This window comes from Gracilinanus agilis, chromosome 2 (assembly GCF_016433145.1).
Source record: "Gracilinanus agilis isolate LMUSP501 chromosome 2, AgileGrace, whole genome shotgun sequence".
Classification (NCBI taxonomy): Eukaryota; Metazoa; Chordata; class Mammalia; order Didelphimorphia; family Didelphidae; genus Gracilinanus; species Gracilinanus agilis.
The window spans coordinates 170,230,933-170,301,570 of NC_058131.1; the positions used below are offsets into that span (position 1 = coordinate 170,230,933).

Consider the following 70,638-nt stretch of genomic DNA (forward strand, 5'->3'; position numbering starts at 1 on the left):
TTTAAAAAAGTTGAGTTGGAGCTATATTAAATGCATACTATATCTTCTCATTATTTTTCTTTATTCTAATCTGGTACTGATTTTTGACCTTTGCTAATGGCAAAACAACTGATTTGGAAATGATTCCCACATTGGTGACCAGTCTTTTTCCATTCGTTAAAATATTTTAATTTTTATTCTGTGCTTGCCTTGCTCATCTCTAAATCCCATTCTTATAGACACAAGACTTCTGGATAGTGTAAGAGGCTTTGGCCTGTTTTCTTTCTTAATTCTGAGACATATTTTCCAAGGTATATGTCTGGATTCTTTCCTGTGATTACCTCTGCAGTGAAGGCACTGAATATTTAAACCAAGAGTTCTTAATATGAGGACTGCAAACTTGTTTTAGAAGCAGCTTGGTGGCACACTGGTTAGAGTGGTGGACTTTAAATCTTGAAGACCTGAGTTAAAATCCTGCTTGACCCTGGGCAAGTCACTTGACCTTTGCCTGCCTCAACTTCCTCACCTGAAAATGTGGATACAATAGCACCCACTTCCTAGAGTTGTTGTGAGCATTAAATGAAATAACATTTGCAAATTACTTTGCAAAACTCAAACTGCTAAATAAATGCCAAGTATTATTATTTTAAGTATATATTGAAAGCCATATTTTAAAGTAATTGGTTTCCTTTGTAATTCTTTTTATTTTATCTTATGCTTTTAAAAGCATCATTCTGAGAAAGAGGTCTATAAACTTAGTCAGATTGCCACTGGGGTCCATGATACACAAAAAGTTAAGAATCCTTGATTTAGAGCAGTGATTCCCAAAGTGGGTGGTACCGCCCCCTGGTGGGTGCTGCAGCGATCCAGGGAAGCGGTGATGGCCACACTTTTTTTGTATTACATTCTATTCTGAGTTCAATAAATAATTACATAATTTCCAGGTGGCGCTAAGTAATTTTTTTTTTTCTGGAAAGGGGGTGGTAGGCCAAAGAAGTTTGGGAACTATTGATTTAGAGGGTCTCAAAGTATCCTTTGTAGAATTTTTCTTTCTCATTTTCTGTGGAAGATATTGGTGTAATTATCTTCATGGTGGTCTTTTTGCTCATGCTTATTATGAGCACTGCCATACAAGCTAATCAAATGTGCCATGAAATGATATTTCTTGTTGTCTTTGGACACATGATAATATCAACTCTGCCAGCTCCTTTGTGTGTCTCTTCCAGGAGAATCTTCAAGCCATCCTTTCATTAGCCACAACTTGCTTATATCTTCTGTTTTCATTTATGGTGAAAATGTCAAATGGTGATATGATTCATTTCTTCCAACAGTATGTAGTCACCGAACAAAGCCTTCACATTTAGAGTGCCCATGACTAAGTTGATGTTTATAGATAGTCTAAAAACTTGATTTCTTAGTATCTTCTACCCTATTTTCTACCCCTTGGCCACTGTTGATGCAAAAAAGCCACAGGGCTAAGGGCCAGTCTCTGTTTTTCTTTGTTTCATGGGTTGCCATAGCCAAAGAATTCATCACTTCATGGTCATCCTATTGAGGGTGAATTTCTCTCTAAGTAGCTAGACTGTTTTTAGGAAAGCAAAGTCATTCTATCACTGGGACCATTGAACACAACAGAGGGGAACACATATATGGTCAACAGACTTCTTAGAACTTCATTGCCCTGCAACAAGGTCTAATATTAGATCTAATATCAAACAGATGCTAATGTTCTTACACACTCATTTCTATAGTAATAATATAAAGGTCAGTTTAGGGAGTGTAAGTCCAAAGCACTTGGTTTTTCTTGTTTTGTTTTGATTTTTAATTAAAAAAAATTTTTCACTTACATGTAGAAACAATTTTTGACAATTGTTATCTGACATTTTGCAATTCAGATTCTCTCCCTTCTTCCCCCTTTCCCTCTCCAAGGCATTAAATATTCTGATGTAGGTTATACTAATGTTATCACGTAATACATAGTTCCATATTCCTCATGCCATGAAAAAAGACTCATATCACATATACAATAAAAAACTCATGAAAGAAACAAAGTGAAAAATGTCATGCTTTGATCTGCAATTAGACTTCAACAGTTCTTCTTTGGCTGTTGATAGCATTTTTCATTATGAATCCCTTGGGGTTATCTTGGAAATCTGCCCTGCTAAAAATAGTTTAGTTCTTTACAGTTGACAATCATTTAATATTTCTGTTACTTTATATATTATTATCCTAGTTCTGTTCACTTCATTTTGTATCAGTTCATATGAATCTTTCCAGGTTTTTCTAAGCTCATCCTGTTGATCATATTCCATTACAATCACATACGACAATTTGTTTAGCATTCCCCAACTGATGGATATCCCCTCAGTTTCTAATTCTTTTCCCCTACAAAAAGAGCTGATAAAAATATTTTTTGTACAAGTAGATCCTTTCCCCCTATCTCTGATTTCTTTGGGATACAGACCCAGTAATGGTATTGCCGGATCAAAGGGTATGCATAGTTTTATAGCCCTTTAGTCCTGGCTCCTTACTGCTCTCCAGAATGGTTGGATCAGTTCACAGTTCCACCAACAGTGTATTATTGTCCTAATTTTCCCATGTCCCCTCTAATATTTATCATTTTCCTTTTTGGTCATATTAGCCAATCTGATAGGTGTGAGGTGGCATCTCAGAGTTGTTTTAATTTTCATTTCTCTAATCAATAGTGGTTTGGGCTTTCTTTTTTAAAAAAATGTCTTTACATAAATAAAATACATGTAAAAGAGGCAGAAGTGGTCCCTTATTAGGCCTGTTGGTAGCAGTTGCTGCCTTCCTGCTCTAAGAGTTTAATTGTGATTTCTTTCTGATAGTGGTAATGTAGATGGTTTCATAGTGAAGGGGAGATAACAGGCAAATGTTCCTCCAGTTTTTATTTGAGTAACATAGATCTGACAGCTAAAGACCAAGCAATAATATCCCTTCCTAGCAAAAGAACAAGCCTATTTTTCCTCCAATGCCCAGGCATGAAACCAAAAATATCAAGAAATCCCTTCCCCTTCCTACTGCTTTCTAAATGAGGTGTGAGTTCCCTGGACAAGGTATATCTTTTTTCCCCCCTTGCTCCAGTGAGGCCTTTTTTTTCTGACACTGGCTCAAACTCATAGCTTCTGGTTTATAACAATAGCATCTCCCAAGTTGACAACTCTGCAACAACAGAATTCATCCATTCAGTCCTATAGAAATGGTTTTAAAAAAGATGGAGACTAAAGAAGAGTGTCAGAGAGGAGAAGTTTTCCCGAGGAAATAAAAACCATCAGGAACTCCTGAAAGAGCAGATACCAGAGAGATTAAAGAAGTCCAGAGAGATTATAGTCCAGATTATAATACCAGAGAGATTAAAGAAAGATTAAAGAAGGGGAAAAAATAGAAAGAACATGACATTTCCTAGGACATGCCTGGAGAAGAACAATCATAAGGAGAAATACCTGGGAGTAAAGACATAGAGACAAAAGAGACACAGATAGAGACACATACATGGAGAGATTCTGGGTTGGGTATAGATGTGGGTTCTAAACTTGATCCCAGGGCCAGCACCATAAAGAGATAAACAAAAATAACTGGAGCCTCAACAGGAGAGAAGAGATTTAGATGCCCCATGAAAGAAGGTGGGAAAGGAGATAGAGACATCCAGCCTCACTCAGATTTGGAGAGAGGTTGGCAAGTTTCATCGTCTTCACAGTTCTAAAAGGAGAACTTTGTAGAGAACCACATGCACTAAGGAACAACTTGACCCTATCCCTTTATTATATTGTGAGTCATTCAGATTGAAAAGGTCCCAAGGGAAGGTGGCTCCTAATTAGGGGAGTGTTGCTTGACCTGAGGCACAGAAGAGTTTTATTGACTGCAGAGCATCCAAGTGTGAGCCCATTCTACATTTTCTGTTGGCTTAAATACATAGTACCCGTATAAATTATATATTTAAGAACTTTTTAGTCGGAGTGCTTTTAGAGGAGCTGAGAGATATTTTGGAAAATGACTTGAGCCAAATTCTGATACTCCCAGGGAAAAGCTGAGGTGGAGGCATGAATAAAAAAAAAAGAGTTTGCCAGAAACTCTTTCCCTTTCACCCACCCTCAAGAACATATATGTATTGGGTCCACAGAGTCAGGGGTCAGGATCCAACTGATACACATATTTGTATATCATGACTAAATAAGTGGTTTCTAGGCACTTAGAATGAGAAGTGTTAATTGCTTCAGGTAAGCCTTAATGGGTTCACTAATGATAAGTCATGCCAGACTAATCTCATTTTAAAAAATAATTATTAGACTAGGTCCTAGTCTCTAGGAGATCTGAGAAATTATGCAGGCATTTTATACTTGGATTTCAATAGACATTTAACAAACTTTTCCACATTGTCTTTATAGACAAGATAGAGGGATGTGGGCTGAGTAATGGTACCTAAATTAGGTGAATTTAGAATTGGTTTGACATGATGGATTGATGGCAATCTATAGGGATATTTATAGTGGTATTCTATAGGTTTTCCACTGGTTCTGTTCCATTGAATATTTTTTATCAATGGCTTGGATGAAGTGATAGATGTTTTTTATGAAATTTGTAGATGACACAAAATTAAAAGGAGTAGCCAGTACATTGGCAGACAAAATTAGGTTCCAAAATAATCTTAACAGGCTGAAACACTGAGCTGAATTTAATGAAATAATATTTCATTGGGATTGGGGGAGGGATAACTAGGAAAAAACCTTACACCTAAATCTAAGGGATTTTGCAAACTACAGTTCAACAATGAAATGGAAAAGCCCTTAAAGTTCATTTTATCATTGGCCAGATTAGGGGAGGTATAGTCTTAAGAAAAAATGAAAATAACCAAAATGTGATGGGAACACCAACCTATAGCAATTAGGAATTATTGAAAAACTTTAACCAGGAGAAGAGAAAACATCAGAGGTAACAGATGAGTGATAACAGGATAAGAATAAACTGAAATGAATAAGAAATTATTTATAATCCCTTGAAAAAACTTTTAAATTCCAGTCAGAGAAATGTAAATGAAAACAAATCTGAGATAGTACCTCATAGTATTGTTTAGCAAAGATCATTAAAAATAATAAAATTCAATTCTGGCAAAACTGTTAAAAAGTAGACACATTATTATGCTGCTGGTGGAGGTCTAAGTTGGCACATTATTTTTGGAAAACAATATGGTATTATAGGAAAAAACTGTACAAAGCTGTTCAGATCCTTTAACCCAGTAAAGTCATTACTAGAACATTGCCCAAAGGATGTTATTGACAGAGAAAGAAGCAACTATCTAAATACAAAAATATTCTTGGAGACATCATCTGTAACAGTAAAAAAAAAAAAAAACCCAGATAAAACCCATCTATCTGAAAAGTGGGGAATGACTAACCTAATTATAGAAGATGAATGTAATGTAATACTATTGCATTATAACCATTGGCAAATATGAAGACTACAAGAAACTCTAGAAAGACGCATGAAGTGATACAGTGAAGACTGCAGAATCTGAGCAATGTATACACTGACTATAATGAAATAAAAACAATAAATAACAATCTGGAAAAATACACAGGAAAAACAGAGTGCAGAATAAAAACAATAAATAACAATCTGGAAAAATACATAGGAAAGACAGAATGCAGAATGGTTCTTAGAGAGAAATAGGATGTTTATTTTGTTTCTCATTAAAAAAATTAATAAAGAGGTGTGTCATAAAGATCCTTTCAGTCCTTTGCAGAGCACATGGGACATATAAAAAGGCCAGGAAAGCAAATAGAAAGATAGCAGGGACAATGAACCAATTCATTTACGTGGGAGAATGGATAATTGCTTAGTGCTCAGAAACTGGGGGGACCCCAACCCCTAGAGGCATTTTTAATAGTTACTGGTCAAATAACCATTATCCGCCTTATAGTCTAGTCTTCAGTCATTAAAATTGGGAAGCAAATAAAATGTCTACCATAAGCTCTGGTAAGATGTCTGATTGGTTGTTGTTCAGTCAAGTCAGGCTTTTTGAGAACCCATTTGGGGTTTTCTTGGCAAAGACACTAGAGTCGTTTTCCATTTCCTTCTCCAGCTCATTTTTATTTTTATTTTTATTTTTTTACATGGAGTCAGGAAGACCTTAAGTTCAAATTCAGCCTCAGCTACTAATGAGCTGTATCATCCTAGGCAAATCACCTCACAGATGCTTGCCTCAGTTTCTTCCTCTCTAAAATGGGAGTAATAATAGCAACTACCCTTGCCCAGGGCCATACGGCTAGTAAGGGAGGCTGAATTTGAACTCACGTTAGTCCAGATGCTCTATATCTACGGCACCCCCTCGCTGCCCTAAGCATAATAATAAGAGCCCCTTTTTATAGAGGGTGTCTTGTCCAGGCTTTGATAGCTAGTAAGTACAAAGCAGGATGTGAATTCAAGGCTTCCTGACTCCGAGTTTAGTTCTCCCGTCCCAGCGGCCGAGGCTCCGGAGCTAAGACTTTGAAGGGATCAAGAAGGGCGTCAGGGCTCTCCGCCTTTTCCAAAAGATCTGAGGGGAAAACCAAACAAACCTATGATTTAAACTTTAGTAATCATGGGAGCAGATACTCCTCCCTTGAGAAAGGGGTAGCGGTGGGTTCCAGCTGGGCTGGGAGAGGGAAGGAGACGCTGGGCAGCAGGCATCCAGCTGGAAGAGCGTCCAGCGGAGTCTCTGAGCAATGCCTGGCAGCCGAGACCCAATCCGCGGGAGCAGCACCTGGAAGAGACTAAAAACCAATACAATGAGGGCCGCAGGTAGAAACAAAGAAACCCGTAGATGTCAGCACCGGGAGAGGCCCCGACAGGCTGGAAGCTCTCCCCCCCACCGCAGACCCTGGCCGCACATGTTCCGTGTGCGTGTGCCATATGTGTTCCACATGGATCGCCAGGCCGAGTGCATTTTTCCAAACGATGGGCGGATTTGTGGGAGAATGTGCCCCAAGTTTGGGGGGGAAATGGTAAAATGTTTGGTGTTATTTTTCCCCCTCTGCCATTTCAATCGATGCCTTTGACTTGAACTAATTATGTCTTCTGGCTAACCACTAAAAGTTAAACAGTGTCAGGGAGTAACGAGGTATGGTTTCGGGGGACCCAAAGAGAGCCTCGAACCTGCGATGGTTATTCCAAGGGGAGTGTCTGCCCTAAATGCTGAGGATGGGAGAGGGAGGCGGTGACTCCGGGCTCTACAGAGAAATAGTGGAAATTTATAGTTTCGTGTATATTTTTTTGTATGTATATGTGTATTTGTATTTTGTATGTGTATTTGAATATCGATTTTTACCAATGGTCACTGTTCAGACTAAGCAAGAAATTAATAGGTGAGTGAATTATTAAATAAATTAATAAAGAAAGGAAGGAAAAGACCATTCTCTTTAGACATTTATTTATCTATCAATTTTTCTATCTATCTATCTATCTATCTATCTATCTATCTATCTATCTATCTATCTATCTATCATCTATCATCTATCCATTCATTCATTTATTTGTTTGTTTTTTAAAACCCTTACCTTCTGTCTTAGAGTCAATACTGTGTATTGGCTCCTAGGTGGAAGAGTGGTAAGGGTAGGCAATGGGTGTCAAGTGACTTGCCCAGGGTCACACAGCTGGGAAGTGTCTGAGGCCAGATTTGAACCTAGGACCTCCCTTCTCTAGGCCTGGCTCTCAAGCCACTGAGCTAGCCAGCTGCTCCCTATTAGATATTTAAAAAGACTTCTGTAGTCGAGGAATTAGACTCGTTCTGCTCAGTCCTAGAGGACAGAACTAGGATCAAAGGATAGAAATTATAGCGATGGGCAGCTAGATGGCTCAGCAGATAAAATGTCAGGGCCAAAGATAGGAAGTCCTGGGTTCAAATCTGGCCTTAGACACTTCTTGGCTGTGTGCTAGTAGGCAAGTTGCTTAACCCCCTTTGCCTAATGTTTACCACTTTTCTACCTTGGAACCAACACTTAGTATTGATTCTAAGACAGAAGGTAAAAGTTTAAAAACATTTTTTTTTAAAGAAAATATAGGGAGGCAGATTTCGGCTCATTAGGAAGCATATATTAAGAATAGACTAGGAAGATGTTATGAAATAGTGAATTCTAAGGAGTGAGATAGAGGAATTCAAGCAGAGACTAGAGGACCACTTGTAAACAGGTTAATGTTTGGGAATAGATTATATTAGAGCAGTGATGGGCAAACTACAGCCTGAAGGCCAGATGTGACCCCCTGAAATGTTCTATCCCCCTGTGTGACATTATTCCTAATCTGACGAATACAACGAGTAGGATACAATACAATGAAACTTGGAAAGAGTTGCCTTAGAAACAGATTGAAAGATGAGCATTTCCTTTCCTTTGGCCCCCTCTTTAAAAAGTTTGCCCTTCACTGTATTAGACTATTAGACTAGATGAGGTCTGAAGAGCTTCCAACTCAGATTCTATAATTCTTATCAAGTTCTTTTTCCCTTCCTTTGAATTTCAGGACGGTTTACATTGTGAATTTAGCACAAGTCCCAGTCAAGTACAAAGACACTGAGCTCCCTCCCACACATTGTGGGAAGAAGACTAGGCGTCTTTGTTGTTTTTTTCCTCTTATATATCCCATAAATCCCATCTCTCTCTCTCTCCTATTTCTCCCGTTAGAGGATATGACAAAGCAAGTCAAATGTTAGCAATAGCAAGGCCAGATGACTCTGAAGGCAGATGAGAGAACAAGCACAATGGTTTTTCTAGAAAGTCTGCTTATGATTCCATATTAGCCAGAATTGCAATTAATATATTTAAGAAGGCCAGCCATTATAGCCAGAGCAAGGAATGAACATTAGATAACCCATGAGTATAACAATAAACTGCTGTTGCCTTAGAGGGCTAAGTATGCTAAAGGCCTCAATTCTGAGTTCTTCCTCAGACCTGAAGAGTTGGGTTATTTTTTTTTTAACCCTTACCTTCTGTCTTAAAATCAACACTGTGTATCGGTTCTAAGGTAGAAGAGCAGTAAGGGCTAGGTAAAGGGGGTTAAGTGACTTGCCCAAGGTTACACAGCTAGGAAGTGTCTGAGGCCAGATTTGAACCCATGTCCTCCGGTCTCTAGGCCTGGCTCTCAATCCACTGAGCCACCCAGCTGCCCCTGGGCTATTTCTTCTTATACCATCTTTCTTTTTATGCCTCCACCCCAGAACCCTGAGGAAAATCACTAACAGTACAAAAGGCTCAAAAGTATTCATTGACGAAGACCTAAAATTTGAAACAACAACCCTTTGCTTCTATTATACTTTCCTAGGAGATTCATACTTAAAATATGAGTCTCTTTGTAAGACTGGTGAATAGCCATTACTTTCACTTCAGCTCTTCCTCATCCAAACCACCCCCTCAGATTCCAAGTATTATGTCAAGCCAGGGCTTGGCAGTCAAGCTTGGGCTCATCCTTGCAATGAGCATCATTTTCTCCAAGAAGGATGTAGTAGGAGAAACTCCTGCTAAAGGTCAACTCTGATTGAAGGATGTTGGAGCTCCTAATCTTCTGAATCCAAGAGATTGCCTCTAAGGCTAGAAACATCCATCATGGGATTGCTTTTCAGTCTCGAATACTTAAGAAACATAAATCAGAAGTAGAGGAGCTTCAAGTCCAGGCTCAGACTTGTTTAAGGAAGCACAGTCACCCTTACCATGTGGGAGTTGCCAGCAAAGCTATGGGGGAAGAGAAGTCTCCTCATTCTTCACCACTGAAAGTCTCAGAGAAAGAGTTCCATGCCACAGAGTGGTCAGTCCTTTCTGATGCAGCTCTCTCCCTTCTGATGCTGCTCACTCACAACATATCACTCCATCATGCCAAAGTCTTTCAGTTCTGATTATCTGGGTTCCTTGAAAAGTCAGGGATGAATACTACGACTGATAACCCCACAAATTGAAAGCAGGGTCCTTCTTGGAAGCTTTTCCAAGATGACATGGACAATAACTTCATAGGATGATCAGCCATGAACAAGTAGCTCTCTGCACCATTAGAGGGAGTTCTCATATGAATGATATTGTAACTCTATCAAGGTAATGAAATATTTAAGGAGAGGAATGAGATGAAAAAAAAATGTCATTCACCTCCAAAGAAAGAACTGATAGAGACTGAATGCAAACTAAGACACACTATGTTTCACTTTCACTTATATTTTGTTTTTGAGTACTCTTTCACAAAATGATTAATAATATATTAATAATAATAAAATAATAAAAAAAGAATAAAAATGGTTTTTTTATGTAATTGAGGAAAACATAAAATAAAAAAAGAAGAGGAATAATAAAATATTGCTGTTGTTTCTCAGGCTTCCCTCATAACACTGCTAAAATAGAAGAAGTGATTATGAGGAAGTGGGGGGAAAAAGAATAGTAGAGCAAAATTTGGAATGGCAGCCAGTGGCCTCAGAACTGCTAAATTTTCATACAATTTCTCCAGGAAGGATTAAAAAAAAAACACCAGCCTAAGTGATGATCAAGCATTCCAAGGTAAAAAAAGACAGGTAAGTACATTTTTCTAGCCTATATTTGTTCAAAGAGAAATCTAAAAGCTTATGGGTATGAGGAAGGAATCCAGTCAGAAAATCCTAGCCTTGGAGTACAATGTAGGGAAGGCTACCATTACATAGACCAGAGGTGAGACAGAGAAACCTGGAGTCTCTTTTTGGATACTTCATGGTAGAGTACATACAAGTATAAGCTAGGAATCCTTGGAGTCTACAATACCTGGGTTTCCTTGACTCCTGATGGGAGTCAGGGGCTTGCAAAGCTCCTAATTGGGAGTGCACAAAACAGAATGTGCTCTAGATCAAGCCATTACTTAGGATTGTGAAAGTTAGCAGCCCCCTGGCTTGAGCCATCTCTGAGATTTATGAAGAACACGGAACTTAACAGCTGGAAGGAATAGTAGCAAGACCTCAGGTAATATAGATCAGAAATAAACACAAGCCCCATTATTCCTTTCAGAGCCTAATTCTAAAACAAAGTCCCAGTTTAGAAAGTAAACTTGGTAAGACAATTCCAAAAGATTCATGATGAAAAAAGCTATCCTCCACCATAGAGAGAAATGACATTCTGAATGCAGATTGAAACATACCATTCTTTACTTTATTTCCTCGGTAAATTTTTCTCTAGCATAAATGACATGTGTCTTTCAAAACATGACGAACATAGAAATATGTACTGATAATACACGTATAATCTATATCATATCACCTGCCATCTTGGGGAAGGGAATGGGTGGGGGGAGAGAGAGAAAGAAAAGGGATCATAAAATGTCAGAAAACAATTATTGAAAATTGTATCAACTTGTAGAAAAATAAAATTAAAAAAGAGAAGTATGATTAGAAAAAATGAGAAAACAAAAGATGTCAACTACAAAGGAATACTAAGGATCCAGGATTACCTAACCAGGATAACAAAAAATACAGAAGAAGGGAATAACATCATGACATCTACAAACAGAGGCTCAACACACACACACACACACACACACACACACACACACAGAGGTTGGCCACCAGGTCCACTAGAATTCCTAGAAGAAATAAAGCAGGTCTTTGTTATAAAAGTTATGATTTTCTTTTTCTTTTTTTTTAATGTTGGGGATAGGAGGAAGAGAAAATAGTTTTTTGCTAATTAAAAAATAAATTTAAAAGTAAAACAAAAAAAGAAATGAAGCAAGACTTTTAAAGTGATATTAAAACAATATAAATTAAATGAAAGTTCTAGAAGAATTAGAAATGAAAATTCCAGAGGAAAACATTCCAAATTGAATAAATAATTTAGCCATGAGATATAAAACCTCATCTAATTTTAAAAATTCCTTTAAAATTAAAATGAACCAAACAGAAATTGATCACACTGTGAAATAACAAAAACCATCAAAACAAAGTCAAAATACTAAAAACAAATAGAAGAAAATATAAATTATCTCCTATATTAAAAAAAATTGCTGGGGGGGGGTGCAGCTGGATGGCTCATGGAATTGAAAGTCAGGCCTAGAGATGAAAGGTTCTAGGTTCAAATCTGGCCTCAGACTCTTCCTAGCTGTGCGACCCTGGGCAAGTCATTTAATCCCTATTGCCTAGCCCTTACTGCTCTTATGCTTTGGAAGCAATAAATTCATGGTATTGCTTTTAAGACAGAATGTAAGGTTTTAAAAAAAATTGCCTGGAAACCAGATCAAGAAGACATAATCTAGAATTCATCAGGCTACCTGAAAACAATGAAAAATAAAAGCCAGACGAACCTGGATATCTTATATCAAGAAATCATGAATGAGAACTTCCCAGAATTAGAAAATACACTTACACACAGACACACAGACACACAGACACACAGCACACACACACACACACACACAGTTTTGTGTGGGAATACATGAAACACAATAGAATAGAGAGAAGAAAAAGAAGTTATAAAGGAGCATAGAATTAGAGGATAGAATGGAGGAAAATCAATAACTAACAATGATAACTATGAATATGAAAGGGATGAATTCACCCATAAAATGGAGGAAAGTAGAAGAATGTAGTAGGAAAGGGAATCCAAAAAAATCATAAGTGTTATATTATTTTTATGTAAAAAATAAAAATAAATGGTAATTTTTTAAAAGAAAGGGTAGAAACCATGATTTCAGATTTATGTTTATTTTCTTTTGTATCTTGTATGCATAATCTGTTCCATTGACCTATCTCTTTATCTTTAGCCAATATCAAATAGTTCTGAAGATTACTGTTTTTTGCTATGTCAGTTAAAAAGTATTTATTAAATATTTAATCTCTGTTGAACCCTATGTTAGTCTTTGGGGGTATAAGTACAAAGAATGAAATAATCTCTACTCTCATTAATTTTATATTCTAAAGAGGAAATAATGAGAGCATGTAATATATAGAGTTAGATATCATAAATATTAAGGTAATAAATACAAATATACACAAAGTAATTAAGTACAAGGTAATTTAGGAGGTAGGGCATGAGCTGTTGAGCGAAAGAGAAAAGGCTTTATACACATGATGTTTGAGCTCCATTTTATTTTATTTTATTTATTTATACATTTGTTTTTAAAACCCTTACCTTCCATCTTAGAGTCAATACTGTGTATTGGCTCCAAGGCAGAAGAGTGGTAAGGGTAGGCAATGGGGGTCAAGTGACTTGCCCAGGGTCATACAGCTGGGAAGTGTCTGAGGTCAGATTTGAACCTAGGACCTCCCATCTCTAGGCTTGACTCTTAATCCACTGAGCTACCCAGCTTCCCCCTGAGCTGCATTTTAAAGGAAGAGAAAAACTGTGGGGTAGAATTAAATAGAGTGTGCATTTCTGGCAAGGGGAATGACTAGTGGAAGATACAAAGATAGGAAAGTGGAAGGTCATTTGTTAGGAATATTACTATAGTTTGGTTGCATCACATAGTGAGGGATAGAGAGTTATTTTTAATTTTTTAAGTTCAAAGATATTTTATTTTCTCAATTACATGTAATAATTTTCAGTATACATTTCCCAAAATTATAAGATTCAAACTGTCTCAGGAGGGAGAGTTATATCCTATGAAGTGGGGAAAGGTAAGTTGGGTTCTAGTTGTTTAGGGCTTTAAAGGCAACACAAAGAACTCCATATTTTATCCCAGAAGCAATAAGAGACCAGAAGAGTTGAATGAGAAGGACAGCGTACTGGTCAGACCTGCACAAAAGGATGGCCATGTGTAGGATGTCAGGGAGATCAATTAAGCAGCTGTTGTCATAATACAGGCAATAGGTGATGAGGACTTGAATGAAGGTAAATTAGCTTAAGGAGACTGTAGACCTGAGCCAAACCTAAGCTATCAGTGGTTTTTCCCAGAGTTCTAGGGTCAAGGTATAATAAGTATGAGTAGAGAGAGGGGCTCATATGCTGGAGAAGATAGAAACAGCAAGATTTGTCAACTAATTGGAACGATATGAAGTAAGGAAGAGTGAGGAATTGAGGTTAATATGAAGATTACGCTCCATAGACACTAGAAGAGCGGATAGGAACATTTTAAACAGGGGAACTAAAAGCAGTGGAGAGGGTGTCAGGGAGACTAATTAAGCTACCCTTTTATGCAGAAAGGAGAGTGTTTCTAGGAGGAGAGGTTGGTCACCAACCAGTGACCAACCAGTGAAGAGAAGTCCAAAAGACCCAAAGTCACCACCATGCAGTGTTGAGGCATTGGAATAGGATATTTATAGAGTTAAAATATCATATTCCTGGAATTTTACAGGAGAGCTCTTGAAGAAGTCATTCTAATACAGTGGTCATCACAGAGCTCTTTTCATTTAGTATGAATACAGATCAATCAGTCATGAAGAAGTTACTTATTAAGCATCTGCTAGATATCAGGCACTGTCTGAGATGTTAGGGATGCAAAGACAATAAATAGTAAACCCCCCGACTATAAATGTGGGTCCAGAGTCACATCCATGTGAGTATGACGAGAAGAGATATCTATCTATCATCCAGAGGCAAGAGATAATTACCCAGAAGTGGTAGAGCCACTGCTGCTCCCTTTCCAACCATCCTGCTCGGAAAGCATAGAATAATAATGACAACAACCATAACTAAGTACATTTTCATAGTGCTTTAAGGTTTACAAGGCTCTTTAAATACAGTATCTTATTTTATTTTCATGTTAATCTTGTGAGGTAGATATTATTCTTATTCCTATTTTGTATATGAATAAATTGAGGCTCAAATAAAGTGTCTTGTGCATGACAAATGCCTGGTTGGTGTTGGAGGCAGGTTTCCAAGTCCAGAATTCTTTTCACTATTCCAGTTACCTCCCAAGTCAGTGGGCAAGAGGTTTATCGTCTTGTGGAGTCTTACAACCCAGTTTTCTTTAATCATCTAAGAAGCTCTGCCATATTTAGAGTATCATGTGGAAGAGAGATTAGTTTTTTTCCTATTTGAATTTGGAGAGCCAAGAGGTAGAAGTTTTAGAGAGGCAGAGTATAGCTTAAAACAAGAACTTCCCAATGACTGTAGCTGTCCAAAAGTAGAAAGCGCTGGCTTGAATACCCATCATCAAAGGTGTTTTTGTGGAGACTGGATAATCATTCATCAGGGAGGTCAGAGGTGGGGTTGCTGCTCAGGAAAGAATTGGACCAGATGTCCTTTAGGCCCCTTTCTGCTCTGAAGTTCCCTGAGTCCACAAAATCTTATATTCTATATGCTTCCAATAGCAGCCAAGAGAAAATAATGTATAAAGCAGATGCTGTGCCAATGGGAAAGTTTCACTGAAATTTTTGTCAACCTCATTATGGCTCCCAATCCAAACCACTGTCAAAGTAAAACAAACAAACAAACAAACAAACAAACAAACAAACAAACAAAAAGCATGCCATTAGTAAGGCCTTAGAATGAGCAATTCAGCCCTTACATGCCCAACATAGCAAAGGCTACAGGCAGTTGTATACTGGTAAATATTTAACAACCAGCCCTCCATGGGGAAAGAAGTATACATAACACACTTTAAAGTTTAATCTACATAATTAGTATTTTCTCCATCACATTCTTATATCTAGACAATTTTAACAAAATAATCAATCTCTGAGTCTTACTGTGACTTCTGATATAAATGCTCACAATGAAAATCTAACCATCAGCTCCCAGAAATTGGCTCCAGCACACCCCTAGTTGAGGGTACAGTCAATTTGATCATAATACTTGTTTCAAAAGCATGAATTTGTTCAAACAAGATAAATTTGTAAAGAAATATTTTTAATATAACCCAAATTCCAAGTTTGCTTATACACAATTTCTTCCTTGAGAAATAGAGAACACAAAAAATGACACCACAATAACTCACAATCTACAACCCTTCTAGAGTCAACTTTCACAGGCAAACTTCAGGTCTTTTTCAACACCAAGTGCTATATTTATTGTGGACCTATGGGTGTAACTATGGGCTAAGGAGGACTCGTCCACTCTTCCCTCTTTCTCCACCTTCCAGGGTGACCAGGGCCCCTAGGCCCAGAACCCACTGAGGCTCCCACCTCCAGCCCATTGTCTTCTTCCTCTCCTGCCCACCTCCCAACTGGGGCAAGAGACAGAGCAACAGCATGAAGCCAAGGACAATTTATGTAATTTTATGTAATATTACTGTATTTATTATTCATTTAGAATGAATGAAACTGTCCAATCTTTTTTTTACTGTGTCATTTTTTTTTTATCCTGGGACTCCATTCTAGGAGCATAGGACCACAACCAGTAGGCAATGGGTCACACAGTCGCTCAGGGTCACCCAGCTGGGAAGTGTCTGAGCCCGGACTTGAACCTAGGACCTTTCGTCTCTATGCCTGTCTCTCAATCCACTGAGCTAGCCCAGCTGCCCCTACTTTAGGTTGCAGTTTCTTTAGCAGATGTAGTTTTTACAGGGTGGGGTTGCTAGCCCCACGTCCAACCCTCCTCCTTTTTCATCCGGGCTAGGGACCGTCCTTGGCCCAGGAGTGGTAAGGGTGGGCAATTGGGGTCAAGTGACTTGCCCAAGGTCACACAGCTGGAAGGGTCCGAGGCCGGACTTGAACCTAGGACCTCCAGTCTCTAGGCCTGGCTCTCAATCCACTGAGCCACCCAGCTGCCTTATTTACCCTATAAGTCCCATGGTTTTTATTGCACAGTTTTGCATAGCTTGACACAAATGCTGCAGAACTGGCTATAGCTGTAGTTTAATAAAATAATAGTAGAGACGGGAGGTCCTAGGTTCAAATTTGGATTCCGACACTTCCCAGCTGTGTGACCCTGGGCAAGTCACTTGACCCCCATTGCCTAGTCCTCACCACTCTTCTGCCTAGGAGCCAATACACAGAATTGACTCCAAGATGGATGGTAAGGGTTAAAAATATAAAATAGTAGCTAAAATTTATATAGCACATATAGACATTATCTCATTTGATTCTCCCAACCCTGGAAGAGAGGTACTATTATTATTCCCATTAAAAAAAAATTCTTACCTTCCATTTTACACAGTATTGGTTCTAAGGCAGAAGAGTGGTAAGGGCTAGGCTACGGGGTTTAAGTGGCTTGCCCCAGGTCACAGATAAAGAAAGTATCAGAATTCAGATTTGAACCCAGGACCTTTTGTCTCTAGGCCTGACTTTCAATCCTCTGAGCCACTTGGCTGCTTCCTATTATCCCCATTTTAAAATAGAATAAACTGAGGCAAACAGGTTAAGTGACAGGTTAAGTCACTTAGTAGATATCTAAGGTCGAATTTGAACTCAAGTTTTCCTGACTCCAGAACTGACCCCTTAACTGCCCACGTTTATAGAATTATCACTCAGCCTTTGGCTTCTGAAAGCCAGAATAAGAAGAACAAAAAAGGGCCTTAATCTAATTAGCAGCCTGAGGGTTCCATAAGAAACATTCTGGTACATAGAATTAATAACACCAATTCTGCCACTTACTGCTGGTGTGATCTATCATTTAACATCCGAGAGCCTCAGTTTCCCTCCTCCATAAAATAAGGAAGCTGGACTAGGTAGTGTCTGAGGATACCTTCAAGAGTCTATGATTCCATTGGAGAGGATTTTATGAATCAACAAGAGATGGAGAGCATTGTGAAATGTAAAATGGATAATTTTGAATATATTAAATTAAACAATTTTATACAAAATAAAATTAAAATTAAATTAAAATAAATGTTGCCAAGATTAGAAGGAAAGCAGAAAATTGGGAAAAAATTTATAGACAGCCCCTCATATAGAAGTGTCACATCTAAAATACATAGTGAACTTTGTCAAATTTATTAGAATAGGATTCTTCCCCCAGTTGAAAAATGGACAAAATATATGAACAGACAATTTTCAGATGAAGTGCTTCAAATCACTACCGATTAGAGAAATGCAAACCAAAACAACAATGAGATATCACCTCACATCCAGCAGACCGACTAAAATAACAAAAGGAAAAAGTGACAGATGTTGAGGGGATGTGGAAAAACAGGGACACTAATGCACTGTTGGTGGAGCGTTCTGAAGAGCAATTCAGAATTATACCCACAGAGTTATAAAATTTGTATACTCTTAGATTAAGAAGTATTGCTGGGGCTATTTCTCAAGGAGATTAGAGAAAGAAGAAAAGGACCCATTTGTGCCAAAATATTTATAGCAGCTCTCCTTGTGGTGCTAAAGAATTGGAAACTGAGGAAATGTCTATCAATTGGGAAATGGCTGAACAAATTGTGGTATATGATTATGATGGAATACTACTGTGCCATGAACCAAATGATTTTTTCTTTCTTTTTTCCTTTTTCTTTTTTTTTTTAAATATAACCCTTACCTTCCATCTTGGAGTCAATACTGTGTATTGGCTCCAAGGCAGAAGGGTGGTAAGGGTAGGCAATGGGGGTCAAGTGACTTGCCCAGGGTCACACAGCTGGGAAGTGTCTGAGGCCACATTTGAACCTAGGATCTCCCATCTCTAGGCCTGGCTCTCTACCCAGGTGCCCCCATGAATAAAATGATTTGTTCTAAAACCTGGAAAGATGCTTATGAGATAATGAACAGTGAAATGAGTAGAATCAGGAGAATGTTATATGCAGTCACAGAACTATACTGGAAGAATAAACTGAGAATGTTACCTCCAGAAAGTGAACAGGAAGATAAAACGGGAAAGATGTCTATGAATTATTAATTTCTATGAATGTGTTGGTTTCCATGGTGATATCTTATGTGATGGAGGGAGGATGGCGAAGGGTTGAGACACTTGTGAATGGGATCTATCACGTAAATACAAAGAAAGGTAAGTTAAACATATAGGAGATTTGTGATTTGATTGTGTAATATTTTCTTTTTCTTTATATTTGGAAATGCTTGTTTTGTTTGGATTTGTAAACATTTGGAATAATAATAAGATAAATAAAAATTTTAAAAATATATAATTTCGTGGTCCTGTGGCCATTTTTACCTACAAAGGATGGTGAAAGAAGGAGAAATTGAAATGGGAAAGGATTTTTTTGTAGCCTTAGAGGAGAAAGGGCTGCTTCAGCTCTAGCCCTGGGGATACTAGAACTACAATTGGATGTTCTGCTTTTTCCTACAATGAGCACCGTGTGCTCTCAATGGGAACATAGTCATTTATCTTGATGTTCAACAGGAACCACAGGTTAGAGTTGGTGGCTGTCTTGATGAGAGTCAGGAGGGAGGTGTTATCGCAGTAGAGCTGTGAGGCTCTTTCTGGGGATGCTCCTTTTGAGGAGCAAGCATTGCACCCTGGAATGAGCCCCAGTCTTGTCAGAAGGCTTCATGTTCAAAGCCTGGCTCCACTACTTACTAGATGTATGATCTTGAGTAGCTTATTTCTCCTCACTTCCCTCATCTGTATAATGAGAGGGCACTAGATGGTATCTGTGGTCCCTTCTAGCTCTAAAAATCTGACCTGGCTAGTGGTCCTGCCTCCGACGGGCAGTGGAGAGAGACCTGGCCCTGGAGTCAGGAAGATTCGTATTCCTGAGTTCAAATCTATCTTCAACCTTTTACTAGCTATATGACCCTAGACAAGTCACTTAACTATGCTTCAGTTTCTTCATTCATAAAATCAGCTGGAGAAGGAAGTGGCAAACCACTCCAATATCTCTGCCAAGAAAATCCCAAATGGGGCCATGAAGAGTCAGACAGGACTGAAAAACAACTGAACCACAACCACATGCCTACCATAGAAATGGATGCACGTACCTTGTAAATGTCTACTTATCATACTTCTTGTGGGGGGATCTACCTAGGGACAATGAATGGAGACCTTGAATTCTTTACTCATCCTAAACAACTGAGGCATCAAATCACAAAATCTCAGAGGTAAAAGTGACCTCTGGCTTCATCTAGAGACCAATCTGTATCTACAAATATTCCCTTTAGGAGTGCCAATCAATTGGGCAAAAGCTAAACAAATTTAGGTCGCAAAAATAATGGATTACTATTGTATGCTATAAGAAATGATGAAAGAGGGGGCAGCTGAGTAGCTCAGGGGATTGAGAGTCAGACTTATAGGAGGGAGTTCCTGGGTTGAAATGTGGCCTCAGATGCTTCCTAGCTGTGTGACCCTGAGCAAGTCACTTAACCCCACACTGCCTAGCCTTTACCACTCTTCTGCCTTGGAAGCAATACATAGTATTGGTTCCAAGATGGAAGGTAAGAGTTTAAAAAGAAAGAAATGATGAAAGAGACAGTTTCAGAGAAAACTGGGAAGACTTGTGTGAATTGATACAGAGTGAGGAGAGCAAAAGCAGGAGAATAAAATTACACTGTAACAGTAACACTAACTTTGAAAGACAAGTTATAAGCAATGCAGTAACCAACCATGATTCCAGGGAGCCAGTGTGGGAGCTTGCTGCTCCCCTGCTGACAGAGACTTGAGAAGAATAATTGAGTTTTAGATTTTCACACATGGCCAATGCAGGAGTTCATTTGGCTTGACTGGACATATATATTACAAGGGATTTGTATTTCTTTTTTTCTTTCCCTTCAACGGTGGGAGAAGAGGTAGGAGAGAGAGAAAACAGATGCTTGTGGATTAAATACAAAAATCAAAAAATGCGCTCTACAACATACATGGCAAATGATCATCTAGTCTGAAGAATTCCAGTAAGAAGGAACCTACTCCCTCCTAAAGCAGTCACATCCACTTCTGGGCACTTTTAATTGTCAGCATGTTTTTCTTTTCATTAATCCTAGATTTCCCCCTTTGCAGCTCTGCCCTATGTTATTAGTTCAATCACAGATTCTTTTGACTTTCTTTGTAACCCCAGTGCTATATGCACAGAGACTGGCATATAGTAGGCACATAATAAATGCTTGTTGATTTACTGAAAGACCGACAACTCTTTGCACAGAAATGCACAGAACCTAAGAAATCACTGGGATAGAGAAGTATCATTTTTATCTATCTTGTCTTGATGAGAGAGGAAAGAAAGGGAGCATCATGTGGGCACATTTGTTTCAGGAGGAAATGATTACTGATAAATGAAACTTTTATTAGCTCTCTCCTTAAGAATTTGTTCTCCCCAGGGGCAGCTGGGTAGCTCAGTGAATTGAGAGCTAGGCCTAGAGACGGGAGGTCCTGGGTTCAAATCAGACCTCAGACACTTCCCTACTGTGTGACTCTGGGCAAGTCACTTGACCCCCATTGCCTAGCCCTTACCACTTCTGCCTTGAAGCCAATACATAGTATTGACTCCAAGATGGAAGGTAAGGGTTTAAAAAAAAGAATCTGCTCTCCCAAAAATTAATAAAGAAAAAGAAATAAAACAGAAAATGAGAAAAATCAGTAAAACTAAAAAACCCAAATAATAAGAACAAAATTAATAAAATTAATAAGAATAATTGAAAAACCAAAAAAGAGGAAAATATAAAGAAAAAAGGATCTATTCTCTCAAGAGGCAATTCAATGGACATTAAACTTGCAAAATGTTCTTAGCACATGGAGGGTAACTGTTAGGATCAGTTTAAATACTGCTCTAGAGCAGGATTATAAAAAGCTAGAATTTATATTTTGATTTATATTTANCAATGCAGTAATCATGCTAATAACTCATGGGATCTTAGGATTTAGAGCTAGAAACTTGGAGATCATCTGGTCAAACCTCCCCATTTAACACAGGAGGAAACTGAGACTCTAAGTCAGACCAGTAGCGCACAATTACAAAATGCTTTCTTTAGGGGCAGCAAGGTGGTTGAGTGAATAGAAAGTCAGGTCTGGACACGGGAGATCCTGGGTTCAAATTTGACCTCAGGCACTTCCTAGCTGTGTGACCCTGGGCAAGTCGCTTAACCTAGTGCTTTGCCTAGTCCTTATCACTCTTCTGCCTTGGAACTAATATCTGGTATTGATTCTAAGACAGAAGGCTAGGGTTTGAAAAAAATGCTTCCCTTACAACCAACCTGTGAGGTAGATAGTATATTATTATCCTTTAAAATATATTATACATAATATATTTATATAAAATGCACATATAATAAAATACATAATATATTTATATAAAATACATATATAATAAAATACATAACATAGATAAAATACATAATATTTATATAAAACACATTTAAAAAATACATATTTAGGTATATATGATTGACATTTAAAAAAATAAAGGCAGACAAATAAGTAGAATAAAAATTTTAAGATATACTACATCGACTGCAATTTGCCCAATCATGCTCATTCTTGCTCTGAGAAGCCTTAGTGTGAGTCATTGCATTGTTTTGTGCCAAATATTAGCCTTGCACCAGTCTTTGTCCAGAGTTCTTGCTTGTGTTCTCAAGTTGTGTCCACATCAGAGCTTTGCCTCTCTTTTTTGATCAATGTTATTTAATTACTAATAATGTCCCCAAAGTGTAAAAGGAATGATGCTGGTAGCTCTGATAAGTCTAAGAAAAACTGTAAAGTGCTTAGCTATGTTTGTATAAGAATACCTATTAAATAAGGATGTTTGCTCTCATGTGTGATTTTGAACTTAAAGGGTTTTGGAATGCATTGGTCAAGTCAAATGTAGTCCTACTGAATCTCACACAGGGAATTGTACTCTGATTGCTTTTCTGAAGGGAGGAAGAAAAGAGGAAAAGTGTCCCAGCAAAGCAGAAACACACAAAGAAGAAGATACCCACAAACTTGTATTGATGCCCTTAGGTTTTTGACCTGGTTCTTCTTTCTAACACTTATTCTCCAGCTGATGATAGACTTATAGGTGAAGTCACTTGAAGGTCAAAACTGCAGTAAAAGCCTTACTTTTCTGTGATTTAATGTCCTGGTGTTGGGTAGTCTCAGGAAAGGAGAAAAGCTAATGCCCTCATCAAGGTGATTACCTATCTACTCTCATTAACTGCCAGCTGAACCATTTTCTCTCTGTATTAGATTCCGGTTGGATTGTATTAAAGATTTAAGATTGCCAATTAAGCTTGTTCTTAAATGTGGTGTCCAGAACTAGATACAAACACTGCAGGTATGGGCTGTTCAGAGTCAAGTACCACAAAACTATGACTCTGCACACCAAGCTTCTGTTGAGGTAGCCTAAGATGGCATTAGTTTTTTGTGTTTTTTTTTTGGCACAGTGGATAGAACACTGGATCTGGAGTCAGGAAAACTTGAGTTCAGATCCATCCTTAATTCCCCTCTGTGTGACCCTGAACCCATCACCTAATCTTTGCCTCAGTTTCCTCAACCATAAATGCCATCAACTACCTTCCGGGGTTGTTGCGAGCATCAAATGAGATCATGTTAGTAAAGCATTTAGCATATTGCTTGGCATATAATGGATGGCTCATAATTGAGCCTTCCTATTACTATAGTGGATTACAATCTTAATACAGCATCAGTGTGACTTGGGAACCAAAAAAGCTAATGACGTTATTTGCTACATTAGTAGAAGCTTGGTGTCCAGAGCAATAATTCTGCCATCTTTTCCCCAAGCATCCAACATCTGAAGTGTTTTTGCCCAATCCTGAGCACCACCCTGAAGGATAAGCTCAATTGGAGAGTTTATAAGACTAACCAGAAAAGGGTAACCAGGATAATAAAGATACTCAAGACCACTACTTTCAAGTATCATTTGAGGAAACTGAAGAAGAGAACACTTAAAGATAGAATTATTATCTTTAAAACTCTGAAAGTTTATCAAGTAGAAAAGGGGTTGGACCTTTTCTACTTGATTCTTCAAATTCATAACTAGGGTGAAAGCTATATAAGAGAGGGAGTTTTTTTCTGCTCAATATGAAGGAACTATTCCTAAAAATGAGAATTGGCCAAATATAGCTTAGTCCATCTTGTCAAAATACCTTGTGCAGGTCCCTCTGTCACAGAATCACAGAATATCAGAGACCATGTAGCCCAACCAATATCTGTCCAGGAAACCCCTTGATAAGATTCCCAACAAGTAACCATCCAACCTTTGACTAAAGATATCCCATCGGGGGCAATAAGCATTTGTGGAACCCTGGCAAAGGCAAACTGGGAAAGCTTCTATGATGCCAAGAGAGAAGGTAAAGTTTTCATGGGATAATGATTGATCCTTGATGTTTTATCCTTGAAAAGAAAAAATAGAGATTACTTCAAAGGCTAAAGTAGAGTGTGCCCTCACATCTTTAACTTCTTATACAACTTCCAAGATAAAAGAGAAATTATCTTTCTCTCTAAACATGTCTTTTTCTAAACTTTTCCTACTTCAGTTCAAGGCATCAAATCCTCTGAATCATCCACATTTATTCCTGCAATATGGTGATACTATAATGGGGAACTTTCTCTCTAACCTTGGGCTTCAAATACTGGCTCTGCTATGTGTGACCTTGGACAAATCCCTTAACCTCTCTAGGACTCAATTTCCTTAATTATAAAATAAGAGAATTGGACTAAATGATCTTTAAGGATATTTCCAACTCTAAATTGATGATCCACTCATTCTATTCTCTGAACCTGAGTTTTCTTATCTATGAAATAATTACAATACTTTGGGATTTTCCTTCTCCCCCCACCAAGAATGGCTATCCTAAGTTCAAGGTACTTTGTAGATAGAGTCCTAAAACTATTTACAGGAAGGGGAAAAGAGAAGAGAAGAAATATTTACCAAGTAACTACCATGTGTTAGGCACTTTGCTAAACATTTCATAAATATTATCTCTGTTGGTCTTTACAACAAGTCTAGGAGATAGGCACTACTATTATCCCCATTGTACGTTTTAGGAAACTGAGGCAGACAAAGGCTAAATGACTTACCCAGATCTACACAACTAGCAAGTGTCTGAGGCCAGGTTTGAACGTAGCTCTTCCTGACTTCATGTTCAGTGTGTTATCTACAGTGCCATCTAGCTCAGGAACTAGGAACCTGGTAGCTATCATTGTAGAAAAGAAGCAACAAAACATCTCCTTCATAAACTTGGTGTGCATCTCACAAATTAGCTGGAATCAGCAAGAAAAATGGACACAAATAAAGGTCCTGATGGGACTGGCAGATGTGATTGCTGAACTGAAAACAGAAGAGGTAATGTTACCCAAGATGAGAGAGGCATCCATGTAGAGAAAATATACTGCCAAGGAATGCTCGAGGGACACCATCTCTCATACCTCTGATGCTTCAGGGCTAGATACTTCCCTGCCAGGTGCTGTTTCATTATAGTTTCTACTGCCTCCATTTTTAGATCAGCTAAAATCCTGGGGTAGGGAATTGCTATGCCCTTTTAGAAAGAGGAAGAGCCCTTATGTGACTTTGCACTTAAAGAAACATTGGTACTAATCCATGAGAATTCCCTCTTCAACTCATCTGTCTCAGGGGTCTCCCTTCACTATCTCTGACTTCACTCCAGTCTTGGTTTCAGGTGAGAAGTTGGCTCTTCTCCTTGCCAAGGGCAAACCCTCTCTATATGCATCTTTGATTGTATCCTTTCCTGATTTCTCCAGCAAATTATCCCCATTATCCTCTTCCCCACTCTCTTATCTTCACTGTCTTCCTATCTACTGGCTCCTTCCTTGATGTCATTGGAGTATAATATAGACCATCTAGGCAGAAAAAGAAAATAGATAAGAAGCTGGGAAACAAATCACAATCCTGGCATAGAGGCATGTTATGATAATGATGGGAAATTTCATTTATTGGGACATCTGTGTGAGTTCTCTCTTTGCCAAAGGAAAGCAGCTAATAACTTTTTGACTGGATTTAGTAATAATTTTACACCTCAAAAAGTTGGGAAACCAATAAGGGGAAATTCTATTCTGGATCTGATGTGCACTAGCAGGCAGGAACTGGTTGCTAGGATAAAAACATTGGGATGCATGAGGGGAGAAGTGACCATTCTCTTATGGAGTTGTGATGGAAGAGAGAAAATCCAGACATAGCCTGATATTCACTTTAGATTTGGGGAAAGCAGATTTCAGAGAGGTGAGAAGAAAGGTAGATCCAATGGAATAAAAGGCTATATAGGGGGAATCAGCCCAGAAGAGATAGAAAATAAAAAAGGTCCATTTTTAATAGCTGTCTTGGGAGAAAAAGGATCAAAGAAGGAATAGGACATCTGCATGGGGTGGATGTGACTATGATAATGGACAACAGAAGAAGTAAAACTGCTCAGTTTTACTTCTCTTTTCTCTGCAAGAAAAGTGAACTCTGCACTTGAAGTAACAGTACAAAAATGACTAAAAGGGAGTTTGTACCCAAGATTAGTAAGTATATAGGAAGGAGGTACACCTAGTTGTCCCTGAAATAAAGTTAACTGGCATAGATGAACTGTATCCTCAGGTCCTGAAAGGATTGTCGGAAGTGATTGTTGAGCTGAAAACAGAAGAAGTAACCTAAGATTAGAGAATGGCATGAGTCCCTGTTTTTTAAAAAGGAAAGAAAACAGAGTTTGCAGACTATAGGTCAGCGAGCTTGACTGTGATTCCTGGGAAAATTCTAGAATGGATCATTAAAGAGATTAATATCTAGAGAGGGAGATGATGATTACAAAGAGTCAGCATGGCTTCCCAAGAATAGATTAAAGAAGACAAACCTTATTTCATTTTTCAATAAGATTAGTGAACTAGTCGTGGGAGGTATAGGGTGTTCAGGGAAGACTAGCACGTATGGTGTGAGGGCTTGCCCAACCCTTTTCAGGGCTGCTCACCCACTTTTTTTTATATTTTTTTAACCCTTAACTTCTGTGTATTGGCTCCTAGGTGGAAGAGTGGTAAGGGTGGGCAATGGGGGTCAAGTGACTTGCCCAGGGTCACACAACTGGGAAGTGTCTGAGACCAGATTTGAACCTAGGACCTCCCGTCTCTAGGCCTGGCTTTCAATCCACTGAGCTACCCAGCTGCCCCTGCTCACCCACTTTTGATCCCACTTTTCACCCAACTCTCACCTATGGATCCAAGAAGTTGTAGCATGTACGGCAGCCATACCCCAGCAAAACCATCTTGGCAGATGGACTAAAGCAATCTGAAGGCAACTGAAGGACTTCAAACCCTTTGATGAGTTAGGGTGAATGTCTACCCCAAGTATGTGAAGACTTCCCCAGTAGAGTGGGCAGATGAGAACAATTTATTTCAATGGCCATGAAGGTATTGAAGCAGGCACAATGGAATACTTCAAGCTTGGCCAGATATCAAAGATGCTAAGATCATTCCCTGCATCCTGGGCCATTGCCATTCATCTTGACTTTTGTTCTGCTACTGGACTTTGATGAGAGGGAGAGAGACTGAGACCGACAACTTTGTGCAATTCTGCCTCACTTAAATCCAAGTCATGTGCAAGTCAAGAGATATCACTCTCATAATGTCACTGGTCCTCTGAAAACAAAGGATCAATAACAACAGTGAACTGGCATATGAAGGGAATAATGTAGAGGCAGTTAGCTTAGTCATTTTTTTATTAAATACCTCATACTGTTCTTGTGGAAAAGACAGAGAAATATAGACTAGATGATGATACAATGACATAGATTCAGAATTAATTGGATTTTGGATTCAAAGAGTAGTTGTTGACTGACAACTAGTCAGTCAATATCATAGTAGGTCTCCAGTGTAATATTTCAGGAACATGTCCTTGGCCTTAGATGGTTTAACATTCTTATAAATGACTAAAGCATAGAAGGCATGTTTTGCAGACAACACGAAGCTAGTCTGGATAGATAACAGACTGGGTGATAGAGTCGGGATCCAAAAAGATCTTGAGAAGGTAGTGCACTGGGTTGAACCAAATTAGATAAAATTCAGTAGGGATAAATGAAAAATTTTACATGTGGGTTAAAAAAAAATCAACCTTACACGGACAAGATGAGGGAAGTCTGGATTATCTTCCAAAGGTCTGGGGGCTTAGGTGGAGTGCAGTAGTGTAATGGGGCAGCCAAAAAAGGCCACGTGCTCTTGGACTGCATTAAGAAAGGTAGAGCTTCCAGGAACCGGGAGGTCATAGTTTCATATTTTCTGCTCTCATCAGACTTCATGTAAGGGACTATCTCATTCAGTTCTTGGTGCAATAATTTAAGAAAGACATCGATAAACTGGAGAGTCTAGAGGAGGGCAACCAGGATGGTGAAGAGCCTTAAGTTCATGTAATATAAAGACTGGAATTGAGCACGTTTAACCAAAAGAAAAGAAAACTCAGAGGGAGGGAGGCAGAATAGCTGTATTCAAGTATTAGAAGAGTTACCACATAGAGGAGGGATTATATTTGTTTTATTTGCAGGGGAGTTACAAAGAGGCAAATTTGGGCTGGATTTCAGTACAAACTTTTGACCAATTTTTTTAAATTAAATTCCTACCTTCCATCTTGAAGTCAATACTGTGTACTGACTCCAAGGCAGAAGAGTGGTAAGGGCTAGGCAATGGGGGGGTCAAGTGACTTGCCCAGGGTCACACAGTTAGGAAGTGGCTGAGGCCAGATTTGAACCTAGGACCTCCCGTCTCTAGGCTTGACTCTCAATCCACTGAGCCACCCAGCTACCCCCCTTTTGACCAATTTTAACCATCCAAAAATAAAATAAGTTGCCTCTAGATGAGGACAAGTTCTCCCTTCTTTAAGCAAAAACTGGATAACCATTTGTTGAGTAAGTTTTAGTGAGAATTCTTTTTGGTTATCAGGTGGACCAGATAGCTGCTAATATCTCTTTCTACTCTTAAATGCCATGTGTGAGTCTGTTGTTTACATCGATGGAAGGAGTTTCCATACTGGAAGTTCTCTCCACATATAAAATCACATTTAGATCTCTCTCATGACAATGGTGACTAATGATACCTGCAGCACTTACCTTACAAGATTGTCGTGAAGATCAAATGAGGCAACATATCTGAAATGCTTTGCAAACCTTACTATTTATAAATGTATATATAAATGTCAGCTATTATTAATGAGACTAAATGACTCTCCACACCCCATCCTCACTTTTTTTCTGACCATGGCCAAGAATTCAAAAAGAACTAAGGAGTGATGCGCAGGACAGAGATTTTTTTCCATCCAGAGGTCCTCATGTCCATCTCACCTTAGGACTTTTTTTTTAATATTTATGAATGGGATCCAATTTCTACAACTCCTTTTTTGAGTGTCATGGCATAAAGGTTAGGGCCTTGGACTTGGAATCAGCCAGACCTGGGTCCAAATCCTGTCTCAGATACTTACTAGCTGTGTAACCCTGGACAGGATACTTAACCTTTTCAAGGGCTCAGTTTCATCACCAGAAAAATCTGGGGGAGGGTTGGACTGGATGATATCAGCATTAAATCGGTGACCCTATAATCCTACAGCCTTCTTTTGATCTCATTTTTCTCCCTTCCTTTTCCATATTAATTCTACCTACTGTATAATAATAAAGAAGCCCGTTTCCAATGTTATGATAGAAGGGGAGATAGAGAAGGTCTATGTTGTGAGTCTCTCTTCCAGCTCTCCCCTGGGGCTGAATATACACTGGGAGACTTTAAGGGGGTGTCACCTGTAAGAAGGAAAATTTAGGTATTTATAGATATATATTAAATATGTGGCCGCCAGGAATCAACAATTCAGGTTGATTCCGTAATTAAATCAGACCCAAGTCAGAGTTTATTTACAGTCTGGTAGGTAAAAAGTAGGAGTAAAGAGAAAAGGAGAGAGGCTAGTCCAGGCCAAAGGCCTGGATGGAGAGAGAAGAAGGTTATAAAGCTTAATCAATGAAGCTGTAAGCCACAAGGCCCAACAGCCAGATAGGCAGAGTTTAGAATTGGCCCAGCTAGGCCAAGGAAGCCAGCCTAACTTACCCACGTGACAATACAGAGTGTAAGCTGTCTGTGGTCTCAGGAGATGCTTCTTCTTCCAGTTCCAGACGGCAACTACTCCCACAGGAAGTTCACTAACTTACTTAAAAAGATCTTGTCTTTCATCACTTCCTGTGGTCCACCTCTAATTCAAATGGACAAATGGCAGTTTCTACATTGATTTGGACTGCCCAAAGGGCAATCCCTTATTCTTGATTTGTTACTTATTGTCACGTGTAGGTAACTCGTCTCCCCTCCCCACTAAGGGAGGTGAGAGTGACATCATTAGCACGCCTGGGTTGAATAGAATTTTGACTATGAATGGGCTCGAGCTGATTCTATTTACACAATCCCCCCTGATGATCATATTGGGTGCCTAGTCACCCCAAGTGATCATGTTACACAACATCTTATACTCACAAAGGTCTTCTAACTACAATAGTTAGAGATAAGAGGGAAGTGGAAAAGAGAGAAAGCAAAACCAATGTTTTGCTAAGCGCGTTTGACAAGAAACCAATTGGGGGCAGTCCCCAATTGGCATATCATGTACAATTAAAGTAGCTGTTCAAAACCCATCAGTCCATTCATTAGTACCCAAAGTTCATTCTGGATCTCTTGATTAAACGTAGGTTCTTCAGGCATCTCGCTGCAAATAGTTCATTCTCTGGATTAAGGAATCAGCAAGTTTTCTTTCCCTGAGAATTTTTCTCAAACAAAACCAAAAATTAAATCTTGGATATAATAAAAATATGATTAATCTTGGATTTTATAAAAATACAATCTCCCCTGATGTGGGTATTTAGAAAGAAATACCCAGATCAGCTCAATATATACAGTTGAGTCATGGGGTTGTGTGAGTAAATTCAAAAGAAAAAAAGAAAGAAAAAATATAAAAATCAAATAGAAGAAAATTGAAGCTTTTGAAAAAGAAAGGCATTAAAATCAAAATCAAAATATCAAAAGTTATGTACATAAAATTTCTTGAAGAAAACAAAATAAAATTATAACAGGCCCTTGTATTAGGGTCTAATCAATTATAATTTCCATCCTACTAGTCTGTAGGATACAATGTAGTAAAACTGCACTTACCCATTTGCAGCTAAGACTACAGGAAGTTGCCATTCTATAAGAGAGAAAAAAAGGACCAGATTTATATGCAAGGGAAGCGTCTGTCATTCCCTTTACTCTCAGGAATATATGGGTGAGCCAGATAATAGCCAACCTGCGGTACCTGACTGGCAGTGTAGTTTAGAGAGTCCTACGTCTTAACATATGTTAAGCGTCGCAGCTTCGATTCTTACACTGAGTTCAAGTCCTCAGTGTTGGCGTGGGAGTACCTCAATCCCACCTGTATATGTATGATCTTTAACCTTGTGCTCCTTGGCACTGTGCAGATGTTCTCAGCAATCCCATTGGATTGGTCGGTCGGTCTCCATGACCTTGTGCTTTTCTTAGCCTCATAAAGTTATTATGAAGAAAGTACTTTGTAGAGAATCTCAAAGTTCTACCAAAATGTGAATTATTATTAAGAACCACCCAGGGCCCTGGTACCCTGAAAGCTGATAAAATAAGGGAATGTCAGAGCTGAAAGGAATTTGAGAAATTATCTAATTCAACTCTAACTTTAAAGATAAAGAAATTGATACCCACAGAAAAAAATAGTCTGGTTATACAAGTAGGAGAATCTCTCACTCCAAGTCCAGGGCTCTTTTCATTCACAACACATTTCCTTTCTCTATTCAGCTAATTCAATTCATTCATTCAGCTAATGTTGCAATGCCATTTTATGTGCAGGGCTCTATACATGGCATTGGGGTAAATACTAGGGCAAATCAAAGACCTTCCCTCATCTCAAGGAGCTCCCAAGCTCATGGAATCACCCAGTGTTCCACCTGAAAGACATCTCAGAGATCATCTTCCTCCACTCTCTCAGAGAAGGAAACAAATACTAAGAGAGAGGAAGAGGCTTACAGAAATCTCTCAGCAACAGCAATGAAATCCCCTCAGCTGCCATGGGCTTGGTCAGTATTTCCAAAGTTTTACATTCAGGCTCTGACCTATTATTCCCATCAGAGAGCAAGAGCCCACAGTGGGAATCCTGGACCCTAGATTGTGGCCCCAGTGGTTGGAAAAGGAGGAGGAAGAAACTGGAAGCCCTGTCTGGGAAAAATTGTGGCAGAGCAAGGGTTTGGGAGAAAAGGAATGACATTGACTCTTAGCCCTGACATAGCACGGTTTTTCCTCCCAAGTATTTTATTTCAAATTGGGGAAGGGGTGGTCTTGGGACTTTTCAACCCACCTTCCAAGGGGTACATATTGCTAAAAATCTCTCCAGTTAATGAAGGCGAAGGAGCATTGCCCTCTTATTCTTTCCTTTTGGCCTTTACTTTTCTGTTTTCCTTTTCTTCCCTCTTCCATAGTCAAGGTTGAGGTTGTATTCTCCAAGGCGGGCAGACCAAATATTTACCCTGGCTGCCACATTGGCTTGTCCTAGGAACAGAGAGGCCTGAAGCAGTGAGGGCAGCAGCCCAGCTGCCTGTCAGGCAGGAACCCTGAGAGAGGAGAAAGATCTGGGTTGGCTGGTTCTCACCCCCACACCCCCCACCACCCCCGTCCTCCTAAACCCTTGAATGGCGCCCTGCAGGCCTCTGAGTTTCCCATGGGAGATAAACCAGCCAGTGACATTTGGGGTACTAGACTCAGAGCAAGCCACAGTGTTCCTGCCCATGCCACGTCATGCCCCAAAGCCCCGGGTCTCTCTCCCCACCCCCAGCCCCCTTTTAACATTTAATGCTGACAAGTTGAATACAGGAGGAATAACAGCCATTTGTTCTGGTTATCGCTGCTGGTATTGAAGCCAGATGTGTGTGTTACTGACATTGACATGGTACATCTGGCTGGGTTTTTGGTTTCCATCGCGGCGTTTACCACATCCACCCCGGTCTGCTGGAAAAGAGGAGGCAAACATCTGGAAGTCATTGCAGCTGTCACGCTTCAAGAAGAGAGGATCTTGTACCACAGAGAAGAGAATTCAATACATAACTGAGCAAAATTATCCAGCTCGTCTTGTCAGTCTGGATTTCAAACACATGCAGGAAAATGCAAAGGGCGCTAGAGCACCCTCCCTTCATGAGGACTGCCAGGCGCTGTGGACTCTCTTTGGCTCACCGGGGGCACGAGGCCCCCCACTGCCTCCCATTGGCTCTCTTTGCACAGTGATCCCATCCTTCCCTGCAGGGCCATGTCTTTTGTTTATTCAGTGTTATAACAGGCTTCTTTCGTGCCATCTCTCTTGACCACAGTTTAATGGAGGTCTTGCAATAACCACTACCTATCCTCCTATAATTCTCTCTTTCCTCTCATACCACTCAGTTTCCTCATCTATAAAATGATGGGGTTGGACTGGTTGATCTCTAAAGTCCTTTCCAATTCTACCTCTGATAGTCTGCTTCTAGCTATAATCTTCCATGTTTTAACTCTGACGTGTTCCAAGGCCCCTTCTAACATCTTGTATTCTAAGGCTGCTTCTAACCCAAACACGCTATATTTTAAAGTCCCTTCTCTCTCTAACATTCTATATTCTAAGATCTATATAGTTCTGACATTCTCTGTTCTAATGTCCCTTCCTACTCCAATGTTCTATAGTCTAAGACCTCTTCCATAGCTAACATTCTTTGTTATGGAGCCCATCTAGTTCTGATATTCTCTATTCTAAAGTCCCCTCCAATTAAAACATTCTTTATTCTAAGGCCCATCAAGCTCTGACTTTCTTTTTCTAATGTCCCTTCCAACCCTAACATTCTGTATTCTAAAGTTTCTTCCATTTCTAATATTCTATGCTCTAGAATTATAGAATCTAGTATTTTATACTGTGATGTTATCTGTTCTGATTTCCCTTCTAATCCTGATATTCTATAGTCTAAGGCTTCTTTCTAACCCAAAACATGCTATATTTTTAAAGCCCTTTCTATCTCTAACATTCTATATTCTAAGATCTATTTAGCTCTGACATTCTCTGTTCTAACGTCCCTTCCAAATTTAACATTCTTTTCTGATTCAAAACCAGAACTGTGCTATATTTTTAAAGCCCTTTCTATCTCTAACATTCTATATTCTAAGATCTATCTAGTTCTGGCATTCTCTGTTCTAATGCCTCTTCTAACTCTAACATTCTTTTCAGATTCAGAATTGTTCTATTTCTGACATTCTCTGTTCTAATGTTCCCTTCCAACCCTAACATTCTATATTCTAAGGCTTCTTCCATCTCTGATATTCTATGCTCTAGAATTATAGAATCTAGTATTCTATACTCTGATGTTATCTGTTCTGATTTCCTTTCTAATCCTAATATTCTATATTCTAAGGCTTCTTCTTTAACCCAAAACATGCTATATTTTAAAGCCCTTTCTATCTCTAACATTCTATATTCTAAGGTCTATCTAGCTCTGACATTCTCTGTTCTAACGTCCCTTCCAAATTTAATATTCTTTTCTGATTCAAAACCAGAACTATTCTAGCTCTGACATTCTCTGTTCTAATGCCCCTTCCAACTCTAACATTCTTTTCTAATTCAGAATTGTTCTAGCTCTGACATTCTCTGTTCTAATGTTCCCTTCCAACCCTAACATTCTGTATTCTAAGGCTTCTTCCATCCCTAATATTCTATGCTCTAGAATTATAGAATCTAGTATTCTATATTCTGATGTTCTCTGTTCTAATGACCATTCCGGCTCTAATATTTTATGTTCTCAGTCCAATTCTGGCTCTTACAATCTTTGACTTACTTTTCCTTAGCCCAGAATTCAAAGTCCTCCATAATCTGATCCTACTGAAATGATACAACTTTCCATCTTACTACCATTCCAATGTGAATAGTTCTTTCCCTGCATCCTTGTCTCCTCAACATCCTCCAAACATCTCAGGTTCATTCCCAACTCCAAGTCTTTGCTCATATTGTTATTTCCACTTGGAAAGTCCTTCCTTTGTGATTCTGGTCATCTGAATCCTACTTGCCTTTCAAATTCCAGCTCAAGGCAGGCCACATACCATGCCTTCCCCAGCAGCTCCAACCTGCAGTAACCTCCTTCTCTCCACTCACAGAGCACCTATTGTCTGTACCTAGAAGTTCATTTCTTTGCTGCCAGGCATAGTTACTTAACTGTTTCATGTTTTTATGAGTCTGGTCTTTCCAAAAGACTATGAGACTCAAGAGGACCAGGACCGTGTTCTATGCTTCTTTTGTGTAATAAAAACTGACATTTATTCATTCTTTTGTGGTTACACAGAACAATATATGGGGGAGGCACTGCATTTGGAATCAAAAAATCTAGTTTAATAATCCCTTACTATTTTGTGACTGAACCTCCCTGGGTCTCGGTTTTCCCTTCAGCATTATAGGAGTACCTTACTCCATGTAAAATATGGGGACTAAATTGTGTGAGCTCTAAGGTCCCTTCTAACGCTAAATCTTCTGATTTATTTATTTATTGATCTTTTGATTTGTGTGGTCACTTTTTTTTCATTTCATACATTTTCTCCTTTAATGCTCACAACAGGTAAGAAAGTAGAATAGTAATAAATTTTCCATCACTGGACTTTAAGCAAGATTAAATGACTCCTTGTTAGGCATGTTAAATAGAAGATTCTTTGAACAAACCTGTAAGATCCCTTCTAATGAGAAGATTCTATATTTCTATTTTATGCATTTTATAGTTAGGAAAACAAGACCCGGGAAGATTAAATAACATACCCACGGTCACAGAATGAAGAAGTTTGGGAACCAAAATTTGAAGTCAAATCTTCTGATTTCTAGGATAGTTTTCTTCAGGGTAGCTAGGTAACAGCAGATGGAGCACTTAGGCCTGGAGTTTAAAGAGCCAAGTTCAAATCTAGCTCCAGGCACTTGCTTGTTGTCTGACCCTGGGCAGACTACTGCCTGCCTTCGTTTTCTAATCTGTAAAATGGGTATAATAATAACACCGCCCTCCTAGGGTTGTTTGTGAAGATCAACTGAGATCATGCTTATGAAGCACTTAACACAATGCCTGGCACAGTACTGGATGCTTAAAAAATATGTATTTACTTTTTTCTTTCTTTCAACAATAGCTTGCCGCTTCTGTATTTAAGACAGTGCCATAACCATAATGAAGGGTTAACAAATTCTTATTGAGTGAATGAGTGAATAGGTGCAATTTCCTTCATGTCTTCTTTTTCCTCCCAGTTGTTATTTCCCTTGTTTTCAGCTTTGTTCTGTTAAACATGACATATTTAAATATTCCTTTGCAGGAAAGGAAGCTGTGCAAACCTAGCACATGAGTAATAAGAAGAAGTCAAAGAATATAGCAAAAATGGGTTTATCTGGTCTTTTATCACCAGGAAATCTCTAGTACCTACCACTTCTTTCATCTATAGTACAATGATAATTGATTTCTGTAAATATGATATAGTGGAAAGGCTATAGGTCAGCTCAGTCAAGCAATCTGAGGCCTGGGTCCACCAGAGACACTAACAATCTGGGAATGCTCAGGTGAGAAATTTGATTGCTTTAGGCTTCAGACTCTTCATCTGTAAAACAGGGATATTAATATTTGCACACCCCAACCGCCCGGGGGTCTGGGTGAGGAGCACCATGCCGGTGAGGTATTGGGAAGACTATTGTCCATTGTGTTTACTGCCATCTTTCCCAGGTTTGTGTCATTTGCAAATATGGTAAATGTGTCATTCAAGCTTTTATTCAAGATACTATATATACCAAATATATTATAACATTTACTAAGCATAAAATACCATAAATGTTATTTAGTCATTTTTCAGTCACATCTGACTCTTTTGTGCCCCCATTTGGGGGTTTTTTTTGGCAAAGATACTGGAGTGGTTTGCCATTCCCTTCTGCTGCACATTTTACAGAGAAGGAAACTGAAGCAAGCAGGTTTACATTAAATGACTTGTCCAGGGACACATAGCTAGTAAACATTCAAGGCCAAATTTGAACTCAGGTCTTCCAGACTTCCAGGTCAAGTGCTCTATCCACTGCACAACCTAACTACCCTAAATAGCACAAGGCTAACCTTAAAGGGCTATAGAAATATTAGCATAATAATTGAGAAGCATCATGGTATAGTGGATAGGACACTAGAGTTGGAGTTAGGAAGACTTGAGTTCAAGTCTCATACCAGACACTAGCTATGTAGCATTGGGCAACATATTAACTGTTCTGTGTCTCAGTTTCCTTATCTATAAAATGAGAGAGTTGGATTTGATGGCTTCTAAGATCCCTTCTAGTTCTAAAATTATGATCTTATAAAAACAAGAAGAGCAATTCTCTTTTTTCTTGCCTTTCCCTATCCTAGGAATAGATAGCGAGTCTCTGTGGAATAGTCTACTTCTCTCCCCAAATCTGTACAATAAAGAAAAGAATGACCTAGAGGATAAAGGGAAGAAGGAATATCAGGGAGGGATAAATACTGAAAGAGGTTTAGACAGTTGAAAAGGATTAATGAAATAGGCTGGCCCAGTAAGTAGTGAGCTTTCCATTACTGGATGCCAGAAGATCATAGATATGGCATTAGAAGAGACTTTATTTAGAGGTCATCTAGCTCAGCCACTTCATTCTACAGATGGGGAAATCGAGTCCCCAAAGTTAAGAGATTTTCCCAAAGCCCCCATAGGCATTAAGTGATAGAGCTGAGATTGTCAGAGTCCAAATCTAGCATCTTTTCCATTGTTCCATGCTACTTGGATGACCACTTGGCAGGAATGTCATAAGAGAGATTCATCCAAACAGCAGGGTCTAGATCCTAGGTTCCTTCCAGGTCTGGGGTTTTATAAGTCTAAGGAATTAGACTTTTGGAGGATGGGAACAAAACTAAGTCAGCAAGTATCACAGAAGGAGATATGGGACAGGGATTGGGGAGGAATAGGTTTTGCCCCATGGGATTTTGTCTTCTTTGTTTGCATTCCTACAGACTCAAAGCATCCTGTCTCCATTTCTACCATTCACTCTCAGAAAAACATGGTGGATAAGAAGCTGGAGAAATAAGAGGACTGAAGGAAAGAAGGAAATTGGGATGATAATGCAAAGACTGACTAAAAAAGAGAGAGCAAACCTGAAGGGACAGAGGCCCCAAGAGGATGCCAATAATTCTCCTTTCCCTCCTCTCATCCCCAGAAAGTTTTGCTTTCCACTGCTTTCTCTTTCCTTTTTTGCTCTAATGTTTTTTCAATTAACAAGCTTTAATTTTTTTCTCCCTCCCACCCACTCCCTAAAATGAAAAAAAGAGAGAAAGAGAAAAGCCTTGGAACTAATATTTAAAGTAAAATAAATTCATGCCTCGGCCAAGTCCAAAAATGTATATTTCTCTCTTTATCTTGAGTCTTTCACTCCTAACAGATCTTCTATTAATGGATATACACATATGTGTGTGTGTGCGCGTGTGTGTGTATGTGTATACATGGAAGGCATACCTTCCACATCATAACTTTGCCCATCATGATTTTGATACATCACAGGTCAGCATCGAAAATTAAATGGGAATTTGGGGGGAGTTTTGCAGAAGCTGCATACAAAACACAAAGTAGCCAACACAAAAAAAGCTTAGAAATTCAGAAACGCATAAACTATACATACTGCACTTAACCCAGATTTTACAATAAGATTCTGTAAACACTCTATAAAAGAAAAAATTCAGATTTCTTCCCTGGTACAAAGGGAGGGCCAAAAAATTTTATGCAGATTTTCCAGATCTCAGGGGTACCGCACCCCTAACCCCCATCATATGGAAGGGATACCTGTATCCAGCTTACCTAAAATATTGGTATCTATTGTATGTGCATGTGTTAGTATATCTGTCTTCTTTAGCAGCAAGTACAAATGTTTATTGAACTTAACTGAATCCAATTAAGAAACAAGCTGGTGTGGTGCAAAGATGACTGAACAAGGAATCAGAAAGATTTGGATTCTAATTCCAGCTCTGCCAGTAACTGGCTGTGTACCCGTGAGCTGTCTCTCCTTCTGTGATCCTCAGTTTCCTAATCTGTAAAGTGAGGGGGTTAGACCGGAAGACATCTATTCTTTCCCAGCCTGAAGGCTCTATGATTCATGGAGGAACCACTTTTGAGGCTAAATCTGCATATCATCTTTTAACTCAATCCCAAATCCCAGCCTTAGTCTGCCTTCCATTCCCTGGGGCTCCTTCTCTTCTAGGCAGCAGCCCTTGTCTCAGATAGTGACTCTGGACATTAAATCCCTGACATCTTTCTGCCTTTTTCAGTCAAGGGAAGTGCAACCAACCCATCAACCTCCCAGAGAGCAATAATCTGGAATAGGAAGATTGCAGATTGATGACCTAGAAAATCTTCCACAAATGGTACTTAATTAAATCACATTAAATCATTATTCTTGGTCTCTGCTTTTGTCTTTTCCTTACCCAGCTGAGTATTCCGTGAACCCTCTCTAGCCTTAGGACAGTTGAATTATATCATTCTTAGAGCCTCACAAGGCTCTGAGATACAACTTGCCTGCCCTTATTCCCTAGGTCCGATACTCTCAAAGGAATGACACTAAGAACCTCAGACTCTTTCCATGACAGGTAATGGTTATTTCTAATTTGTCGCATTTTATGGTCAACTTGACAATTTAACTAATGGCAGGAGTTTGTTTCATTTTGTTTTTTCAAGTTTGTGTTTTAGTATATTTCTTTCTCTTTTTGGTTAAAGGACTGAGCTATTTCTTCTCAGTTCAGGCAGGATGCTCGCCATCGTCCGACAGGACTCCCTTGAAAGGTCTTGTGTCTTCAAGCTCACTAGTGTTGTTAACACGGAACAAAGCACCAATCCCACTTCCAAAAGAATCATCCATCCATGGAGGTTCTCCCTTGTTCCAGGCTTCATCTACATCCAGGCTTGCATCTATCTATACAATCCTCTCCTCCATCCTTAGCCTCTCAGCCTCCTGCTGAAGGATCCAGTCCTTGTCGACTTCCTGGTCCCCTCCAAGTCTATGGCTACACTTCAGCCACTCCAATGGCAAGTTCTCATAATGCAAATCTTGGGTCACTTCTTGTAGGTCCTGCCTATGTGTTCACAACATAGTTGGCAACTTAAGGAAATCATAGCATTCTGGGTTCTCAACTTTAACCACACCAAGGATACAGGTGGCTTCTGATCTTTTTTTCCTTTGACCTCAGTGAGCTGGTTAGAACCAATAACAGCAAATGGCATGCTGGCTGTCAGGATCTTGGCTTCTTTGAACATCTCATCTTCATCAGAGTCTGCATCAAATAAATCTGAAGATGGTGTTGAGAGATTTCACCAAGGATCCTAAGCTTCAGCCTCTTTCCCTCCTTCAGGGTCCAGGGGTCTGCCTCGACCATCACAGACATGATGTTCACCTTGCTGGAAGTGCCCTCAAAGAGATGCCACATCCAAGGACTTCAACCCAGGGCCAGGACGACATCACGCTTTCTTAAAATTTCTAAAATTTGAAGGGAAAAAAAGCTATTTAATGAGGACCATTAGTTGGGTGAGAATTAGAGTCACGCCTCAACTAGAAGCATCTTAACTGTGTTTACTGATTTCTCTAGGAAGAAACACTCAGAAGAAACTCTCAGACCCTGTTAGAGTGAGCCATCCATCCCAAGCAAGTTTGTCAAGCCTCAGTTTTCTCTTTATGGCCCCTTTCCTCAACTCTCTGCTTGGTGTTCTGTAATTGGCTTCCACTCCATCTGCTGGCCCAGTGGTCCATCCAGAAGCTCAGCATTGACAAAGAAATTCTCTTCAGATCAGAAAAATCCAGCACAAACAAAACCATTGCAACCAAGATTAAAAGGGAAGCAGGGAAACTAGGGGGAAGGAAACCTTTAGAGCAAATTTCTCTGATAAAAGCCTCATTTCTCAAATATGTAAAAAAAATGGAGTCAAATTTATAAGAATATGAGTCATGGTAAATGGTCAAAGGATATGATTGTGCAGTTTTCAGAAGAAATCAAAGTTATCTATAGTCATATAAAAATGTACTAAATCAGTATTGATTAGAGAAATGCAAATTAAACAACTCTGAGATACTGCTTCACATCTTTAAGATTGGCTTATGTGACAGAAAGGGAAAATGGCAAGTATTGGAGGAGATGTGGAAGAATTGGTACACTAATGCACTGCTGGTAGAATTGTGAACTGATCCAACTATTCTAGAGAGCAAATTGGAACCATGCCCAAAGGGCTATAAAACTTTGACCTAGCAATACTACTTCTACATCTACAATCCAAAGACATTTTTAAAAAAAAAAAAAAAAAGGAAAAGGACCCATATGTACAAAAATATTTATAGCAACTCTTTTTGTGGCAGCAAAGAATTGGAAACTGAGGGGATGCCCATCAACTGGGGAAATGGCCGAACAAGCTCTGGTATATGATTGCGATGGAATACTATTGTGCAATAAGAAATGATGAGCAAGATGCTTTCAGAAAAATCTGGGGGTGCAGCTGGGTGGCTCAGTAGACTGAGAGCCAGGCCTAGAGATGGGAGGTCCTGGGTTCAAATCTGGCCTCAGATACTTCCTGTGTGGCCCTGGGGAAGTCACTTGACCCCCATTGCCTAGCCCTTATCACTCTTCTGCCTAGGAACCAATACACAGTATTGATTCTAAGATGGAAGATAAGAGTTTAAAAAAAAATCTGGGAAAACTTAGGTAAGCTGATGAAAAGTAAAATGAACAAAACCAGGAGAATATTGTACATAGTAATATTGATATTGGACAATGAGCAACTATGAATAACTTAGCTAGTCTCAGCAATACAGCAATCCAAAAAAATTTTGAAGGATTTATGTAGAAAAATTCTATCCACCTTCAGCAAAAGAACTGAAGGAGTCTGAATGCAAATCGAAGCATACCTTTTTAAAACTTTCTTTATTATTCCCGCTTTTTTGATCTGCATTTTCTTTTTCAACACGGCTAATATGGAAATGTTTTGCATGACTACATAGTATAATCTAATTAAATTGCTTGCCTTTTCAAGGGAGGCAGGGGAGGAAGAGAGAGGGAGGAAATTTTGAACTCAAAATCTTTTAAAAACAAACAAACAGGGGCAGCTGGGTAGCTCAGTGGATTGAGAGCCAGGCCTAGAGAAGGGAGGTCCTAGGTTCAAATCTGGCCTCAGACACTTCCCAGCTGTGTGACCCTGGGCAAGTCACTTGACCCCCATTGCCTACCCTTACCACTCTTCCACCTATAAGTCAATACACAGAAGTTAAAGGGTTTAAAATAAAAAAAAAATCTAAAAAAAAAAAACAAACATAAAAAAATTTTGTTTACATGTAATCGAGAAAAAAATTAAATGTAAAAAAAAGTCCAGAGAAGCTTTCCCAACAGCATGTATAACAAAAGGCAGATCAAGGGAAAAACATATTTCTAAGGAACTCCCAACTTTAGGGTTATTTTGTGACTTTTCCCCCTTGCTCATCATTCAAAAGCAATTACTAAGCCCTATTCATTACATCTTCTTAGAATCTCTCAAATCTACTCTTTTTTTCTGTGTTCCTGTTACCCTAATTTAGGACCTTACCACTTCTCTTCTGGCATTGCCATTGTCTCCTAATAAGTTTTAGTTTTTATTTTTTATCACTTATCAGGATTTATTTTTTTAATTTAAATTTATTTATTTACTTATTACATGAAAATACCCAGTTAACTCCCTTTCTCCCTCCCCTCGTCCTACTACATAAGATACCATTTGACAAAAAGGCATTGTCTCCCAAAAGGTTTGATTTTTTAAAATTTATTTTTATCACTTATGAGGATTTATTTTTTTAATTTAAATTTATTTATTTACTTGATACATGAAAATACCCAGTTAACTTCCTCTCTCCGTCCCTCCCCCCACTAGAAAAGGTATCATTTGACAAAAAGATATGTTTAGGGCAGCTGGGTAGCTCAGTGGAGTGAGAGTCAGGCCTAGAAATAGGAGGTCCTAGGTTCAAACCCGGCCTCAGCCACTTCCAGCTGTGTGACCCTGGGCAAGTCACTTGACCCCCATTGCCCACCCTTACCACTCTTCCACCTATGAGAAAATACACTGAAGTACAAGGGTTTAAAAAAAAGATGTTTATACAAAATTATATCTAACTTATTTCTATTTATCAGTTCCTTCTCTGGACGTAGATATGGACAAGTCATTCTTCAAACAATATTTCTGTTGTCCTAATAGTTTTTACTATGTTTACTCACTTTCCTTTACAACCTATAAACTTCCAGACTCATTTGCCATATGAAAGGATCTGGCCATGTCACTCCTCTGCTCAAAAACCATCAGTAGCTCCTTACTGCCTGTTGAATAAAATTTAGTCTCCTTTTTCTTCCACAATTTGGTGCCATCCTATGTTTTCACCTTACCTCATGCTATTCCCCTTGGTATATTCTTAAGGATGGATAAAGACTTGACCTGTGATTCCACTGCTGCAGAGAACTCTCAGATGAGGGATCTCTCCCTACAAATACAGGCTAGCACCTACACTCTCACATCTAGTCTTCGAGTATTGTCTGGAACTCTCAAGTTAAGTGACTTGATCCTGATCCCGAAGCCAGAATAAATTCAAGGTAAGGTTTCCTGTCTCTGAGGATGGCTCTCTAGCCACTGTACAATGTTACTTTCTGCATATTCTAGGTAGTGGTCAAACAAGACCACTCTCTGCACTCCCAGCATGTATTTTTCTGTCTTTACTTCCCCTATTTCCTGGCCTTAAAAGGCAGCTAAGATGCACAATGAAGAAATATCTAAACCTGGAGTCCAAGAGACCTGCACTCAATCCTGCCTTCGATATGCATTAGCCGTGTATCCCTAGGCAACCTCTCACCTAATCTCTCTCAGGCTCAGTTTCCTCTTCTTAGAAATGCAGATAAAAATGGCACTAACCTCCCAGTGTTATTGGGAGGCTCAAATGAGATAACATATAATATATCACACATTATAGACATAACACACATACATGGATACGATGACCTTATATATAACATAAGATGCTTTGAACCAGGGAATCTTTTTGCCTAGTGGTTGACATTGTGAGAATACTTCTGGTAGGGATCTCCAGAGGTCAATCAATGGGATCCAAGGACAGATTAAGATGCCTTTGAGCTCCTAGGCATCAAGATGCTAACATTCATATGAACTATACTTTTCACTAATAAAAGTATTGATGCCATTAGGATTTAAAATGAAATTATTCTGAAGTGATAAAAAAACCCATTTCTCATATTCTAACCTCACTACTCAAGAATATATTTTGTCACTTCTAATTCTACCTTTTCCTCCATGCCTTCCTTCCTCTCTTTTCTCATTGTCATCATCCTTAGTGGCTTCATTATTAACCAATCTAATTTAATCCAATCCATCAAGCATTTATTAAGCACTTAACTATATTTGAGGTACATTAATAAAAGATAAAATTTTTTAAAAGACCCTCAAGGAACTTATATTCTTCCACCTACATGAACAATTTAAATGGTTTAAATAGTTCCACTCTCTTCCATCCTCAAATTAATCTTGATGTGCTGCCAATGAATTTTCGTTTCTTTAGTCCTATATACAATTCCTCCTTCCTTCCCTCCCTCTCTTCCTTTTTTCTTTCCTTCCTCCCTCCCTGCATCCCTCCTTACCTCCCTCTGTTCCTTCTTTCTAGCCTCACTTCCTTTCTTCCTTTCTCCCTCCCTTCATCTCTCCTTCCCTTCCTTCTTCCCTCTCTTCCTTGCTCTCTCCTTTTCTTCCTTTCTCCCCCTCCTTCCTTTCCTTTCTCCCTTCCTCCTTTCCTTTCTTTTTTCCTCCCTCCCTCCTTCCTTTCCTTCCTTCCTCTCTTCATCCTTTCCTGTCTCTCTCCTTTCCTTCTTCCTTCCTCCCTCCTTTCTTCCTTCTTTCCTTCCCTTTAAAAGCCAAGTTAAATGTCACTTCCTCCAGGAAACCTTTTTTGGAACTTGGGTAGGTTAGAAGAGGGACACAATCTGTAGCAAGACTCACAAGATACAAAACTAGGAAGCAAATGACAGAGAAGGGCATACAAGAACATTCCATTTCTTCCTCCCACACGAAGCACATCTGTTAATTTTCCAAGAATTAGGGTAATTCAATCTCACTGGCCCTGTTGGCTCATTCAGTCAACTGCATGATTCAGCACAAACAGAGGGAACAAACTGGTCTTTTACCTCTCTAATGCATGCATAATGTGTTTTCTATTGGTTAACATTTACTATCTATGTTTGGGTTTTATTCCCCTACTAGACTGTAACCTTCTTGAAGGCAGGGATTGTCCTATGTAAGCTCCCGTATATCCCTCAGCTCCAGCATTATTCTGTTCCTAGAATGTATAACCATATTTGCTGAATGATAATACACATGAATGAACCCAATTTAGCTCTGGAATTGGTTTTGTTTTTATTCTCTTCATGTTCTGAATAAATTAAAATTCCATCCTATGCTTTTATGTATGAAATCCATGGCTCTGATGGAGGCTGGAACCTGTGATGCTGCTGATTCCCAGTTCTTATAGCCTGTTTGTATTGAATCAATCATGTTCTTGATAGAATGAGCCAGCAGGACCAGTGAAACTGAGCTACCCTTGTAGCTTAGAGTTATCAGATATGTTCCATGTGGGAAAGACACAAAGGAAGTGCGATGTTCTTGTCTTTAATTCATTGCCACTTCCTTCTTTGTCCTACCTCAGGAGTCTTCTGGAGGAGTTCTACTTCCCTCCTAGCTTTACCCAGGAGTTTTTAGGGATCAATCCTCCCTCCTCTATTACCTGTCTGGGTAATTATATCTGGTCTCCAAGGTTGAAAGAGAGGAAGAAACAGTCACTTTGATTTTCATGATCCTGACCCAGGAGCTCCAGATAAAAGAAAAATGATCTGGGTAGCAAAGGAAAGAAGACACACAAATGAACCACTTTGTTGTCCCCACCGCTACCCCCCAACATGTGGGGCCCCTCAGCACATGTCTGATGTTTCTAATGAACAATCCAGCATGGATATAGTTGATGACATTTATCTCTAGCCCTCTTCCAGTTCCTTTTTACTTCACTATTCTCCTTCACTATTCTCTCTTCATTTTTCTTCTGCGTGATACCTCTCTACCTAACTTATGTTCTAGTCCATTTGCATAAGACTCTCTCCATCCATGGAGATGGACTACTCCAAAGTTTGTACCTGTGTGAGGGGCAGCATTAGCAGAGCTTGGGGGAGGAGAGATCCTAGTCTTCTGGTTTCCAATTTCTGGAGCAATGACCCATAGGTCCAGATTCCATTTAGGGAAAGGACCCTGAAAGAAGAGATAGATTCTGGAAAGAGACTGCCATGTAGATGAGCCAACCCCTCGATCATGTCCCTATTCCCAGCTTGACACATTAGAGACTTCAGAGAGTGACATTTGGGGTGAGATCTGTGAGGCAGGGGTATGTCGGAACCAGCTCCAGCCAACTGGTGAGAGCAAATTATTAAATTTTCAGTGAAAGCATTTATATCTCCAAAATGGCAAACACTACAAATCAGGACTTGATTTGTTGTTTCATTGATTGTCTGGACTTAAGAAAATGATGAGAAAATGTAAATAATACAGATTAATCTTAAAAGTGTTTCCTGCCTACGTTCCCCTTAACCCCTTCCTGCGCCCCAACTGGTCATCTCTGACTCTGTCCCTTCAATCCAAATAGAAAGTATTATATTAGAACAAAGAACAGCAAAGACTTCCTCAAGGATCATAGATTTAGAGCTGAAAGGGATTTTAAAAGAAAATATCTAACACCCTCATTTTATAGAAAAGGAAACTGAGGCCCAGAGAGGATAAGTAAAGTTACATAGTAAATAGCAGAGCTAGGATTTGAATCCAAGTCAAATCTTCAAACCTAACATTTGCTTCTTTTACCACTTCACCAGGACTTTTGATACCAAGACCCTTTTCACTATACTAGGCTGTCTTCAGAAGGATATAGTTGGGGAATTGGGCAGGGGGAAGCCACAGAAAACTTAGCAGTTTGTTGCTCTGCCCTTATAGCTAGTGAAGCCTATAGGAATATATGTAGCTTTCTAGAATCTCAAACTTTGAACCTCAGAGATCATCTAGGCCAGCATATGCCTTACCAAGAATGTCTCCTACAATATTCCCAATAAGAGGCTATCCAACATTTGTTTTTGGACCTCTAGTGATGATGAACTCACTACCTTTCAAGAAAATCCATTCTACTTTTAGATTGTTAGAAGCAGTTAAGTGGCATAGTTGATGGAGTCAAGAAGACTCATCTTCCTGAGTTCAAATCTGGTCTAACACATTTGCTTGCTACGTTATCTAGGCAAGTCACTTCACATTTTTGCCTCAGTTTCCTCAGCTGTAAAATGAGCTGGAGAAGGAAATAGCGAAACTCTAGAATATGTTTCCAAGAAAACCCCAAATGAAGTCATGAGGAATTGGACATGACTGAAAGATGACTAAACAACAAAAATTCTTAGAAAGTTTTCCCTTACACTGAATAGTATAATGGGGCAACTGGCCAGTGATGACCAGTTCTTAACACATGCTCAGATGTAATCTTCTCAGTGAGTTAGAGAGAGTATATGCAATTATCGCCTGTGGTACCAATCTAAAATGTAGAGCTGTAGAAGTCCAATCACAGCTATGTGTGACTGAGGTGCTGGTGCTTTGCAAAGATGAAAAAGCCTTTGGAGCTGGAAGAACCAGCAATTTTGGAGGTACTGAGCTGGAATTGAGTTTGCATATAAAAGGAATGGCTTCTTTTTTTTTTTTCCTTCTTGACTTAGAGTAAGGCAAGGATTGCTGTGACTTGCTGGGTGGAGGAAAGGGTGACTGCCCTCATCTCCATCTGGCTGCCATGTGTCCGTGAGCCCATGGCAACTCTGTTCCTTTTGTGTTTATTCTTTTCCGATCTTAGGTGAATGAGTATTTTAAGATGGAGTGTACAAGGTATTCAGGGAAGGCTAGCACCTCTAATGGGAAGGCTTGTTGAGTCTTTTTCAGGGTTTCTTTTCCCTTTGGGGTCTACCTACCACCCAACTCTCACTTGTGGCTCCAAGAAATTGTAGCATGCATAGCAGCCACACTAGATAGTAAACCATCTAGGCAAATAAACTAAACCAGGTTGAGGGTAACCGAAAGCCCTCAAACCCAGCAGTGAGTTAAGACTGTGTCTATCCCAGGCAAGTGAAGACCTCCCTGGAGAAAGGGACAGATGAGAACAATCTGTCCCAATGGTCGTGGAGGCAGTGGGAGCAGGTACTGCAGAGCACAGAGATCTGAGTCGGACATTGAGGATGCCAGGGTCCTTAACTGCATCCCAGACCATTGCCAATCATCCTGACTTTTGTCTTGCTACCAAACTTTGAGGACTAGAAGAGAAAGTGAGGTTGATGATTTTTGTGCGACGCTTGCCAGAGTAAGTCAAGGCATCACTCCGTGATGTCATTAGTTCTCTTCAAAAAACGAAAGGTGAGCAACAACAATAGAAAGAACAAACATATAAACATTTCCCCTAACATTTGGGTCATACTCTTACATCCCCATCGTCTCTAAGGAGAGGGAAAGGATTCAGATCACAGTTTATCCAGGTTCCTATATAGCATTAGTCTCACCAAGTTCCAATCTAGCAATGACCACTCGTTAGGTCGAGAAATCAAATGAGTTCTAGTAAGCCTAATTACCACTTATATCTGGCTCCTAATTCTTCCTTCTCATCCTAAGAGTAGCATGAGAGACTTTGACAGACATTTTGCTAAGATTCTAGGCAAACTGTATCTATAGTAGTTCCAGATCTACTCTTCTGGTAACCCGGTCAAAAGAAAGGAAATGGAGTTAGTCTGGCATGACCTACTCTTAATGAAGCTGTTTGTGATCACAGCTTCCTCTTCTAGATATTCACTAACTATTCTGTTAATAATACATCCTGGAATTTTACCAGAAATTAAAGTCAATCTCATTAGCCTAGAGTTTACAGACTAAGTTTCCTTTATTTGAAAACTGGCACATTTACCCTTCTTCAATCCTTTTCAGTACTTCTGAAGTCATCTGGGTCTGGTAACTAAAACTCATCAAAGGCACATTCTTATTATAGTCATATTTATCTTGGGTTACTACTTCTGATTAATCGTCTTTGTATGGTTCTCCTTGGCAAAGAACACAACAAAAGATGGTGGTGGCAGGGTATGATTTAGGAGTGTTGGTGGTGGGGAGAGGATTGGAGATAAGCAGGGACTAAATATTAATATGGCGTCCTTCCATGTACCAGGCACTATGCTAAACACTTTGCAAATATAATTTTATTTGATCTTCATAACAACCCTGGGAGATAGATCCAGTTGTTGCCTACATTGAACAGTTAAGGAAACTGAGGCAGAGAGAGGTTCAGAGATTGGTTCAGGATCACACAGTTAGTGAATGTCTGAGGTTAGATTTGAACTTGAGCAATTTCTGACTACAGGCTCAGTACTCTATCCACTATGCCACCAAAAAGAATTAAATCATTTGGCATTCCGTTCATATTCTGTTATTATTGTGCCATCTGTCCTGGCGGATGGATCTGATCCTTTTTTAATCATTTTCTGTCCTTCAAAGTAGTAACTCTCTCTCTCTCTCTCTCTCTCTCTCTCTCTCTCTCTCTCTCTCTCTCTCTCTCTCTCTCTCTCCCTCACCCTCTATGCTTTCTTTGTCAGCCTTGACTCATTCTGAAGGTTGACAATTCTGACATTCCTTTGATACAACTCTGCCATGTTTTTATATTCATCCTGTGTGGTGTGCCCTTGTTTCCATCTTCTTTGCAGATCTTTTATAATTCTAAGCTGGTCAATAAGTTCCCTGCACATTCACATCAATATCTTTAGACAACTTCCCTTTTTCTTCATTGGGATTGTTTATTTCTCTCTTTAGTATTTCATCTTTGCAAGCGGCTTATTCCTCTTGGGCCAATTTTCCCTGAAAAATTTTAATCCATGGCATTTTACATACTTTCTCTTTAAAAAATGATTTCTCCATTTTTAACACTGAATTTAACAAACACCAAATAAAATGGGCTTTTCCCTCTACATTACAGAAGAGGAGAAGAGGATCAAATGGGAAACTAAAAATCTCTATTCTATAGAACTTGCTTTTCTTTTTAAGCATGTAACAAATTCAAAATGTAACTGAAAGTTGTCCAGCTTGTCTATGATTCCTTTTGGTCTTCTTGCTCTTCTCTTCTCATTTGGGGTGAGGGCAAAGAAATCCTAACCCTACCCCCATCCCCCAAAATTATAAAAACAAAACTCTTGGAACAAATACTCATAATCAAATAAAACAAATCCCTACACTGTCCATATCTAAAAATACATGCCTCATTCTGCCTTTGAGCCCATCACTTCCCTGGTACTATCAATTCTTTCTCTGAATCCTTTTGATCTGCTTTCCACAAACCTGGGTGGGTGACAATGCTCAGCTTTTTCTCTCCTCAATCACAAATTCCAGCATGAAGTGGTCACTTCCCCTCAGGGTGCCCATCATTCTACTTCAGCAACCAATTCCTCGGACTTGCAGAGAATCAGATTAAAAATCGCAGTTCTCCTTGTTATTTCCTCTGCCCTTTGAAAGGTAAAATGATCCCTTTACAGATGAGGAGACTGGGATTCTGAGAACAGTGACTTGCCCATCAAAAACTAGTGTCAGACCAGGGAGTCGAATCCAAGTCACCTTTGTCTACCACACCATATCACTTCTTCTGAATTAATTTCCTGGGAAACTGGGGGAACTCCTAGTTCATGTTCTTTTCTTAAAAAAAAAAAATGACTCCCATTTCCTCAGGGATTTACAAAGTGCTTTCCTCACAACGGTCTTGCAATGTAAGTGGTGCTGCTGATGTTATCAATCCCATTTTATAGATGTGAAAATCGAGGCTCAGAGAACTGTACCCACAGAGTTGGGATTGAAACTTGAGTCTTCCAGAGTCAGGGTTTGTTTTCATTATACCATGTGGCCCTTCCCTACCATTTTCTTCTTAGAGGTGGAAATCCTTAACCTTCTCTTTAACGCCAAACATTTCCCCAGGAAAGAAACCTGCTGATTGTTCATCTCTTTGCCTCCTGTTTGTCTCCTCCAAGCACCCTCTAAATCAGACCCGCATTTCCAGTGGGAACAATGTCCCCTCCTTTGCAGCTAGTCTAAATTTTATCGTCTGGGACATTTGGGCTTAGAACAGCTTGGAGTTCTCTGCCGAGTAGAATAAAGCTTTAAATCTCTAACTCTTAACAGCTTCCCCACAGCCTCAGAGGTAACCACATTTTCTCGGTTGCTTCCTCTCATCTCTCTAAATATATCTATATAATCTCTGCTCAGTGGAGCCTGACTCCATCACTCTGTCTGCACCGCTTTGGGCCTGTTGGAAGGGGGAAGATTTGGAAAGAAAAATTAATAGACACAAGCCCATAAAAATAAAAAGCTCTTCAAAGACCATATGAAGAAATAATTAAATGGATTAAACTAGAGGGGGAGAAGGAAGGAGAAGAAAAGGAAAGGGGGCGGGGGTGGAGGAGAAGGGGCTTCAGAAGGCTGAGACTCTGCGGAGTTGGAATTCTAATTGAGACCCATATTGTTTGTTATAGTGGAAACAGTTTAAAGTTATAAACTTAAATTAAAGCCTTGCTTCTAACATGTCCTAATTGTGAGGTCCCTGGGAAGTCACTCGGCTTCAGTTTCTTTATCTGTAGAATGGAGATCATAATACTTGTATTTCTTATCTCACAGGACTCTTGCAAGACAAGTGCTCTATAAATGTGTCATCATCTTTATTGTTATTTTTATTATTAATTCCTATACTGTTTTGAGCAAATTGATTTTGTTTTCCTTTTCTCTTCGGCCCAGTAGGTTGCATTTCTATCTAGAATAGTAAAAAGAATTATGAGAGGGACTCTGAAGTTAGAAGTGGAAATATTGTACCCAAGGGCAGCTAGATGGCTCAGTGGATAGATAGACTTCAAGATGCAAGGTCTTCTGTTCAAATGTGGCCTTAGACACTTCCTAGCTATGTGACCCTGGGCAAGTCATTTGACCCCAATTGTCTAGCCCTTACCTTAGGTCAAGTATTACCTTACTACCATGCTGCCTTGGAACTGATACTTAGTATTGATTCCAAGATTGAGGGTAAGGGTTTAAAAACAACCCCCCCAAAAAAGCATTATAAGAACTGGGAATATATCATTTTTTAAAAATTTTCTCCCATTTCCCTATCCATAGCACCTAGCACAAATGGTTAGCCATGACACCATTGATCATGGAAGCAAAGCATTTAGAGATGGAGGTGACCCTAGAGATCAATTGGTTAAATACCCATATTTCACAAATGAGGAAACAGAGACCCAGAGGTTTAAGGTCACATGGGTAGTGTAAGGGGAAAAAGGGGGTTTTATGGGTTCAATAAATTAAAAGTTGTTCACCAGAGGATTGAACTATTATCAGTCCTCAATTAAGAATAATCTCAAGTCAAAATTGACTTTTATGGAAGTTTATTTACAATTAAGAAGAGAGAGGAAATAAGGAAATAAGAATCTAACCCAGTAAGTAATTTATTATGATCCTCTAATTAATTCAGGTAGATCTTAACTCTCAGCCGAGAGTCAGAGGGCCAGAGGCCTGGAGGTGAATGGAGCAAAGCTTCATTCACAGAGTCTACTAAAAGAATTTTTTTAAGAGAAGTTCAGGAAGATTCAGTCAATCTTTAACTCACCACGTGGAATTCAAAGAAGATATTAAAAGCAGTCTCACCAGGGTCTCAGCATTCCAGCACTCCTCCATGAACCAGAAGAGGTCCTTTACCAGATGTCCTCTTCAACCAAAGACCCCAGCTGACTGAGGACCTTCTCCTTTTAAAGGGGTCACTTATGTGTCACTTCCTGTGCCTCCCTCCTAATTTACGTGTCCAATCACAATAGAAGATTCTCATAGCACTGCCTAGGGGGTGGTCTGTTGATTCTGATTCGTCACCCACTCTAGCACATGTGGGTTATGGACCTCCCAGAATTAGAGGTGCTCTCACCTTTGGTGATTAAATCTAAAGATGGGCAGTGTAGACTTAATCCATTTATCACAGTAGTAAGTAGTACTCCTATGATTTAAACCCAATTTTTATGATTCCCAAATCCAATGACATTTTTCCTACAGAAAAACAACCCGTATCAAAGATCATAGGATCTCAGAGTTGGCTCAACCCATTCTTGAACAGGTCTCCCATGAACAACATTCTTGGAAGTGGTCAACAAGAATCTTTCTAAAGACTTCTAATGCAGAGAGGCTCCCTACCTCCTAAAGAGGTTCATTTCAAGTTGGGATAGCTCTACATAACTCTCTCTCCATCTCTCTGGACTCAGCCCTGAAAAGGTAACTGGACAGTTGCTTTTAATTCTGAAATAACATTTCATCTCTCCTCTCACCTCACCCTTCCATCTCCCCAAGGAGCTTGCTTACTTTTATCCATAATCTCTTCCTCTTTGTTGACTCCTTTCCTACTCCCTATAAACATGCTTTATAATCATCTCCCTTATCTTGGAAATATGGCCCCCAACCTTTTCCCTTGTTTGTATCATTCCTGCAAACTGTTGAAACCAAGCAGGGCACTGACTAGGCACAATGGGCAGGATGGTTACCTGAACTAATATGCCAACACAGTTACTACCTTTCTCTTTATTAAGTTTTTCTCTTCTTGTTTCCTTCTTCTCCCTAAGCAGTCTAATTAATGGGTCCAGACGGCTAAAAGATTGGCTAACATTGCAGATGTGATGTCTGCAATTATTAATCATATAATTATATAAATATTGGGAGGGCTAGGTCGCACAGTGGATAGAGTGCCTGACCTGAAGTCTGGAAGACTTCTCTTCCTGAGTTCAAATCTGACCCGAGACACTTATTGTGTGACCCTGGGCAAGTCACTTAACCCTATTTGCCTTAATTCCTTCATCTGTAAAATGAGATGAAGAAGGAAATGACAAATCGCTCTAGTATCTTTGCCACAAAATCCCAAAGTAGATCCATGAAGAGTTGGACATGACTGAAAAATCACTGAACAACTATTTAAAAATATAAGGTGTAATTATATATTGCATAACATTATAAGATATTATATGAGTATTTTATGTTATATAATATATTGTGTAATTATATTACATATAATAACATAAATTATTAATTGGCCAATCTACCACCTCAACCTGGGCTTTGGAAAATCTACTTTCCCTTTTGAATTAATATTCCTTCTCCCAATTGCTAACTTCACACATACAGGCTTAAACATTAATTGTAAATGGCCTTCTGTTTAATAGCAGTTTCAAGTAACAGAAATAAATATAAGCACCTAAAGGAATAGACTTCTATTTATAGGATATAATGGGGATTGGGGAAGTGGTGATGAGGAAAGGAACATGGAATGTCTTTCCTCTACTTCCCACTAGGGAAACAGGAAATGATCAGTTAGACAAGTTAATAGAAGACAGTTTCTTCAGTCCTGGGAAGCAGGGGAAAGAAAGGTGCTACAGGCTGAAGTCTGGTGGTCTCACCAACCACCAGCAGTTCCCAGTTAGCTGACAATTCCTCCTCCTTCCTGAACCCTCTGCCATACCACGGGTCTCAGTTCCACTGACTTTTCTTGATTTCTGTCACAGGGATAACACCTAATCTCTCAGCCCCTGATTGACTCATCAGGAAAAACAAAACAAAACAAAAAGCCATGGAAGCCCAATATAGCCTGCAGTTGGGGTGGTGGGAGCACCTTCCTCTTCTCTGTGTCTCCCCTTGGCTTCTCTGTGTGTCAGATTTGTGGCTCCTCCTCAGAGAAGGATACAGACACCAGAAGGACTTCTAAGTTTTCCAGAGCAACATGGACACTTCTTGACTATGGTTTTCCAGCTTCTAGAAGAAAGATTAACTATCATCTTACCTCTCTTTCCTTCTGTTCATGGACAAATTTCTAGAAAGAGGAATCTATCCTTGCTGCCTCTCTAGTCTCACTCCTCAATCCTTTGTAATCTGCCTTTCTGATATCTGCTCTCTCAAAGGTTATCAATAAGCTCTCTCTCTCTCTCTCTCTCTCTCTCTCTCTCTCTCTCTCTCTCTCTCTCTTTCTCTCTCTCTCTCAAACCTTTACTTTTCATCTTAGAATTAATGTCATGGATTAATGTCGTAGAAATGTCTTCTACCTTGTCGTCCAAGGTAGAAGAGCAGTAAGGGCTAGGCAATGGGAATTAAGTGACTTTTCTAGGATCACACAGCTAGAAAGTACCTGAGGCCAGACCTCCCATCTCTAGGCTTGGCTCTCAATCCATTGAGTCACATAGTGGCCCCTCTAATAATCTCTTAATTAAACATTTCTAGTCCTTTCCCTTGTCCTTTCTCAGCCGTCAGTGATGCTGACCACTCAATTCTTCTGAACACTCTCTCCTTGTTGCAGTACAGATATCTTCTAGTTCTCCAAACTTCCTGACTTTCCTTAGACTTCTTCACTGGTCCATTATTCTTCTTCTGTCTCCAGTGGGTCACTCAAGGATCTGTCCTGGGCCCATTCTCTCCTCTAAGTATGTACACTCCATTAGAGTTCTAAAGGCAGCTCTGTGCTGATTTGTACTCAGGAAAACCCCAAGTTCTATTTCTATCTCAAATTCTTTGGAGCTGTGTGACCTTAGGCAAGTCACTTCATCTCTGTCTCAGGTTCCTTATCTATAAAATCTGTAAAAAATCATAACATCTACCTCACAAGGTCATTGAGAAGATAAAAATAAGAAAATGTATGTACTTTGTAAACCTAAAGTGCTATTTTAATGTTAGCCATCATCATCCTCATTATGAATCTATTCTTATGGGTTCGATAAGAATTTTTTCATGAATGACTCCAAAATTTAAATATCCAGTTCCAGTCTTTGTTCAGAGCTCCAATCCTGCATTACTAACTGATTGCTTTACATCTCCACCTAGTATTGCCAATATGTCAACTTCAACATATTCCTAATTGAATTCATCCTCTCCTGATACATTTCCATCTTTGTTTTTTCTACTGGGGAACTGGCATCCTCCCAGTCACCAAATTTAAGGTTCCCAAGCTCCAAATTGAAGAATAATCTTTGATTCTTCCTTCCCCCTCATTCATCATATTTAATTATTTTACAAGTCCAATTATCTCCATAATGTTTCATATATCCTTCCTCTCCTCTTCATTCACACTGCTGTCCATCCAATTATATTTCTACTCACTTCTCACCTTTGTAGGCTTTGAAAATGGTCTCCTTGACTAGACTCTCCCATCTCCAATACATCTTCTATACAGATGTCAGAATCATCTTCTCAATTTATATATCTGACTGTGTTATTCTCCTGCTTAAAAGATGGCTCCCTATTGGGATTTATGAAAGTGGAATAAAATATAAATTCAATGATCTGACATAGAAGGCCCTTTACAATCTGCTGCTACTCTACTTTTTAGGCCTTATTTTCCTCTTTACCTGCTGAAAGAGGTCTGTCCCTTCTCTCCCTCTCCTCTCCCAATCCATTACTCTGATCCTTCATCCTCTTCAAACACTTGTCTTTTCCCACAGTTACTTCAGGGAGAGTAGCTTGTGGAAATCAGAAAAGTGTTATGCAGACAGACACATGGTGTATCTAGATTGCCTCAGTGCAGGCAGAAGTTAGCAACCGGGGCAACAACTCACCTACCCTCCTCTGATTGAGTGAATGAAAATAAAGCCTTCATTAAGTGCTTACCCTGTGCAAAGATCTGTCCTAAGACTGGCTAAACAAATAGAAAAATAAGAATCCTAGTCTCAAGAAACGTATGTTCCAATGGGGGAGACAACAAATATGGAGGATTTCGTCTATGAATCACATAGAAAGGACCCATCAGTGGCAAAACAAATGGCAGTACCTCTTCTTTAATGCCATTTCAACTGAGAAAAATAAAATGGGTACCATGTTTAAAGTCACGCTATTCCCACGGTTCTGGGTCCTGAGCTATCTCCATCAGGCTCTGAAGGAAGCTACCAGTCAAGATGTTGGTGGTGGTTGGACTTCTCAACGTATGCTACCTCCTGTCTCTCCCTCTAGATGCCTTATTGCTTCAGCTAGGCTAGCTTGCCTACCTTGTAGATGTTGGTTGGTTGGCAACTGGTGGGGATGTCCAGCCCCTTCTCCACAGGAGTTGGTTCTATAGGTGATGGTTGTGAAGGCTGGTCTAGAAGCAGGACCAGGAGTCTGGGGATGCCTTTCCTCCCAGGGCTCTTGGTCCCATAGGCCTTCTGGTGGCAGTTTGATCCACAGTTGTTGCTGGTGGTAGATAAGGAAGATGGGCACCCTTTCTGCAAAGATTTCTCTTCTCAATAATAGTTGTGGGGGTTAGACTGGAAGCAGCTCTATTGGTTTGGAGCTATTCTAAAGTGCTCTATTTTAAAGTGCTCTTGGAGGAGGGAGGGGACAGCTTGGTGGCTCAGTGGATTGAGAGCCAGGTCCAGAGCCTGGAGGTCCTTGGTTCGAATCTGTCCTCAGACACTCTCTAGCTGTGTAACCCTCCCCATTGCTTAACCCTTACTACTCTCCTGCCTTCTATCTTAGAATCAGTACTATGTATGGAAGTCAGAAGATAAGGATTTAAAAAAATAAAGACTCTTGGGCTCAATGTCATTGATTATCAATCTTAGAGTCTGAGGGGAAATGGTCAAGGTGATGCTCATAGCTTGATTTGCCTGGTAGTCAAATTATGGCCCTGGTCTTCTCTGATGTGTTTTCAGAAAGACATGGACAAAAATAGCTCAGGATGAGAGAACTTGGAGGGATTCTAATCAGAATAGGATGGAACTGCAATCTGAATCAAGTTGTTGGTGCCCTGACTCCCATGAAATCCTAGATCTACCCAAGTACTGAAGAATCTTTAAAGAATAAGAAGCAGTTGCAATAACCACCCAATATCCCTAGAAACTCCACCTCAGTAATCTGATCTATAAAGAATTCTCATGTTTTGTGAAGGCATACAGAATGCATTCCTCCCTTCCATCTCCCCACCAAAGTTCATCCTAGTTCTAAGACATCCTAGAACTCCCCAAGAAATCTAATATAATTCAAAACTTCCTTCTTCTAAGGACTAAGGGATCTCTACACCACAAATAATCAATATCCCAGCTGGACCAAGGGGAAGCATCATGAAAGCTAAAAGATAGAAGTTCTCCCCAAAGCAACTATCTAAGATGGTGAGATAGTGAAAACTTAGCAAATGGAAGTCATTACAAGCAAGAGCTCAGCTTCTCAGTTGGGAGAAGTGTCTTTGAAAGGTTGGACGGGGAACTCCCTTAAAAAAATCTCAACTTTGTTCCTCATTTACTGTGCAACCTTAGGCAAAGTCATTCCACCTATTTCTAGACTTCATTTTCCTCATCTGTAAAAGGAGGATTGGATGAGGCGATCTCTCTTGGTCTCTTCCAACTTTTAAAGCCTATGAGAAGAGGTAGTTTTCACCAGGATGAAGATTTTCTGTGTTGAGTCCCCAGAGGAAAGCATGCAGGCACCACTAGTCTATGCCCAGAGGCAGGGAAAGGGGCACAGAAGAAAGCATCCTGAGGAGTACTGACTGCCTTCTCCCTAGCGGATCTGGTTACAGGCCAGACCCATTCAAGCCATGCCATGTCTATAAAAGACAGAGGGGGATTTTATTTTTATTTCATTTTCATTTTCATTTTATGGCTAAAATAATTGCCCATTCGTGCCAAGACTCATTAGATGGAGGCAGGTGATACAATGCAGGCAGGCAGCCCTTGGACCCAGACGAAAGGGGGCACTGCAACCTACTGCCAGCTGAGAAGGGATAGCCTCCATATTGACTCATCGTGGAAGCTGGCTCTATGCCTGACCCAAGGAAAGTCTGGGAGAGGAAATGGACATCCATTCATCCAGGCACGGGTAAAAGGCCTCCAGATTTCACACTCCCAGATTTCAATTACCCAATGGAAAAGGCGAGACGGTGGAGAGGGGAAAAGTCCTGATGACACATTGACATCCTATCCCCTGAGACCAATATGGGTGTCCTGGAAAATGCCATTAATAAAAAAGACTAAAGGGCAGGGAGGCCTTTTTCATTTCCCATGAGAAGCTAAGAGGTATTATGGTCTTCTAGGCATGCCAGATATATCTGCCCATTCCCTCCATACTATCCTTCCCAGTTCAAACTGTGTTCCTCAAGAAAACTGGTTTCCACAGTTTAGCGAAACTGCAAAGCATGAGATGTTTGTTTTCTAGGTCTGAGATAGGGCCATTTCCCATTTGTATGGTCCTAGGCAAGTTACTTTACCTCTCCAGGCTTGAAATTACCTTTTATTTGCTTCATATATACTTGATTTATATATATATGTATATATGTATATATATATTTATATGTGTGTATTTGTGTGTGTGTATATATATGTATATGTATATATATTTATATGTGTATATTTGTGTGTGTATATAGATACATATATGTATATATATATATACTTGTATGAGAATCTATGAGCATTTATATTATTTCCCTTATTAGAACTTAACATCCTTCAGGGCAATGACATTTTCGTTCTTGTCTTTGGATTCCCCAGTGCCTGGCACAATGCCTATTCTATAACAGCACTTAAATACTTGTTGATTGATTGTTTGGTTGTAAGGCCTCAGTTTCCCCCTCTTTAAAATGGTGGCAATAATATCTCACTACCTAACCCATCTTATCCGTGTCTTGTGAGGCGATGCAACTCCATAGGATTGAGAGTTTTTCACAATCTAGCCCCAGCCTACTGTTTCTTATTATTACTCTTTATTTCTCTTCATTTTACTCCATAATCTAGTCAAATAGCAAAGTATTTTTGCTGCTACTCATTTAAAACAACATTTCCTATCTTTGCACAAGCTGTCTCTCATGCCTGGAACATAATTCTTCTTCACTTTTGCCTCTTATGGTGGCCTTCAAGATTCAGCAAAAGTTCATTCCTAGATAAAAGATGAGAAAATGGGCCTCTATGTTTTTATTGGAGAAAAAGGTGATTATGGGTATGAAATTTGCATATACTGTAAGACATGGCCAATGCATCGGTTGGTTTTATTGAACTGGTTTTTGGTATGTAAAAAAAATTTTTTTTTGCTAACCAAGGAAAGCTCTGACTAGGAGAGGGGTATATTGAGAAAAAAACATGGAGCAAATGTAAAAGATATCAATTATACTTTTTTTAAATATGAGAAATGGAATTAAAAAAATAAAAGCTCTATTGTGCTTATTCACAATGATTGATGACCGCATAAAGTATTACCTCTCTTTCAGATAACGAAGACCCAGTCTCACTTAGTAATAACTATTTTACTTTTTAGATCAATGAAGCACTTGAAAAAATTACTTTTTTACAAATTCATATGCATATTATACTTATTTGCTCCATTCACATTTCCCATCCTTGGTTATAAACTATTTAATATAACATATAATAATATAAACTATTTAATAGTCTTCAGCCTGGTTTACACATGGGAGATTCTCTGCTACATGAAATAATAGGAACCATACACGAGAAAGAAGAAAGAGAGTTTCCTCTTGTAACTAATGAAGACTGAAAATATTTAAAAATCAAACCAATCAACTTACTCTCCAATACATGGAACTTAATCCCCCTCTTCCCTCACCAATACTACCCCAGTCTATGACAGTGAATGAGGTTTATAACTTAATTTAGCCCTTAAAGAGCAGAGTCCTTAGTTTCAAGTCCAGAGTCCTCCCTGAGCTTAAGTTCCAGGCATCCTGGTTTCTCAGGGATTCCTTAAGAAAGCAAAACCAATCAACATATTGACCACAATTGAGAGCATATGCTGCTCTATAGGAAATAAACTAAACTATCAACCTAATTCCCTCCCAGAGAATTTAGGGAGAGAAGTTGAAGATTAACTCCTATGTGTTGAAGAGTAAGTTGGTGTATTTGTGATTACACCCTTGAATAAATATTTCTTTGTAAAAGTTAATCTGTTTGTGATTAAGTGGAACTTGGGTGCAATGGATATACCCCTACATTTCGGAGAATACTATCAAGTGGGAACTGGAGCCATTGGCAGAAAACTCATTTCCCCAAACCCTCTAAAGGCATACTAAGGAATCGTAGGGGAGGTCTGAGGGAGTAACATACTTGGTCTTCAGGCAGTGGGGACTGGTGTAATCACTGTTACAATTACATAGCATTTAATTTCATTTTTATAAATTATTTTTTTCTAATCAACACATATCTGTCTTCTCCTCCTTTCACCTACTCCCAACACTAATTGAGAAAGAAAAACAAAGCTTTTGTGAGAAACATGTATTATCATACAAAACAAATTCCTATATTAGCTGTATTGGTCTGTATATATGTGTTTGTATATGTATGTATATATATGTATACACACACACCCTCTAAAGCCTTCACCTCTCTATCAGAAAGTGTGCAGGAAGGAAGAAAAGGAAGAAAATAAGCATTTATTAAAAGTTTGCTACTTACTAGATTCTGTTCTAAGCTCTTTACAAATGTGATCTCATTTAATCTTCACAACCTTGAGAGGCAGCTGCTATTATTATTTCCATTTTGGATATTCTATTAAGCAGAGTTCCTAAGTCTTTTTTTAAAATAATATTTTATTTTCCCTAATAACATGTAAAAACAGTTTTAATATTCCTAAGTCTTTCAAAGCTATTTGTCTTTATTACATTGTTATCACTGTATAAACTGTTCTCTTGGTTCTATTCACTTCACACTGCATTTGTTCATACTTCCCAGGGTACTCTGAAACCATCATCTCTCTCATCATTTCTTATATCACAATATTATATCAGATTTATGTACTGTAACTTGCTTAACCATTCTCCATTTGCAGGGCATGATCTCAATTTCTAATTCTTCGCCATCACAAAGAGAGCTCTTGCAAATATTTTTGTATATCCTTAATAAAGGCTTATTTTGCTTAGGACAACTTCCTCCCTAATCTACCTTCCCTCTTATTTCCAACTAAAGTTTATTTCTATACCCAATTCAGTATAGGTATGGGTGTTCCTCCCCTCTTTGACAAGTTCAGATAAGAATGAAGTTAGAGTATCAGCTATTTCCCCTCTTCTTTCTTATTTTATAGACCTACTTATACAACTCAATAATTTGAGATAATTTTCCCCATCCTTCCTCTCATCTTCCCCCTTCCCTCTTCCAGTACATTCTTTTTCCTTTCCTTTTCCATTCTTTCATTAAAATCATCAAGATATACTAGAACCACTCCCCAGCCTCCATGTCTAATTAGATTCCCTCTATGACCCCTAATAATCAATTATAAATTTCTGAGAGGACACATGTATCATTTCCCCATATTAAAATGTAAATAGCTTGTCTTTGTTTAGTCCTTATGATCATTCATCCATTTTTTTCTTTTTCTTCTTTTTAAACCCCCACCTTCCATCTTAGAATCAATACTAAGTATTGGTTCCAAGGCAGAAGAGTGATAAAGGTTAGACAAATTGAAGGAAAGGGTCTTGTCCAGGGTCACACAACTAGGAAGTACTTCTCTGAGGCCAAAACTGAATACAGGATCTCCCCTCTCTAAGCCTGGCTCTTTATACACTGAGTCGCTTACCTACCCCATTGCTCTCTCATTTTTACCTTCTCAAGTTTCTTTTAACTCTTGTGTTTGCACCTCAGAGTTTCTATGTTACTCTGGTCTTTTCAACAGGAACATTTAATTAAAGAGCCTCCTTTTTTTTCCCTCTTCTAGGATAAAACTCAGTTATGCTAGTGAAATTATTATTGGTTGTAAAGCCTATACATATTTTATCTTTTGGTCTAATGTATTCTAAGATATCTTCTCCTTTATAATGGTAGCTGTTAAATCATGCATAATCTTGACTGAGTCCATTGTACTTGAATTCTTTCTTTCTGGCTGCTTGCAGTAATTGTTTCTCTGACCTGAAAGCTCAGAATTTTGGTTCTATTGTTCCTGGGAATTTTTATTTTGGACTTTCCTTCAGGGATTCAGGAAGATGGATTCTATCTCTATTTTATTCGCAGGCCCTAAAAGATCTAGACAGTTTTATTTCTTGAAATATAATGTCTAGATTCGGGTGGTTTTTTTTTTTTGTTTGTTTTTTGTCATGGCCTTCAGGTATTCCAGAGATTCTTAAATAATCTCCTATTGATTTTTCCCTCAGGTCAGTAGTTTCTGCTTTAAGATACCTTATATTTACTTCTGTTTCTATAGCCTTTTGCCTTAATTTTGATATTTCTTGGTGTCTAGTGGAGTCATTATATTTGGTTTATTCTAATTTTCAACGAGTTTATTGCTTGAGTAGTTTTGCACCTTTACGTTTGCGGGAAAAGAGAGAGGGACGGGGTCACACACAAACTTTATCTCCAAAACATAAGGATGTAACATGAGAACAAAAGCGGGATGCTGGGATTTAGAGTCCTGGGGAGCAGATTCTAATCATATATGATACAATTGGAAGAGTTTTGGATTTCCAGTTTTGGATCTGGATTTGACTCCCAGATCTGCCCTTTTGGATTTGTCACTTAATGACTGAATGAATGATAAGGCATTTAGTATGTTCTAGACACTGAGCTAAAAGCTGCAGAAACAAAAACAAGAAAGCCCTTGGCTTCAAGAGGCTTACATTCTAATGAGAGAAGGCAAGACATAAGAGGGACCTAGAAGTGGAGGTTAGCATAGTAAAATGGTTTGGAAATGTCTGGGTAGAGATAGAGTCCTGCTTCCTGAAAAGATAAAAGAAGAGATTCCCCCAATAGAGCCCACAGCCTCTCTGGTCCACAGATTTCTCTCCTGGAATGAAATGTCCCTTTCATTCCTAAATCTGTGATCCTATGATCCAAACTGAATTTCACAACAACCCTTAAGATGGGTATTTAAATATCTTCTCCACCTCTTCATTTTGTTCATTCAGTCATTTCAGTTTTTGTAATCCCATTTGGAATTTTCTTAGCAAAGATCCTTGGAGTGGTTTGCCATTTCCTTTTCCAACTCTTTTACATATGAGAAAACTGAGGCAAACTAAGGCAAAAATTAAGTGATTTGCCTGGAGTCATATTGCTAGTAAATTTCTAAGGTCAGATTTGAAAATAGAAAGATGAATTTTCTTGACTTTAGCACTAGCATTCTATCCACTGTGCTGCCTAGCTGGTCCAAATACCTTCATTTTACAAATTAGTAAACAATCTCAAAGAAACAGAATAACTTGGTCAGTTATTGTCGAAGAGAACTCAGGTTTCCAAAAGTCAAGTCAAGCATCACTTCTATTACATGATGCTTTCTATCAGCTTTATTTTTTAAATTTAACTTTTTTCAATGAACAAAAATCTATTTTTCCTCCCTTATATGCATAGTTAAGTAAAAAAAAATCCTCCTGTTGGCCATATAAGAAAACGTATTCATATATATTCTTTCATATATATATATATATGCATATATATATATGTACTTTTTAAAACTCTGCACTGTAAATCAATCTCATGTGTCTGGAGAGGGTTAAAATGTTTTGTTATTGATGCTCTGGAAACATGGGAGATTATTCTTATTAAGTCTTTACAATGTTGTATAAATTGTTCTCTTGCTTTTGCTTACTTTACTTTGTTTCAATTCATAGAAGTCTCAGGTTCTTCTGAAACTATTCCCTTTATAATTTCTTAAACCATAAGTGTATTTTATCATATTCATATACCATAATTAGCTTACACATTCCCCAATTGATAAACATCCCCTTGTTTTTTCAATTCTTTGCCACCTCAAAAAGAACTGCTATGAATATTTTTGCATATAGAGGTCTTTTTCTTCTTTCTTTGATTTTTTTTTACCTAATAGTGGATCATTGGATATGTATAGTTTACAAATTTCTTGACATATAGTGCCAAATTGCTTTCCAGAATGTCCAGACCAATTCACAGCTCTACCAATATTGAACAAATGTATTTGTCTTCCACAACCCCTCCAACATTTGTCAGTTTCCTTTTTTATCAACTTGACCAATCTGATGGGTTTGAGATGAAACCTCAGAGTTGCTTTGATTGGCTTCTCTATAACTATAAGTATTTTGAGCATTTTTTAATATGACTATTGATGGCTCGTATTTCTTCTTTAGAAAATTTCCTGTTCATGTCCTTTGACCATTTATCAATTGGGGTATGGCTCTTATCTTTAAAAATTTAACTTACTTTTACATATTTTAAGTAATAGTATTGTCAGAGAAACTGTAAAGATTCTACACACACACACACACACACAAGTTACCTATTTCCTAATTTTAGTTTCATTGATTTTGTTTGTGTAAAAATTTAAATTTTATGTAATCAAAATAGCTATTTCTGTGATTCAATCACTTGTTTGGCCATGAACTCTTTTCCTATTTATGTCTCTCAACTTTAATTTTTTTCTCTTTAAAAAGATATTTCATTTTACTTTTCATCAATTATATGTAAAATAGTTTCCAACATTTTGGTTTTCTTTGCAAAGATATTTTATTTTACCAATTATATATCATCACAATTTTCCACATAAGTTTTCTAAAGTTATAAACTGTGATCCAAATTGTCTCCCTCCTTCCCTTCCCTTTCCCTTCCCAGAGATGGTAAGCAATTCAATCTGGGTTATACATGTATTATCGTGTAACATATTTCCATATTCATTTTTATAATAGAATATTCATATAAAACCAAAATCCCAAAATAAAAATCCAAAACAAACTAAAGTGAAAAGTCATATGCTTTGATCTGCATTTATTCCATCTCCAACTGTTCTTTCTTTGGAGGTGAATAACATTCTCTGTCATAAGTCTCTCAGAATTGTCCTGGATCATCATATTGCTAACAGTAGCTGTTGATCATTCCACAGTAATGCTATTATTGTGTACAATGTTCCTCTGGTTCTGTTTATTTCACTCTGCATCAGTTCTTTAGGTCTTTCCAGCTCTTTCTGAAATCATTTTGTTCATCATTTCTTATAGTACTGTAGTTTTCTATCACCTTCACATACCTTAAATTGTTCAGCCATTTTCCAGTTGATGGACATCTCAATTTTCAGTTCTTTGCCATAACAAAAAGAGCTGCTATAAATATTTGTATACAAATATGCTCTTTCCCCCCTTTTTTTCTTTTTGGGATATAGAGCCAGTAGAGATATTACTGGAATAAATAAAGGGTATGAATTGTTTTATAGCCCTTTGGACATAGTTCCAAATTACCCTCTCTAATGGTTGGATCAGTTCACAACTCCATCAATGATACATTAGTGTTCCAATTTTGCCACATCGCCAGCATTTATCACTTTATTGTTATATTGACCAATTTGCTAGTTACGAGGTGATACCTCAGAGTTGTTTTAGTTCACATTTTTCCCAGCTTTAATTTAAGATTTGTTATCATCCAGTAAGTTAAATTTGATAACAAGCTAAACAAGGGAAACTAATTTTGGTGTTGAAAGACCAACTCTGCCTCCCCTCACCCAAATCCCATCCATACCATTAAGTGGTAGATCTTGACTTCTCCCCGTTTGGAGGAATAAGCTCCTTTTTTTATCCCAGGAGTCTGTTTGGCAAGCCAGCCCTGGTCTCTGCTTCACCATCCCAAGGTTAGACTCCAGAAGATCAGTAAAAGTGATAAGCCTATTGTAGTTTCAATCATTTCCCCATTATTTTAATACTACTACCCCCAAATTTGTTATCCCCAGGCCAAGCTCAGTTTCCTAATGAAAACCCAGCCCTATTTTGATGCTTGCTGGTGGATTCTGAATCTGAGAGTAGGTGAATAGGTAAAACTATCCTCTGGCACTCTAGATACCTACAACCTCATATTGGCCCTGTAGCATGACAAAGGTCATATGTTGGACCACTCCTTAGGGAAGGAGAAGATCTACTTTTCCCTCTCCTGGGAGAAAGCACTCATTTTGGGGATAGCAAGAGCAGAAGAGAAAGCAAAGAATTTGCTGTTTCTGTGGTAACAAAAATCTGGAAAGTTAGCTCATGAATTTTTGATTCTATGGCTTAGCCTCCTCTTGTCTCCATCCCTCCTGGCTTTTTTACAGTGGAAAGACCTATCTGGAAACCTGTAACCACTGGCTTTATGGAATTGTTTTTCCTCTCATTTCTTATTATTCTTTTTTTTTTCCTACTTTTCCTTCCCCTCCACTTCCATTGTTTCCTTCATGCCTTCTTCCTCTTTCTCTTTGACCCTTTTTTCCTTCTCTCTTCTGCTTCCTTCTCCCTCTTCTTCCTTCCCCCGCCTTCCCTTTTCTAATGTCTTTTTTCATTTCTCCTTGATTCTTCTCTTCCATCTACCCTGTTCCTCTTCCTTTATCCCGTTCCCTCTATTTCCTCTCTTTTTCTTTCTTTTCTTCCTAGATTTCTTCCTCTTTCTCTTGCCTCTTTACCTACTCCATTCCCCTCTTCTTCTATTCCTGCTCTTCTTTCAGTTCTATCTCTTCTTTGCCCTCTCCCTTTTCTCTGTTCTCTAGCCTATTCTGACTCCCTCCTCTGGCTATCTCCTTACTCAGGTATTTTTTTTTTCAATCAATTAATCAACATTTAGTAAGCACTTACTATGTGCTAAACTCCAGGGATTTAAAAAAGAGGTAAAAGACAGACCCTGCCTTCAAGGAGTTCACAAACAATTATCTTTCTCTACTCTCTTCTGACCTCCTAACATTTCCCTTAGAATAGCTTTTTGTTATACAAAGTTCTTGCAAACAGGGTCCAGCCTAGGATCCTGATAATAGACTTTCTTTTGTTTGACCCATTCTTTTTACTCTTTGTTGTTGCTTTCTTTAGAGCAGTGATTCTCAAAGTGGGGGCTGGTGATTTCTGGGGTTCACTGAGACCCTTTCAGGTCTGAGAGGTCAAACTATTTTCCTATAACTCTGTGGCATATTTATTTTTGGTGACAGCTAGGCAGTACGATAGATAGAGTGCCAGGCCTGGAGTCAGAAAGACTCATCTCCCTACATTCAAATCTGATTTCAGGCATTTATCAGCTATATAACCCTGAGCAAGCCACTTAATTCTGTTTGCCTCAGTTTCCTCATTTGTAAAATGAGGTAGAGAAAGAAATGGCAAGCCACTTTAGTATCTTTGCCAAGAAAACCTAAAATGGGGCCACAAAGAGTTACATATGATTAAAAACAACTGAATAAAATTTTGATTTCGAAAATGATAAATACTGATAGATATAACCCATATGAACAAAACTCAGGGGGAGGGGAATCTCAATAATTTTTTAAACCCTTACCTTCTGTCTTAGAATTGATTTTAAGTATCTATTCCAAGGCAGAATAGCAGTAGAGGCTAGGCAACTGGAGTTAAATGATTTGCGGGGCCACATAGCCAGGAAGTATGTGGGGACAGATTTGAACTCAGGACCTACCATCTCTAGGCCTGGATTTCTATCCATTGAGCTCTTCATCTCCCTTTTTATTTTTTATTTATTTATTTTTTAAGAATATTTTTCCATGGTTACATGATTCATATTCTTCTACCTCCCTTTTTAAAAAAAATCCTTACCTTCTGTCTTAGAATTGATACTAAATATCAGTTCTAAGGCAGGACAACATATCAATAATTTTTAAGTGTTTACAAAAAATATGAGAACTGCACTTTTAGAGAGTAGGCTGTGAATGGCATTGAGGTATTTTTCTGCAATTTGCAGACCTGTAAGAGCATTGTTTCATGGTTTCCATAGTGTCGTAGAAATCAAGGTTTCCTTTTCTTCTTCCTAATAAGAATAACATGCAGAATGGCATATATTTGTGGAATTGTCCTTTATTGGACATCACCAAGAGAAGAACACCAGATCCCATTGCCAGGCTACATCTGGAGAATCTGAGGTTCTTGGTCTGACATATTAGAAATACCTCGACAAGATATAGAATGTTCACAAGAAGATACAAGAAAGATGGTGGTAGCTATCTAAAACCACACCACATAAGAATGAGTCGAACAACTTTAATAATGATAATAGATAAAATATAGTGTTTTAAGATTTGCAAAACAATTGATCTATTTTATCTCATTGGAATGAAAGTACTGAAGATGTTTAGCTGGAGGAGAAAAGTTTTAGAGGGGATATAATGGTGGTAGCATGGTGCAATGGATAGAATCTGGTCCCAAAACCAAGAAGACTTGAGTTCAAGTTTTGCCTTTGACATACAGTAACTATGTGACTCTTAGCAAATCACTTAACCTTGATGTGTCTTAAGACTAAATGTACAGAGACCATCACAAAGCTGCATTTGCACAGGAATTTCAGCCAAGAGCTAATCCAATGCCATCATAGGTGCAGTTCCTGTCTCAGGCCCTATGACACTGGCAATGTGGAAGAAGGGCATGAAATGTGCTCCTTGGCTTCAGAGGGTAGAAGGGGATGGAATGGGTAGAAACTGCAGAAAGATGAATTCAGGTTTGATTAAAATTATAAATTTCCTACTATTCAAGCAAATGATAAATAGAATGGCTCCTTTGAAAGGCATTGGGTTGGGGTCAGCAAGATGGCTAAGTAAATTGAGAGCTAGACCCACAGAGGAGAGGTCCTAGGTTCAAATCTGGCCTCAGACACTTCCTACCTGTGTGACCCTGAGCAAGTCATTTAACCCCCATTGGCTAGCCCTTACCATTCTTCTGCCTTGGAACCAGTATATAGTATTGATTCTAAGATGGAAGGTAAGGGTCGTTGTTGTTTTTTAAGACATTAGGTTGTCCTTCACTAGAGGTCTATCTTCCAACAAAGGCTGGATAATGGATCAAGCATCTAGATGGTTAGGGTTTCATCTCTGAGATTCTGTGACTCAAGTATCCAAAAAAAGCACACAGCTGCTAAATAGAAGAGCCAGAATCCAAACCCTGGTCTTTTGACCAGAAGTACAAGGTTCTTTATATTATGGGAAATGTCCCAACTTCAGGAGTCTTCCTGTGGTGACTGCTCCTAACCTGAGCTGGGCCTAGATGTACCTGAACACAGAACAGGCCCAGATTGCTGGAGATGTCCCTAGTGCCAATGCCTTTCAAAGGAACCATCCTATTTATCATTTGCTTGAATAGTAATCCTTTTAATCAAGCCCAAAGAGCCCTAAGACCTTCCTCATCTCACCCCAGGGAATGGACGTATTTGAAAATGTCTTTCAGATGAGCAATGAAAGGGCCAGAGTAAAATTTCATCCTCATTTAAAAAAAAAAAAAAAGTCTTGGGGGAAAGCACCAGCCTGGATCCATTGCCCTTAGCTTGTGTCCACACAGGCCCCACCCCTGACACATCCCTTCTGTGAGGTGGCTGCTAGTTGGACATGCAGAGAATATCCAGCTTTTCCAGAGGGCCTGAGAGTTTGCTATTAGCTCATTTAATTTAAAACTGGCTGTGCCAATTCGTTGTTCTTTGAGAGGAGCAGAGCACGATAAGGAAGAGCATCTTGGTGACTCAGGGAAGCTTTGGCCAGGACTGCAGCAGCAGCCACAGCAGCAAGGAATTGAATGATTTCTGTGTTCTTTGTTTCTCCAAAATGTAGTTTTCCAAGCAGTTGCTGGTCTGATGCAATAGAGCCTGCTGGCCCCTGTGGTGTAAATCTTCCCAAGGAGGGGGCAGTTTTCCTGCTTTTCTTTGCAAAGCTAAAGGCCTGTTCTCTTGTGGGCCAATGTCTTGGGCAGGTCTTGAATTCATTAAAGTTTGGGCCACTTAGTAAAGCTGTCTCCAGCCTTTCTCCCTTTCTCCCTGGACTCTGGGCCTGCCCAGCACAACGTCTGCTCATTTATGCAGCAGTCCTGAGCCTGTATGAAGAAGGGGGTGGGGAGGGGGAAGATAAAAAGGAGGGGAAATGAGGGAGAGAAGAAAGGAGGGCTGGAGGGAGAAAAGAAGGACAGGGGAGAGAAGAGTGAGAAAACTTGTGGCAAAGG

The 70,638-nt window shown here is 39.0% G+C and overlaps 1 pseudogene; it reads right to left on the reverse strand.

The window, feature by feature from the left end:
• Positions 1-32,547: 32,547 nt before the first annotated feature.
• LOC123233429 lies at positions 32,548-40,132 on the reverse strand (annotated as a pseudogene).
• Positions 40,133-70,638: the final 30,506 nt, after the last annotated feature.